We start from the raw sequence: 72,089 nt of genomic DNA on the forward strand, positions 1-72,089 counted from the left end.
ACAATCAAGGCACCGTCTTCTTTTAAAGACAAACGATCATCCAAACCTCTTAAGGCTGTAAAAATCTTTCGATTAAGTGTATCAACCACCACATTAGCCTTTCTTGGATGATCATCAATGATCACACCATAATCCTTTAAAAGCTCAATCCATCTTCTCTACCTCAGATTCAACTCTTTTTGAGCCAACAAGTACTTTAGGCTTTTGTGATCCGTATAAATATAGCATCGCTCACCATACAGATAATGATGTCAAATCTTTAAAGAAAACACGACTGTTGCCAACTCTAAATCATGCGTAAGATAATTCCTCTCGTTAGCCTTTAACTGCCTTGAGGCATAGGCCACAACTTTACTTTCTTGTATAAGCACACATCTCAAGCCGTTATGAGATACATCACTAAAAACCACAAAATCTTTACTCGACTCAAGTTGTACAAGCACTGGTTCCTCTATTAGAATCTTCCTTGGCGTTTCAAAACTCTCTTGGAACTTCTCCGTCCAAACAAAATGCACATCTTTCCTTAAAAGCTTGGTTGGCAGTGACGTTGTCATTGAAAAGTTCTTCATGAACCTTCGATAGTAACCAGCAAGTCCTAAGAAACTCCAAACTTTTGAGACATTCTTTGGGGGTTTCCAATCCACTATAGTATGAATTTTCTTGGGGTCTACCCTTATGACATCTTTCGAAACAACATGGCCAAGAAAAGCAACTTCTATCAACTAGAATTCACATTTCAACAGCTTGGCATGCAACTTTTTCTCTCAAAAAGTCACCAAAATTTATTCAAATAAATCTGGAACACTCGATTAATCAAATCCATAAATGTTGCAAGAACATTAGTCAAACCAAATGGCATCGCCACAACTCGTAGTGCATATTCACGTGGGGTTGGGGGCACCTATTTTTTTATTAAATATGTGTCATTATTATTAAATCATTGCCTTATATCATTATTATTAAATCAATAAGTCATTAAATCATTATTATTAAATAAAATTTTATTCAGATGATGATTTATATGTTTAAATTGATATTTAAAAATATTCATTCAAATAGAAATAATATTTACAAACATTCATCCAAATACAAATATGCAAAAAATTTAAATATTATTAAGCCATGTATCGTGGTAGGTTCGGATAATTTTTTTTCGAATGACCTTTACCCAAACATAATTCACATATCTTTGATTGACCTTTCTCTTTAATACAGATGTCCATACTGATATGGATACGAGTGGACTGAGGTTGACCTTTTGGACTTCTATGAAGCATTGGATTTGACAATCATTCATCATTATCATGTTTCTGTCAATATGATTCATTTCGAATATATTTGAACTCATAGTTGTATACATTTAATATCTAATGTAGATGAAAGCACTCATCAACATAGGTGTATGTGTTTGTTCCAATATGTATACATGCAGCAACTGCATGAGCACACAGATATCTCCAAGCCTGAAAGCGACCACAATCACACCATTTTTATCGTAAATCAACTCTAAATGTTTCTCGTTCTCCTCCTTCATTACGACATATGCATGCAATAAAAGTAAAAGTATGTCCAATTAGATCAAAGTCCTGAACAAACATTGATGTTACCAATCGTTCATTCACTTGCATTGCTTCCACCATTGTAGGAGCTCAAATTTGACCTCTATTGATCAGACACTCAATCTCTTTCCCTTTATCAGATCAAACCTTAGCCAACCAAAAGTAGTTATATTTCACCACACTATCTATTGGGAGATGTTTTGTACCTTTTATTACTTAATTAATTGCCTCAGTAAGGTTTTTTATCATGTGTCCATATCGTCGACCAGTATCATATGCATGCGACCATTTTTCTCTAGGGATTTTTTAAGCCCACTTCCAAACACGGTCATCATACGCCCACTTCAAATTCTCCAACCTCTTATCAAAATATGGTTGGCATAATTCATTGATGAGTGTTCATAATCGTCAATGTTTGCTCGTTATTTCTTCGGTTTTGTGGAATTATTGTTGGTAAATTGGTCGTGTTATGTTTGTTTTCGTATAGGTCCTTACTTTCCAGAATTACTGACAAAACGGGTGCATTCTGCATTTTTTTTATTATTTGGTCATGGCTGGAGACATTGGCACGACTCTAGGCATGACACGGTGTGACGTGTCAGTTTCTAGAAGGTCTAGTTAGCAACGGCTTCTAGAAGACTTTCTCCGTATGCCTTCTGGAAGATGGTCGAGCAGAGTTGTATTAGGAGCCTGGTTTAAGTTTGAATTTAAATTTGAAAAACAATTATCTTAGGATTATTTTATTTTATTTTCTTTTTTATCCTTAGGCTTTGAGAGGCTATAAATACCCACTTGGGGTAAGCCTAAACTCATCATTCGGATTACAATCTTCTTTTCTCTCTAGTTTTTATAAAAGTTTTCTCTTTTTACTTTTCAAGTTCTTTTCATTTTTCTTTTATTTTTCAAGCTTTGTTTTCAAAATGCTAAGTATGACTTTTTTCATGCTTAGTTAAACTTTTCATAAGCCGAGAGTTGTCGTGATGACTCAATTCCATCGGGAGAATTGAAACAGGCCCTTAATATCTTCAGAATGTCTCTCTCAATCTCTGCGCTTATTTTTCAAAATCAAAACAGTTTTCAAAATCAAAGATTGACTTTGGTCAAGAGGTTGTTGCAATTAAACATATGGGAGAAAGATTCGGCTTATAGAAAATAATTCGACTTCCTGGGAACACACTTGGCGAGATAGCTTCGCCAAGAGGGAATTGAGATCAGAATTGACGGTTATCGAAGCAACAATCCGAGTCGAAAGCCACAAACTTAAACGGTAATTGATCTACGACAATTGATGTTGTTAGAATCAATTACCGAAGCCGGAATCAAAGATTGCCTTGGGTATTCGGTATACAAGATAGAGTCACAGGGATAGCCCTTGTAGACAAAGTAACCGACGTGAATCCGAAAAGAAAATCTTATTCGATGATCATAAGGAAATTGAGTCAAAGCGAAGCTTGAGGCTACTTTTACCGTATTTATTCACAATTTTCATCTTCTTATTTTTACTTTAATTGCTTTTACTTATTTAATCGCGTTTATTATTTTAATATTTTCTAACCAAAATTCCCCCCATTTTTACTGTTTCACGCCTGGCATAAATAAATCAGACATAAATTTATAATTTTCTAAGTCCCTGTGGAATCGACCCTTACTTCTCTTTACTACGTATTTCCTTTTTTATTGATTGAGAATAAGGAATTTTATTTGACATTCATATCCTGTTTTATAATATATATTGTGTTAACTTCAATTTAAAAAACAAACACATAAATACAGATGTTGAAAATAAAACTTATCCATACTGACTTTCTCGCTACGAATGCGATCATTATGAAACTTCTCAATGTAGTTCTTACCAATATGGCGAATACAATATGAAGGATATGCGTGCGGAGGTGTCTATCGACTTCTTGGTCATTCAATTGCCGTCAAAAGACCTGTTCTTGGATTGGATATCAAGCACACTCCATCTTCTCAAATAACATACTTGAGTAGATTAGTCAAAAAGAAATCCCAAGCCTTTGTCGTCTCTCCTTCAACAATGTAGAACTATTGTAAAGATATTTCGTTGACCATCTTATGCAACTACTATCAGTAGTATATGCATTGCTCGTACAACCACGTACCATTTACTTGGACCAGACATTTGCAAAATGGAAATCTTTCAATGCATGGCTTGAATGCCCAAAATATTCTATGGAATATTCTCTTCCCTTGAAGAATATGACCTTATTGGTTGTATGCAGGCATGGTTTGAGATTTCACTATGGTTCCCGAGATGAACCGTTTCATAGCTTGTAACAAATTCGGTAGCTCATTGTATGGTGTATCCCAATTGTCATATATCAACCTCATTGCCTTCTTTTTCACATACCACAACCGATTTGTATTTTACATTGTATCTGAATTGGTCTCGAGTAGATGTAACTAAGACTGAACAATGGATACTAGGATTTTGTTCAACCAATACCTTCACATATTGGAATAATACATAGGAATCTAAAAGTTGATGGTCTTGTTCAATGGAGCTCCGTAAACATGTGTAACGACCGTTGTACCTTGTGATGACACAAGCATATTGCCTCGACATTTTGGAGACTCTGATCAGTTACTTACACTCGGGACTATATTTAACACACTTCGTATACAGAGTATTCTAGTTGGACTCTACAACCTTGCAATATTCATGGCCTTCTATGTAATACTCTTTAATTGTCAATGTCGCTTCATTTTTCCTCTAAATTACTTCCAAACAGATAATTCACCCGAGTTTTCGGATGATTTAGTTACGTAGCCTGAAGTCAAATATGGCATCTATGGGAATTCAAGTGCCCTCGTCGTATTATAATTTATCTCGTACATGTGAGGCGTAGGTTGATACGATACCAGATATTCATCATTTACCAATTAGCTTCACCACCATAAAAAATAGTGCCATCGTTAACTAAATCATGTTCTTCAATTTCTTCATCATCACTGGAATCATCATGTGTTTCTCCCCAATGATTTTCAAAGTTAATATCAACAGTCGGTTCCATAAGATGTATACTTCTTGCCGCATACTCTGCTATTGTAGATGCCCCACCGACTTCATTTGTACTTTCTAACATCACCATAAAATTGTTTATCGACCTATATATCGGGTCCTCAAACTCACTTCTAAAAGTCATTTGATATGAATTTCCAACCACATTTTTTTAACGACTCAGGAACATAAAATATCTTATGCACCTTAACAAATAACTGAAATATTTGTTGAGTCATGTACTTCAATCATGATTCTAATATCATCATCTTCTTCAAGTGGTACTACATCATACGTGACTGGATTGGGACATATCATAAACCTGTACATCAACCCATCAATTATAGCTCGTATTTTTCTTTCTATCATCTCTTTCATTTTTATAAATGTGATGTCTCTTTTAAATATCATATTTATATATCTTTTAGATTAAAAAACAACACCGATCTCATTCTCTAGAATCTATCCATTATAATGGATAATCATGAAAAATTTGTTGCTCATTTTTCCCTACATATGAAATATATATATATAGAACAAAAAAATAAAATATTCTAACAATAGTTAATAAGGCAAAATGATCTAATTTTTTATCATTTTAATCTAAATACTAAATCAATACTAACTGTTTTATCACAAGTCAAATAAAAACTAAAAACATTACAAAACTGATATACACATTTAACAGAACAATACGAGGTAAAAAAATCACTCAACAATATCATTTAACAAAAAATATATGTAATTAAACTCAACAACATCATTTAACAGAACAATACGAGGTAAAATATTACTCAACGATATCATTTAACAAAAAATATTTGTAAATGAACTCAACAATATCATTTAACAAAAAATATTTGTAAATTAACTCAATAATATCATTTAACATAACAATACGAGGTAAAATATTACACATTTATATAAATTATTCGAATACTTACTTAAGAAAACGAAAGAAAATTTTGTTGAAATTTTTCTCAAATACACCACCGAATGTTCCTTCCAATTGATTGCTTCCTCTTTCATTCTTCCTATTTTTTTCTTCAAGCATAGATTTCACTCTTTCACTCCTCACTATTTTTTGTTCAATCTAACACCCCAACTCGTCCATGAATATACCTAAAATTATTTTTATACAAAACTAATTTGATTTCACACGGGAGCAGACATTGCAGGATTTTTCACTATTTCACTCTTCACGGGCATGCTACATCAAAGCAGTTGTGTTGCACGAACGACAGTGGTGGAGTTTTGCAGGGCACGGGAAATGCGTTGAAGACCATGGTAATCCTCGTGTCTTCACCTTCAAAATTCATGAATTACACGACGTCTTAATTGTCCTCGATTCCGGTTTGAAGACACATATAAATCCTGGCGTCTCCAATAGATCGCAATGATTACACAATTTCTTCACCATTTACTGTGGCCTATCCTAAGAAATAATTCGACGGGTGCATTATCTGGGGAATTAAAAAACTAGAAAACATTATCCTTTTTCCAAACTATATTATCAACCTATAATAAATTTTAAAGAATCTATCTTTTTTCAAAAAAAAAATGTTTCATATTTGAAGTGTACAATATTGCATTTGTCACCTTAGAAAGCTGCCGAGTACTTTACCGGTTCTATTCAAGCTTTTTCTTTATTGATGATGAGTCATACCTACAAAGCATGTCTCATAAATTTTAAGGCTCGACTTTCAATAATTTTGTTCTGAATCTTTACATATTTACTGTTTGAAATATAACAATCAAAATCATTAAACCAAATAACAAATTCTACTTGGTTTTTCACTATTGTGATAGATGAGACATCACTACAGAAAAAACGCAAGAACATATTTGATAACTAAACATGTAACCATATAATCACAGATTAAAACAATTGAGGTGAGTTCAAATCCATGATTTTTATTTTCTTTCTGTTTTTGCAATTTATTAGATTTTAAATACGAAATTTCAAAGTACATGCATGATTATTGTTATTTTCTGCTTTTGACATTGCACATATTCTATATGATGACTACTATCTACAGGTCTTAAAAAATTTGAAGGAAAGATCAATGAGAGAAGAAACAGAGGACAAAAAACATAAAGCGTTTAAGAATCAAAATCCCAAACCTAAAATAAAGAAGTAAAAATTAAAAAATACAAAGAAACCCTAATTGTAATACCCTAAAACCAAATATGTAGCAAGAAAAAAAGCAGTCAAAACAAAATCAAAGATAAAAAAGAATGAAAAAAAGAGAGAAATTGAAGAAAAGAAGTCTTAGCTCCGGTTGTTATCATTTTTGGGTGATCAAGCGTTAAACATCCTATCCCAACAGTGGGGAGTTTTCATTCTGAGAAATGATCAACATATGTGAAAAGGGGCTCGATTGGAAGGTGAACAGTGCAGATTGGAGCGCAAGAACCTAAAAGGTTTGTGACTGATTTGGAAAAATTGAGGTGTTTATCATTGATACCAAGGCTAGATTTGTATTTAGGAGACCAAAGAGAATTGGCTTGTGCATTTTAGAGTTCGTACGATGGCCAGAAACTTCCAACACGGTGCTCACTGTGACGGTCAACGGTGAAATATTCGCTGGTTTCTGAGATATTTTTGAGAATAGAGAGAGTTTTTGGGAGAAAGAGAGAATCAAAAGAAAATATAAGAAAAAGGAAGATAAAACTTTTAATAATTGTTGGAGTAATTACATATATTTTTTAGTTTGCCTAATATCTAATTTAGTTCCTAATTTTCATGTTTAGTTGTTATTTTGGACATTATTCTTTTTTTCTATTTTTAAATTTAGTCCTAATCATTTTATTACTAATTATTTTATGTATTACTACTACTAAAATATTATTATTATTATTATTATTATTGAAATCAAAGAAATGATACAAAAAATATAAGAATAAATTTAAACGAGAAAGAAATTCGATAAATTTCGTAGAGGTAGATCATTGACGATGTAGATGGCCCGTCCTGTTTAGTTCATGAGTTATCGTTGATTTGGTATAATAATGATCTATTATTGAACTCATGCAAATGTTATTTTAAGTTTTACATTATTTTTAAAATATTTTAAAATTATTGAGGATATACTTAATGATATTTGACAAACTTATTTTGAAAAAATCTTGAGGCATCAAAACTCCTATTAAATTCCATGTTATAAGGCAATGTCTTATCACAATAGTATTTAGGAGGTTTTTATCGGACTTTCCTTGATACTTTCAATAATTATTATGTGGAATAAAATATTTTCTCGAATGAAATTTAAATTTAAATATAAATATAGATCATCACTAATATATTTTGAACTAGTGACACATCTAAGATGCCCCTAAAAATCTTCTATAATTTTTTACATTAATTATTAGCGCTAAACATTAAGTGACACAATTTCATGATGTCTTTTAAAATCATCATATAAAAGATAAGAAAATGTGACAAATGATTACTTTCGTCACGTTAAACCTATCTCTATGGCATGAACAAAATGTAATATTTTATAATAAAATTGTCACGAACAAAACTTATTCGTGATAAATTTACGTCACTAATTCAACTCAAATTGTCATACTTTAAATCGTCACTAAAACTTTCATTTCTTTGGAGACGATTTTATGACATCACTATTTTATTTAACGTCATTGAAAGATTTCTCACCAAATTTTTTTGAAGGTAAATTTTGGCTCCATACATGTAGTGACGAAAATCAATGAAAATGTTGAGTGGTCTCCCTTAATAAATCATTGATTTCTTAGTGTAGTATATCCTACATTGCCAGTCAAAGCATTCATGGAATTCTCTATGTTTCTTCTTCACTTTCCAAATTACAGTCTTTGGGATTTACTCTCTCCTCTACTTCCTCCTCATGTTCTTCTTGTTTCATAGAGTTTAATTGTCTTACTCTGCATTGATGGCCCGGACTAAACTTATCCCCATACTTGAGGCACAAATTATTCAATCTTTTGTACTCGAGCAGATTCTTAATGAACTAACAGTAATCTTCCTTCTCTCTCTCCCAAGAACATCGGTGAAGATATCGCCAAAGAAACCGCCAAGGACTGGAAAGGCCTCCGAGTCAGCGTTGATGGTAAAGATTGCAGCAGGAAATTGACGATGGCGATGTTGAGTGAGAAAGCTGGTCTTCTCAAGTTTAAAATGTTTCTGACAACTAGCGGATATTTTCATCGTTCGATGAGTTTCAACAATCATAGATCCATTGGGTTTCCACTTCTCTTTAGCTTTATATTATTATCTATTCAAAGTGCAAGTTTTGATTGGTAGTGCCTCTGTCTGTCTGGTTAGCAAGAAATGAAATGCAAAATTCGTTCCAATTAATCAAAATAATATGAAACAAATTGAATCTGAAGTGATTTAAATTTAACACAATATGTAAATCATTTTAAGCAGAGGACAATGAAACAATCATTTGATTATATAATGTAATACAAGTTCATTTCTCAATGACTATACAAATGGACGCATGTATCCAACATTGGTTCTAGTGAAATCTAAGAATACAACTTAAGTTCCAGCTTCTTCAACAAGTGAATATTTCTCGAGGATTGCAATGGTTTCTTCCTTGGCACTGGAAATACAATAAAAAACATAAGCTATACGGATAAAGTGAGCTCCTTAATGACAAATTATGGATGGAAATTATCTTCTTCGTAAGTAAAATGTATGAGTTGAACATTCATCGGCATTCTAATAAAACTAAAGCAGTTTATTCAAATAGTATCCTTACCTTCCAGGTCTAAGAATCTTGTACCTTCCTGACTTTGTGAGGTCCACAACCGTCGATCCCGCATGACCTGCTGGTAGCACACCACCATCATAAACATGTGCACAGTGTTCCCAAAGGTTCTCGAAATCCTTGATGCTCACACTACTCGGCTGCCCACTAAGGTTGGCACTAGTAAGAGTCAGTGCACTTCTGGAACCACGGGCAATGATCCTAATGAAGTTGGAGTCCGGTACTCGCACACCTATACTGCCTAATCCTGGGTTTAAAGACTTCTCAAGGATGCTATATTCACCTGAAAAAATATTCAAATAAATAAAAATTACATATTTAGCAGAGAAGTATATTGTGTGTGTGACCGACAAGCTGATAAACACTAACAAGTTGCAAACCTCGCCCTAGTATGACGGTGACTGGTCCCGGCAGGAGAGAGTCGAGTAAGCCATCAGGTAAATGGTCAATGACAGCGAAGTGTTTGATGTCTGAAACATCCCCAACACATATTGCAAGAGGACTGGTATGCTTGCGGCCTTTGATCTCATAAATCCTATTTACAGCTTCAGAAGAACTGCACGTGTAGTCCCATTAAAGGAAATTACAAATCTCTAGATAAATCAAACTGAAGCTTCCTGATATCTAAGGCTGAGTAATTATTCCAATCATGCAACCTAAATTCATCATTATAACATAATGACAACCAAAGGCATTCAGTGGGAACTTCAGCATAAACTTCAATGGTTTTTTTTTAAGCTCATATTGGGAAATCATCGAACAATTCTTTAGGTTCTCATATGACATCGCTGGGAACAGATTCTCCAAGAACATTCTCAATTGAGTAAGTTTAAATATTGATTAATAAAACCTGATTTTATTTAGTTTCTTCTTTTTAGTCGGTTTAACTGGTATTCATCCGTGAGAAACTCTTCATAAAACGCTCTATTTCCTTCTCTCTTTCAAACCATAAGCTCGAATGGAGCAATCTAGCTATATTCCTAGCATATTTTCCCTCCTGTTAACCAATAAACTAGAAGTGCAGGCTTAAGAAGCTAAAAGTTTAAATTAATGGTTTCATTTTCGACTTATCCTTCATTCTTCTTCAATTCAATGGAACCCTAAGAACAGCTAAAAGCACATGAATTTCGAAAGTATTGCTGACTAACCAAATTCACATTTTGCACGTTTTGACATCTAATAACAAGTAAATTGGGAAAATTAGGTAAACCAGTAAGATACCAAGCATCACAAGCAAATCCATAAAGTGTATCAGTGGGCACTGCAATAACTTTCCCAGATTTGAGAGCTTCAATGGCTTCATCAGCATAAGATTCCGTTGCAGAGTGAACCAACTCAAACTTGTTTTCAACACCCCCATCAACCAACTCCAACTTGTTTTCAACACCCACATCGCATTTTTCAGCATTCAGAGCCATTCTCTTCGAAAACCCACTTCGAAATCTCCTCTTTTGATGCGAAAACGGAAGAAACCGCCACTTGGACACCTCTGAAACATATCGTCAAACACTTTCAAGACATTTCTTCTTAAGCTTGGAATGAAACAGTTAGCGAAAGTAATAAACAGAAATTCAATCATTTGAATCAAAACCAGAAAACAAGAAGAATAAAAATTACTTTCCAATAAAAAAACCACCATTCATTTTCAAAACCCATCAATGGTTTTACTAACTGCTATCTACTTACAAATAAAAATCAATCAGGGGTCAAATTCACACATAAGAGAACTGTAAAAATGGAGGGATGAAAGAAAAAGATACTAACAATTAAGTTGTGGATTAAAAAGCACCTCTGAGAGGAGCAAGAGTGCTTAAAAGTGGTAACTTTGCTCCAAATTTTGTGGAAAAGTTCATAATTTTTGCAGCAAGAGTCTGGCTTTGCTATTTCTGTGCAACGTGTGTTCAGTTCCCTTTACATAATCTCTATGTATGACAGTTTACAGATTTGCCCTAGTTAACGAAAACCAAAATGTGCTTCTCGCGTGATTTGATTGACTTCAATAGTCAACATCAAAAATTAAAATTAAATGTAGTTTAGGGTAAAGTATATAAATAGTCCCCAAACTTTTAGGTCACTTACATTTTAATCACCTAACATTTGAAAATTACAATACAGTCATCAAATTTTTAATTCGTTTCCAATACGATCCATGTCGTTATGCATGTTTACATGTCGTTAGTAGAAAATGACGTGCCACACTAGTATCTCGTTTTTTGCTATAAAAATTAAAATTAAATTCTCAAACGCCACCATATTACATTTGGGAAAAGTTAAATGGGTTTTAAACTTATTCACTGATCAAGTTAAAACAAAATTCCTAAATGTGTAAATTAGGTTTATTTTAGGGATTTTAGTGTTAGGATTTTTTTTAAGATTATTGATTGTTAGTGGATGAAAATGAGGGAGAGAATGATTCAATTGAAGGTTTGGCCAAGTATGGTGAATAGTAAGTTGTTCTTTTTGATGTATTTTAAAAAATTTGATGTTTTGATTCATAAGTTGTTCAAGGGCATAACATCTTTTTATATTCTGAAATTTTTTAAATTTAAGTTTAAATCTTTTGAAATTTAAAATTGAGGGAATTTTTATATTATGAAATTCTCATACTGAATGTGTTGTTAGTCCCAATAGGATTCGAAATAAAATATATATATATTAAGTGACCATCCGTTTGATTGAGTTGCTTGTTTTTTGATTGAGTTGTAACTTTTCATAGGTTATTGTTACTGTTTGATTGAATTGTTGTGTAATTGCATAGGTATTAGAATATCTAGTTTTGGATTTATAGTTAGGGTATGCATGTATAATTGTTGTTTAATGGTATTGGACATTGTGTTTGAATATAAAATCCTTTGATTTTGGATTGTTGTTCTATTTTTTTATTGATTTATCATATTATATTGCCTGTGTATCGGATAATGTGTTTGAATATAATATGGTAACCTTGATGTTATTTAAATATTTATTGTTGGGACTTAAATGTGGTGGTGGACCAGTTTATGCATTTTTATTGTTTGGTTGTTGGAGCTTTTATGGAGTTGTGTTCCATAGGGCATAGGGTAAACTATTTTGTCCTATTTTGCATAACTTATACTTTTTCTTTTTATTTTCCTATTAACTTATATTTCTTTTCCTTTTACTTCTCTTTGTCATAAACTGGTAAAAATGAAACTAAAAAATCTGAAGGTTCTGGTTATTGCCCATTTGAGTATGAAACTTTAGAATCTGAATTTGTGGATAGTGAAAATGATGTTTTTGATACATCTAAAGAAGTTTGTGATATATTTGTCACTTGTAATGTACAAGAGAATCCATTATTCTTCTGATAGCATTGGTGGTAGTAAAATACAAAGATTTCTTGAGTTTAATACTAAGTTAGATATGGCATGCCCTATTTTAAAGAAAATCTCATATTTGCTGGTAAGGAAGTATTGAAAGATGCTATTAAACAATATGGTAGGGTTGAAAGGTTTAACATGTCATTTAAGAAGAATGATAATCGAAGAGTGCATGATGTGTATAGTAAAGGAACTTATTCTTGGGTATTATGGGCATCTAAGTTGAACTCTAGGGATCCTAATGATGACATATGGTAAATTAAGACAATCAATGATGAACATAATTATCAAAGAGGAATAAGAAATAAAAGGTTGATATTTGCAAGGTGGACTGCCAAAATATTTTTACCCAAATTTAAGACTAACCTTAATTATTCAATTGTCTCACTGCTACAAGTTATTAGAGAAGCTTATGGAACTTATGTGTGTTTAGAAAAATGTTCTAGGGCTAGGAAATTGGATGTATAGAATGTCTTAGGTTCTTTTAAAAAACAATATAGCAAAATCCATGAACACCTATGAGTAGTGAGACACTCTAATCCTGGTACAACCACAATATGCAAGTTAGACAACAGATTATTTGTTAGGTTGTACATATTTTTGGAGGGTTGCAAACTAGGATTTAAGAACCACTGCATACCCTTCATTTGTTTTGATGGATGCTTTATGAAGGGTTATTACCATGGTTACATATTGGATGTTGTGGGAATTGATGCAAATGATTGCATTTATCCCATAGTAGTAGCAGTTGTTGAATCTGAAAACCGTGATAGTTGGCATTAGCTCCTACAATTATTGGGAAAGGACTTGGACATAGTCAACTCTTATCATGTGACATTTATGTCTAATAAAACCAAGATATGAAGTTGCATTTGGTCCATCTGACCAACATGTGATGGATTTAGAAATTTGAGATTGTTCTTGTAGAAAATAGGGTCTTATAGGTATTACTTTATTTTGAAAAAATTTAATTATTTGTTACAACATTTGTAGAACTATGTTAACAATTACACATGTTGTTAGGAAATAATGGATTTAATACATTTATGTTTCTCAATAGGGATCTCATGTGCACATGTTGTCTCAGTGATGATATTGATTCAAGAGAGGCTAGAGAATTATGTTGACAATTGCTACCATTTGTCAACTCAAATCCATCTCTACTCTAACTTTTCTACCCTATCAGATGAGTAAATAATTGGTAACTAATCCCATCAATGGAGCCAATACTTTCTCTAATTCAAATAAGGCCACCTGGTAGGCCTAAAAACAAACGAAAAAGGATGTTAATGAACAAGAAAGTGGTCCTAGTAGGGGAAAATGACCCTAGAAATTAAGTGCAAGAAATGTGGTAAAGCATACCACAATATAAGAACATGTAGAGGTCAAGTCAGAGGCAATTCCATGCATAACACACCACTTTCTACCACACCTATATCAAGTGTACCTCTAGAACCTTCAATAATAGTACATCGAACAACTTCAACTCTATCACCTCCAAGGTTTGATCATCTTCAATTGGTGCACCTCTAAAGTTTTAATCATCTTCAAATGGTGCACCTGCAACTGCTCCACCTTTCACTCTATATCCATCAACTGCTAGAGTACAAAAAATACATGCGAGTATTTAATTATCCTCAATCTCAATTTGTGTATATTATTTTCTTTAACTTACAATTGATACATATTTTTATTATAGTTTTGGAGGCCTGCTGCAACAACTGTCCAAGTGCCAAGTCAGTTCACATCTATTGAGAAAGGACATCATGAAGGCAAATCGCACACCTTAACAATACCCAATTGCATATCAAGTTGTAAGATGGATCTTGCAATCACATTCTCCCTTTGAAAATATGGTTATGCAAAATTCACAAGAAATCAATTTCCAGTTTCAATCCAAAGAACAATTGATGTTCTCAATTTTTTATATTTTGTGACAGTTTCAAACCATTGCTATATTGAATATTGATGGATGTTAAGTGCATCTTTTATGTAATTTTTTTTACATGGATTAGTGGCTTAGTCAATATGGTATGGTTGCAAAAAATATATAACATAATCTATGGTAACATTTTGATGAATTTTAATAAAAAATGGTAGAAGGTACAACATTACATATTGTTATTGTTATGTAACTTCTACCATTTTGCTCTTCTTTATGTTTAATCAATGAGAGAAGTTATTTTATATTTTAGTGTGTAACATTTTTTTATTTCATCTAATTGTTTTATATATCTAATTTATATTGAATGAACACTTATACATAGCTAAATCATATAGAATACATAAGACAGCACTGAAACATGCATAATGGCAAATTGATAAACCTCAAATCACTTCAATTACATATAAAAACTCAAATTTCAAATTCATAAACACTTTAATTACATGTTGAACCCTAAATTCCAATTTCATTTTCAAAATATAGCTTATCAAAATGAACTTCAAGCAGCAAGCATAAGAAAAAATAGAACCCTAAATCCTAAATTACATATTTCTTAACCCAACATAATCAATAAAAACAAAATCCCCAAATAAGACACCTAAATCACTCGCTCAAGCCTTCTTCTTCTCTCCATGGTTTTTATCTTCCGTAGCAAACCAACGATAACAATACATGAATGTGAATTCAATGGGGTATCATACCAAACAAAAAATTGCAATTTCTCCTAAATAATCTACTTCCAACATTATTATTCATCCAAGTTGTGTGTAAGCTAGCTAGCATTCCACAAAAACATGTTGGGATTGTAGTTGGTGGTGTATCCATTGCTAGCAATTGTTGATCAAACAAAAAGAAGAAAAAGAAATTTGATTTTTAGGGTTTAGTGTTTCAATTTTAGGGAGAAAATCGAGTTTGGTGCTGATATGGATTAAATGAGCTTTTATTCAGCTAAAAATGGGATATTAACGTGCCACGTCATTTTCTACTAACGGCATGTAATGTTCAGTAACGGTAGTGATCGTATTGAAAATGAACTAAAAGTTTGATGATTGTATTTCAAGTTTCAAAAGTTGGGTGATAAAAATGCAAGCGTCTTAAAAGCTTGGGGACTATTTATATACTTTACCCTATAGTTTAAAACATATTTTTAAGTGTTTAAAATTAAAATTGAGGTTTCTTTTGATGAAAATTTTAAATTTTGTTTTTAATTATTTAGTTGGAAATTATGTTTACATGGATTTCTTTCCTTTTTTTAAAGGTAATAAATCTAAGTCATATCATTAGTATTAATGTTTTCAATTCAAAATTGAAGCAAACACGAGACAATCACTACTTTATCATGATCACAAAGATTCATATTATAAATAATGTGATATATGTAAAGTAGCAAAGTCTCATATCATGTTAATTGTGTGTTACATTCCATTTCTTTTTTAAAGGGGAAGTTGCGGGTTTCTTTGGCCCATTACATTAGGTGGGCTATTTATTTTTCCCAATAGGGCACAAAAAAGATTATTTAGGGAACTAAAACATTTTATAAAGTGTTCATGGAACTCGTCAAGCCGACATGACGAGTTTCACTAGAAAATATATTTTAATGGACCTAGACATTGGGTCTAATATTTTATTATTTTTTGAAACTCGTCATATCAGCGTGACGAGTTCCATTAAAATAAAATTTATAGATTTTTTTTAAAAAAAATTATATGAAAACAACAAAGGAAATTGCCATGCTGAGGTAACAAGTTTTGTATAGTTTAAAAAAGTAATCCTTTACAGTTGTTCGGTAACAACCATATTTTTTAATTGATGGAACTTGTCATGTGGGCGTGACGAGTTCCAACAGTCATTTTAATAAATATTTTATATAAATAGGAGTGGGGTGAGTTGATGAAGTTTATATGAGAAGTGAGAAAGAAAAAATTTTGAGAAGAAAATCATGTATTTGTGAGAAAAATTTATGAACGGTCTTTCTAGGTCCGACAAGCCAAACACCGACGATTAAGATTCAAGCTCGTCTTCAGATGAGGAGTGGGTAAAGGAGGCAATGAATTCGATACTGGTGGAAAAGAAAGAAACTTGAAGAAGATAATAAGGAGATGAAAATTGAGAAGAATAAGAAAAAAGAAAAAGAAGAAGTATGAAGACTTTAATCCGACATAGCAAACGAATTATAGAGAGGAATGAAAAAAATAAAATAAAAATAATAATATAGGAATTGAGAAGAAGAAGAAGAAAAGTATATTTTTATGTTGAAAAAAATGTTTTAAATATATGTTTGAATTTGTGTTTAGTAATGAAGTAGTTATTTTTTTTACTTAAAAGTTATGTATGAATAGTTAGTAATTATATATGAAAAGTTAAAAATAAAGGTGATTAAGCATGTTCACAAATTATCTCATTGATTGAAGTTAAAGATAAGTGCGTAAAGGGAGTAAAAAAGTTACAACAAACAACATGTGAACATAATTACGAAGGCCTTATCGGCTATGTCGATATTTAGGAAGATATGGATCATGCTTTCTTATGGCCTTCAAATCTGTAGTGGCCACAAAGCTTTGGTAGACCTTTCTCTTGTTGAGGATCATCAATATCAGTATGGATTCAACTAGATTCAGGTTGACCCTTCAACTTCCTACGTAATTCTAGATTTGGCAACCATTCTTCATAAATTGTTGGAGCCCAATAAGCATCATTTGGGGGATACTTAAAATCACAATTGTATATATTATGCATAGTATGCAGGCTATAACAATCATCAACAAAAAATTATGGGACAACATTAACATGCATATATGCAGCAACATTATGATATGGGTATCTAAAACCTTAAAATTGACTGCAATCACATCATTTTGTATTAAGATTACCAGTGTATGTGACAAAATGTCACCCTCATGTGGTAGAACAAGTGCTTGGATAACGTAATTAGAATCAAGTCTCGTAAAATTGTCAACAAACATTGATGTTACATGTGTTTGTTTTTTTTTTCATTATCTTATCTAAATATGGAGCCCAATTTCTCTCATCGTTGATCATGGCCTCTATTTATGCACCCTTGTCTGCCTAAACTTTACCCAATATGAAGCAAATCTCCCTTACAATACTTGTTACCAGAACATGTGAAGTCCCTTTAAGCAATGAGTTGATACATTAGATAAGATTGATTGTCATATGGCCATAACATCGACTTGATCATCATATGCATATGACCATCTTTCCCGAGGTATTTTAGTTGCAAAGTTATAAACATCATCCATGTATCTCCTCAAATTTTCTAGCCTCACACGGAAGTTTGGTTGTAGTAAAGCATATCATGGAAAAATAGATTTAAGAAACATAAATGAAGAACGTAGAAGTTACCCATGTTGATAATCTCTTTTTTGATCTTTTTGTTCTTAAACCACGTCATAGAGTTAGAGACAATGTAACATATATAATACGTTGAATATGTGTGTGGAGGCAACCACATACTTCCCGATCTAGAAATTATCGCTAACAACCTAGGTGAACGATCTAACATCATATAAACCTCATCTTGAGTGATAATATGGGAACACAAGTTGGAGAGAAAGAAATTTCAAGTTTTCTTTAACTCATTTTTAACAATAGAGAAGATAATAGGGAAAATGTTCCTGTTATCATCTTGTGCAACAACTATTATCAAGATATGTTTGTATACCTCATATAAAAAAGTCTCATCCACTAGAACCATTTGTTTGCCAAAGCGGAACCCTTCAATAGATAGAATGAAAGCCCAAAACAAACCACCAAAAACTGTAATATCCCAAATTTTAGACAAGTGACTAAAATGTAAAATTTGAAAATTTAGGACCAAAGTGTAAAGTTGTAAAAAATTGGGGACTAAAAATGTAAATTTTCAAAAGTTATGTTTTGGGTTTGTAAATGAGAATTTTATCCCAATAATAATAATTTAGTGGGTTTTATATTTTTGATATGGAATGTTATAAAAGTCTATTAAATGATAAAGATCGATATAATATTCGAACAACTTGATTGAACCAGAAGCTTACAAAAATTTAAAGGAAGGTAGTTTTGGGTTAGAAAAATTATAATGATAATTTTAATCAATAGAAATTGATGTGGATTAGTGGAATTTACACTATAAAGTGGAATAGTGTGATTTAGTGACTAAATTGAATTTTTAGAAAATTGGAAGGGAAAAAGGGAAATTGTTAAATAGGACTTTTAGATTTATGGTAATTTTGACTTTTGGGCCAAAATTAATTTTAATTCATTTTTAATTGGTTTTTAAGACACAAATTAGGAGATCTTTTACAAGAAAGTTCAAGAGAAATCCTCCCATATTCTTCAGCTACCCAAAAAATCCATAACCAAAGTGAGTGATTTTCTTTTTCTTTTTTCATTTTTTGATCCATTTTAGTGAGATCTAGAACTAAGTTGTGAAAAAATAAAATGTTCTACTCTAGTTTCTCTACAAATTGGTATAAGTGTTGCATTGTTTCATATTGAAATGTGAAAATGAATATTTTTATGGATGATTAGAAGTTGAATTTGATTGAAATTAGGTTTGACTTTGATCTTAGAAGTGTTCTGGAATCATTTACAAGCTTAAAAGTTATTTAAAAAACCACTAAGGGACCAAGTTGTCAGTATTCGGTCATGTATGGGTTTTATGCGAAATGTTAATATTTGTTTGTTTTTGCTATGAAAATTGTTAGAAATGATTGGGAATGGATGAAATTAAGTTGTATGTGATGAAATTGAGCTTGAAACAAATTTGGAGAATATTATGATAAATGCTTGAAAGATTAGGCCTAGGAGGAAATAATTAGGAAAAATTTTGTAAAATTCTCTTTAAGGATTAGAATAGATGTAGGAATTATTTCATGTGATTGGAATTAAGTTTTGGATCAATTTGGAGTAATGTTGGGAAATTGAAAGATTATTGGGTAATTGTTGGGAAATTGAAGTATTATGCTGGAAATTAGTGTTAAAATAGTGAATTAGACTATTTTGGAAGATGGTGAATGATGAAGAATTAAGTTGGAAGTTTAGGAAAAGTTATTGATGAAATAGCAAAAATGAAATATTGAAGTATTTGATTTGAAAATATTATTTGAAGTTGGAAATGGTGACTAACATGGAATAAAAGTGATGGATAGGGACTAATGGGTGAGATGTTCAAATTATAGGGATTAAATCAAAAGAAATGTGTAGTTGTGGGTTAGTTGTGAAATTATGGAAATTTAGTGTGTTGAACTATATTTTGATATAACAATTTATGGAAAAATATTTATGGACTTGAATTGAATTTATTCAAAGTTTTAAAAGATTTAAAAAATAATTCAAAGTCCATTTAAAAGATGAATTGAGCAAAAAAATTACAAGTAGTATCGATACTGTTCTTTGCAGTATCGTACCATATGAATGGGTACCGATACCCTACATGTAGTATCGATACCATAGGTAAAGGTAGTACCCATACCATCATGGTAGTATCGATACTAACATGAAGGCTTAAAACATCGAATGCAAAATGGGTACCAATACCATGCAAGGGTATCGATACCATAGTGCAAAGTAGTATCGATATCCCTTAGGCAGTATTGATACTACAAGGCTCTAACGGTCAGCAACGGCTAGTTAAATTTGAATTTAACAAAGGTAGTACCGATGCCATATAGAAGAGTACTGATACTTCCTATTCTGGACAGCCTTATTTTGCATGAAATTAATCCCCAACGGCTAGATACGACTTCAAACTCATTTCAAGCTATAAAAACAAGCTGAGGACACTTGAAGAAGTAAGAGAACAACTATCCAAGCAATCAAACACAAGAGAAGAGTTTTTCATTCTTATTTCATCTTTCTCTTGTAAATATTTATGTTCTTGTGAGCTTAATTCTTGTAAACACCTACCTTAGAGAGGTTTTCTTGTTTACATTTTCTTTCATTGTAAAGGGGTTTTGGTTCTAACTAAGCATGCTAAAAGCTAGGGAAAGATTCTAGTTTAACCTATGAAAAGCTAGGGAGTTTGTAAAGGTTATCTCTTTGTCCTGTAAAAAGAAAGAACAAATTAGTGATTTTTTGGAAAATCCTTAGTGAGGAGCTAAGGTAGTGGATGTAGACTTGGTTGAGAAGTCGAACCACTATAAATCGCTTTGCAATTTTCTCTCTTTCAATCTCCATACTCCCTAAACACAAAAACTAACCCGACCCCTCTTGGCAAACCCTTTCGATTATCGATTCGAGCTTCCGCAAAATCCCAACAATCGGTATCATAGCTTGACTCGTTAGAAAGCTTCACATCCTTGAGATGATCCTTGAAGAAGCTCTACCAATTCCCGACGCAACCGACAAACAAATGGCTTCAACCTCTGGTGCTTATTATATTGAAAATTCACATATTCTATATTCACAACCTGTAAACAAGCCACCCTTCTTCAATAGAGAAAATTATGCCAATTGGAAGAATAAGATGATGTTCTTTATTCAAGCCTACGATCTAGGAGCTTGGAACTCAATCATGAAGGGTTACTCCACTCCACCCGGTGAGATAGATGATTGGGATAATGGAGTAATGAAGAGAAGAAAAAGTTCCAGCATAATGCCAAGGATATGCACATTCTCTTTTGTGCTTTAGGCCCAGATGAATATGAAAGAATCTCATATTGTTCCAGTGCCAAAGAGATTTGGGATAAGCTCCAAGTCACTCATGAAGGAACCAATGAAGTGAGGGAAACAAAAATGAGTCTTCTCAACCATATCTACGAGAACTTCAAGATGAAACCGATGAAGACATCAAAGCTATGATGGATAGATTTTCCGTGATTGTCAACGGTCTAAGGGGATTTGGAGAAGTAATCCCTAATAAGAAGCTTGTGAGAAAGATGATCTACTCTCTTCCAAAGTTGTGTCAATTGAAGAAGACGACCATTATCGAAGCTAGAGACCTAAAGACTCTCACTCTCAATGAGCTAATTGGTTCCCTTCTCACTCATGATTTGATATTGAAGGAAGATGAAGAAGGTGAAGAGAAGAAGAGCAAGAAAAAGAAGGAGGTATGCATTGCCTACAAATCCACCAATGAAAGCTATCAAGATTCAAGTGATGAGGTGGATGAAGACGATAATGAACAAGAAGATGAGATGGCCAAGCTCTTCAAATAGTTAAGGAGATTTATGACTTCCAAGGAAGTAAAGCATGAATCAACCAAGAAGAAGAGTCCCCCGATGTTCTTCAATTATCAAAGAACGGGGCATGTCAAGTATGATTGTCCTCTTCTAATAAAGAAGGGATCATCTAAAAAAAAGGCATTTGTTGCAGCTTGGAGTGATGAAGATGACTCCAACGATGATGAAGAAATAGTCAACCTATGCCTCATGGCCAACGAAGAAGAAACCGAGGTATCTTCTAACTCAAATGAATTAAATTCATGTTCTTTTGATGAGTTACAAGATGCTTATAATGTGTTGTATTTGGGATATGAGACCATGAATTCCAAATATAAGAAATTAATTTCAAAACTTAAAAATGAAAATAATTTGGTTTTGAAAGAAAAAGTTGATTTTGAAAAACAAAATGAAATTTTGCAAAATAATTTAGAGCTTTCAAAAGTCAAAATCAATGATTTAGAAAAAGAAAATTTTGATTTAAAAGTTAAGCTTGAAAGCTTAACAAAAGAAAAAGAATTAATTTCTAAAAATAACTCATTATGTTTAAAAATGGCAAAATGCTCACATTGCCATTTTCATGGTCATTTGGAACATACTTGTCCCATAAAGAATATAAAATCTTTTAAAATTAGACAAGTATGGGTTCCCAAGGGAACAATGGGCATTGAAACTAACGTCCAATGATCCAAAGCAATTTGGATACCAAAATCGAAATGAATGTCTCTTGCAGGTGTATAGGAGCAATGGTGATGAAAGTAAAGATATTCAAATGCTCTAGCCACACTTTAAAAAGGAATGGGTAACCTCTAAGGTTAAAGATTTTTTATTTTTGATTATTTGGTTGCTCATTTAAGTTTATACATGAATGAGTTTTGATTTTAAATGATTATGTTTTGTTTTTAATCTCATGTATGTTAAGAGGAAATTGTGATGAACATTTTAAATTTTTAATGATTTTTCATAATTTTTAGTTCATCATAATGAATTTTGGTCAAAATTGGTTTTAAATACAAATGATATCTCTCTAACAATTGATATCAATTTTTTTTTAAATGTTTTGATTTTAATTTTTTGACCTCAATTTTTAAATGTTTATACATATGGTTTAAATGAAAATGATATCTCTCTAACAATTGATATCAAAATTTTCAAATGCATAACATTTTTGGAAGACTTTATGCATATGCACTTAATTTCAACAATTGGTATTGCATAAAGTATTTTAGACTTGGATATATTGAATTTCATGTGCTACTAACATGTTTGTTATTCTTTATTGAAATTCAATTTTTGTTTAAGTGTCAAGATTTTAAAAGCTAAATTTTGTTTGGAATGCACTTATTGAGAGGGAGCTTTGATTTTTCAAATGATTTTTTAAATGTCAAATTTACCACTTACTCTCCAATGTTATTTTAAAACTTTAAAGATCGAATTATTTTTTATATAACAAAAAGAGTGAGAAGTATGGTTTGAAAAATTCAATTTCTTAATGAAAAATGGGGAGTTGGACATTTTCATATATTTTCCAACAATTGCTAACAATTGGTACCTTTTTCATTAAATATTTTATTAAGTGGGATTTTTGCCAAAAACAATTTTTCAAATGTTTTGTTATATCAAAAAGGGGAGACTGTTGAACTATATTTTGATATAACAATTTATGGAAATATGATTTTTGGACTTGAATTGAATTTATTCAAAGTTTTAAAAGATTTCAAGAATAATTCAAAGTCCATTTAAAAGATGAATTGAGCAAAAATTACAAGTAGTATCGATATTGTTCTTTACAGTATCGATACCACATGAATGGGTACCCATACCCTACATGTAGTATCGATACCATAGGTAAAGGTAGTACCGATACCATCAAGGTAGTACCGAAACTGCCATGAAGGATCAAAACATCGAATGCAAAATGGGTACCGATACCATGCAAGGGTATCGATACCATAGTGCAAAGTAGTACTGATATCCCTTAGGCAGTATTAATACTACAAGACTCTAATGGCCAGCAACGGCTAGTTAAATTTGAATTTAACAAAGGTAGTACCGATACCATATAGAGGAGTACCGATACTTCCTATTCTGGACAACCTTATTTTGTAGGAAATTAATCCCCAACGGCTCCAAAACATCCCCAACAGCTAGATACGACTTCAAACACATTTCAAGCTATAAAAACAAGCTGAGGACACTTAGAGAAGTAAGAGAACAACTATCCAAGCTATCAAACACAAGAGAAGAGTTTTTCATTCTTATTTCATCTTTCTCTTGTAAATATTTATGTTCTTGTGAGCTTAATTCTTGTAAACACCTACCTTAGAGAGGTTTTCTTGTTTACATTTTCTTTCATTGTAAAGGGGTTTTGGTTCTAGCTAAGCCTGCTAAAAGCTAGGGAAAGGTTCTAGTTTAACCTATGAAAAACTAGGGAGTTTGTAAAGGTTATCTCTTTTTCCTGTAAAAAGAAAGAACAAATTAGTGAATTTTTTTGGAAAATCCTTGGTGAGGAGCTAAGGTAGTGGATGTAGACTTGGTTGAGAAGTCGAACCACTATAACTCGCTATGCAATTTTCTATCTTTCAATCTTCTTACTCCCTAAACACAAAAATTGACTCGACCCCTCTTGGAGAACCCCTTCGGTTATCGATTCGAGCTTCCGCAAAACCCCAACAAAGTGAATTTTGGTTATGGAATATTAATTTTAAGAACTAAGAAGGGTATTTTGCAAAAGTTAGATTAGAAATTAATTAAGTTGGAGAAAATAGTATCAAATATATATTTATTGTGTTTTTGACATTTTATTCGAATATGTGCTTAATATGTTAGTTAGACACTAACATATGTTTGAAATTTATTTTGTTGGATAATTGAATTTCGGTAGATCGCAGTCGTAATCGAAGTTTAAGTAAACTAAAAGAAAAGAACGAATTGGATAGTGGTTCGAACTTGACAATTCAAGCTACAAGTGAGGCAATATGTGAGTACAACTAAACTTTTTATAGTAGATAATAAGATGAAGACTTGCGATGAGTCAACCTCATTCATTTTTATAGAAAATTGTTTTAAAATAGTATTTGAACATAGATTTTATTAATTTTTTATTTCATATCATATGATAGTTTTGGGTATGAACTGCCTAATATAACATTTATTTAAATTTTATTATATTCGAATGTATGGTTATTTTATATGCAAAATAGTATATGATTTTCGAGCAAAGCCCATTGTATGAAACTTGAGAGTTAGTGGTACAATTGGCATGCCAAGAGGTGGACTGTTATTGATCGATCACACAAAGGTACGTTTATGTACATCATAGTTACTGGATACACTTATGTATTCGAGATTCATAGGTATAGTGTTGTTGTGTTCTACAGTACATGTACATTCACAGGGCACCTATGGTGCAATCACAGACACTAAATGTGCAACATAGTCATAGGCAGTTATAGTGCACATGGCATAGAACACTCAATCATAGACTCATATACCATATATTCTCATTATAGTACAGTGGGCAACGATAAGAATCGAAATAAAATAGTATAGATTTGATACATGTTTTAAAGTAAAGAATTTTGATAATTATTTTTATTTTATGCATGATTAATTTTAATAATATTTTTACATAATTACTTATTTTTATATGTTATTTATTTAATTATATTGCCTCATTAAGTGGAAAACTTAGTGTATGATCATTTCACACGTAGGTAAAGAAAAGCACACAAAGGAGTAAGGAGCCAGGCACGACATCCCATATTTTAGCATATAAGTTTAGACATCCACAATCAATATGACATCCTCTCGATGTTTTTGTTATTCTAGCTGGCATGTATATATTTATATGTCTTTTGATACTCTGAATCGAATATGTCTGAACTACTTTTGATTAAATTATATATGATTAGTATTTTATTTTCGTATAGATAAATTTTATATTATATTTTTTAAATGAAACTAATTATTCTAATGTCGATTTTAAACGAAACAATATTTTACTAGATTTTGAATAATATAAGTTTTATACAATTGATATGACATCTTTAGCTCATATACGAGAATGTATACGGGATAGGGGTGTTACAAAAACTCTTTTTCCTAGGATAACTTCTCTAAGAATCGTGGTCGCGGGATGAGTATAAGATCGTACAATGATTCCAGGGATGAAAAATTTTCATTGTGTGCAATAAATTTGGTAGCTCATTATATGACTTATCCCAATCGTCGTACAACAGTGTCATTGTTTTCCTTTTCGCCATACATGATTTATAGTCAGATAGAGTATAACCAAATTTACTACAAATGGATCACACTATCACTGAAATTATTATCCTTCAGTTTTTTTTACCAGAAGCTTCACATGTACATGTGTGTTGATCGTTGAACCTTTTCACTTCTCATAATATCTTCCGTTGTAAGTACGAAACTTGCATCCTTCACTTACACCCGACATTATGGTTTATACACCTAATGAAATATGTCTTTTGATCAGACTCTACCACATAGAATTCGATAGGGGCTTTGATATAATACTTGCTCACTACTAGTTGTAAATCTTTTTTAGTTTCAAATTGGGACCTAACTGTTAACTCCGTTGATCTGATGTTGGAGGTACCCCTTAGAGCATTTTGCAATCAATGACCCTGTGAGAAACCACTGCCTCCCATACATCACCCTTAATATCGAAACCTTATCCCTTTGAAACAGTCTCGGTGATATTAGAATCATCAAGTATTGGTGTGTCGTGGTCTTCCATCATTGGAATGATAATTTCATCATCCTCGCTAAACTCAACAAGGCTTTCACCAAATCACCCAACAAGGTTATTATATGTACCACTTTCATGTGGTATAGATGGTATTGGTTCTTCAATGACGGGAGAAGTTGTTTATGAGATGGGAAGATCTAATGGATTTGTCATTTTAGCATAAATATCGATCATTTGATTATTTGATGATTGATTTAGTCCAACCGTAACAAAAACATCGACATCATACTTAAGCTAGATTGTTCTATATGTGAGAGGAGTCTTTAAGATTATATGTCGATAACTCAAACATAAAACATAAGCTCCAAGTTTTCTTTCAATTTTCTACTTAATTTTGCGATGAGATACATCTATAGGGAACATCATGTTTATGGACCTCTGTGATGTAAACATAGCACCATCATCAATTTGTATAATTTGACCATTAGAATGGACATCTGTAAAAAAATTGTCAGCCATTGTTTGAGAAAATTTTATGTTGCTTCAATGAAGTTGTAAAAAGTAGCAGTTTTGTGTATTCAAAAAAATAGCAGTTTTGTGAAGATTCACATAATATTAATGACCATTTAATTCACAATGACAGAAACTTTTCAGTGATGTGTCACTTTAATTCAGTGATACATCATACCATTGAATAATGTTTTTGACCAATGTTTTAATGAAAAACGTCATTTTCTCATAGACATTTAATGCACAATGACAGAAACTTTTCAATGATATATCACTTCAATTCAGTGATATATCAATCCATTGAATGATGTTTTTACCAATGCTTTAATGGAAATGTCCTTTCCTCAAAGACCATTTAATGAACAATGATAGAAACTTTTCAGTGATATATCAGACCATTTAACGATGTTTTTTACCAATTCTTTAATGAAAAACATCTTTTTCTCATAGACCATTTAATGCACAATAACAAAAACATTTTCAGTGCCCAATCACTTCATTTCTAAACTTTTCAGTGATATATCACTTCAATTTAGTGATATATCAAACAATTGAATAATGTTTTTAACCATATTTAATAATTCATCATAACCTATCATAATTCACCATAACTTTTTCAGTGTTATATATAGTCATGCCTATATCAGACATAAAACTTCATTATTCAAGTTCATATTTCAAAAAATTTCATGATAACAATTTTAGCAACAATTTATTGTAAGGGAAAATCTTTTATCATCTCCTTCGAGGGATACATTCGACTTTTTGACTTGACGACGAAAATTTCAAACAAGGTTGGAGCTACTGAAGATTTAACACTTTCTTTACTACAGTTCATGTTTCCAACCTTTTCGGTTCCACAACATTCATCAATGGGTTATCTGAACAATGATGTTGCAGTTCGAACAATGATTGACGCATACATTACCAATTTGGTGAGTAATGTTGACGTATTTGTGGAGTATCACAAGCAAGTCGCAACTCCTTCCACATCAAAAACAAAATCTCCTGACAATATAGAAGCTGAACTTCAAGAACTTGAACTATTTATATAGAGAAGGAAACAAGAGAAAGAATGGAGTATTAAAAAACTTAACTCAATATCTGACGAGTCAACTAACTATGAAGACTAAGATGTGTGGGTAACCACTTAATGCTTCTATTGTATTGTAATGTAATGTAGGGGGTTAATGTTTCTGATGTATTGTAGGTTAATGTTTCTGATGTAATTTGATGTATGAGTTAATATTTCGAATGTAAAATTTTGTACTTTGCATCTAATAAAAATTATCAATATGATCATTGGAACTCGTCATATCGGCATGACAAATTCCATGGTTTTTTTCCTAGAAAAAATTATTTTGAAAAAAAAAAACAATCTCTAAATTCAAAAAATATTATTTTAATGAAATACATCACATCGATATGATGATTTCCAAAAAATTATTGGACCCAACATCTGGGTCCATTGAAATATATTTTCTAGTGGAACTTATCATGTTAGTGTGATGAGTTCCATGAACATTGTACCAAATATCGTAGTTCCTTAAATAATTTTGATTGTGTCGTATTGAGCTAAATAATTAGTCCGATTGGCGTAATGGGAAAAAAATGGAAGTTGTGTATGGTTCTTGTATACTATTGCATCTCCTGGCCAGACTCTCTTTTCCCATTTTACAGAGATATATGCCATAGTTGGCTAATTTTCTCTCTCAAGTAATCCAGCTCTTTTCTACAAAACTTGTATTTGATTGAGAAAGTTGCAAGTAAACAAATTTCATGAAATTGTTAGATGAAGAATTGGTAAATTTATTTGCATGTGCCACACCCAAATACTGTATTGTGCTTAGGTAATAATTGTGCAATTTTATGTGAATCTGATCACCATGCCCCTCCCAAAGAAAAGAAACACAGCTAGGGATGATATCAAGACAGCGTATTAAAACTCAAGGAAACGATATTAAAAAGCATGTCGAAGAAGTGAATGAAGACAAATTCATATAAAAGCTACTCTTTCTTAAGAGCAAGTAGATCATCTGAACGAGTCTGTAATTTTGCCACATGAATTTTAATTACTCTTTCTTAAAGCAATATTTCTTGCTTGATGCTATTGGTGGAGCTTAAGAATGAAAAACACCTGCAAATATCATTACATTTCATGGGAAAATATCACAACACTTAATATTTGCATAAGATTTTTCATTTGTTAGACACAGTCTTCTACCGCAGTGCTAACTATTTCTACTTTGCTTTAACTTACAGGTAGAATTAACCCTAATCAACACCAATTCAGTTGTCTTTCAGCCAAATAAACAGAGCCTAACTTATAAACATGGCAGTTTATGGAAGCTGAAGAAAACCAACATATATAATTATAAAAGTACAAAAGACCAAACCCTTGGATTAATTCCCGAAGCAGTTCCATCGACAAGCCAACTGGATAGCCTAATATTTTGGCAACTAGAAAACTTGAAACAACGGAAAACACGTCAGAAAATGGCAGAACTTGTTCTTCTTAGCTGATAATTTGGTTCAGATGTTTCACACTGAAATTTTATATCGAATTCCTGCAAGCATGTTAAAAGAATAGGTTAGCTGTTCCGATATTCAGTATGTCAAGAGGGAAACCCCAGTGCCTTATTGACGTCATAAAGCTTTGAGTGATACTGGCCAAATCATTATTCACTTACAAAATCTATGAGAAAAAAGTAAAAACAAACAAAAAATGTGCAATTATATCCTCTGAAAAACAAGTTTCGGGTGTAGATGTCAAACCGGAGAAATATGGGCAAAGATTCTACCTTCTCTCTTTTGAGCTTTATATTATCCTCTTCTAATCGTGAAACCTTGTTAACCAGCTCATTATGGTAAGCCTGTGCAAAACAAGAAGACCATGGCTGCATAAACTTAAAGGAACAAATAGCTGAGAACTATCAATAAGCCAAATACATGTTAAACACTTGCCTGCATTCTGGCACGTGATCGGGCAGCAGATTCCCTATTCTTGATCTTTCTCCTTAACCTCCTCTCAATGCTCTTCTCAAATGCGTCTTCAGCATCTCTTTTCCGCCCTGTCATTGGTGTGTCCGATATTGTGCCAATCGAAGGGGTAGGTGACGATCTGAGCTGCAGTGGTAAACTCTGTTGTGTATGCAATTCCATAGTAGGAGCCAATGATGTATCAGCAACAAAAAGTCCTGCTTGTACCAGAAAATCCTCCAACGTGGTTTCACCAAGCGTTGGTTCTCTTTTATGATCCTTCATCTCCTCACCATACCTCCTCTTCTGACCTTGTTGTATCTCAGTCCAAACTTGATCAACCATCTTCCCATTCAGAGCTCTAACCAAAGTTAGGCTAGCCTGACGTGGGAGAGAAGACGATGATGATATACTTCCGTTGTTCATCCCCAAGGTTGGATTCGATTCATTACTCCATACATTATTAAGAAGTTCGTCAAGGTTCATACTACCTAGGGGCTTCCCCACGTTCCCCATCTGGTTTTCAAATTCATTAAGAGTGAGACTATACCATGAATTCTGCCTCATCAATGGAGATGGCTGTGAAAGAGGCTGTTGGTCATTGCTTTGGGATCCCGTTGTTTGAATCCCCATTCAGAACAACTCTAATCCTCAACCCTATCAATAGAAATTGTCAAACTCATAACCACCCCAAAAATTACTACCCATACTAATCATTCCAAGAACCATCAAAAGTGATTCAGTTTTCCCCCTTTCAACAACAAAATTCTATGTAATTTATTTGATTTCCTAGTTACAATCAAAATCCATAGAAACCCTAAAATAGAATAATTCCCAACATTAAAAATAAATAAATAATATACCAAATAAGCTAGTACAATCAAACGTTTCTCATTTATCTTCATTTTCCCACCATTTACCAAACAAACAAAAAAATCATCATTCTCGTTTTTGTTATTGAATTAGGCTTTACCCTTTCAACCTTGTTCCTTTCCCAGCAAATTCAACACCCAGAATCGTGCTTACCCAAAAGCTTTTTAAGAACCCATTAATCAATAGCAAACGAAAATTAAGACGATAAATTGAAATTAGTGGTTGAACCAACCTGTTAAATTTCGAAACATTATAGTGTGATTAATATTAAAACAATTAAAAACCAAAGAGGTTTATGTATTACCTGTTAATTCTGATCCTGGATCGAGACAGAAATCTGCTAAGCTGTTGTTACATGAAAACTCCACGGATTATTAAAATATTAAGTGCGATTGGTTCCTCTTGATTTCAGTTTCTTTGGGATTTTTTTTCCGGGGCTTCTTCGGGTTTTTCTGTTGAGTAGACCCGGTGAAATATCCGGGTCTTAATTGTTGTTTAGAACCAATAAATAGCTGCCGTGTATTCTTGTGACGTGTTACCATCCATCATCCAATTAGGCAATCATCTCGACATGGTTGGCCCGCGTCCAAATAGATTCAATTTTCTCATTAGTATGTGATTAGAAGAAGGTAGTGTGCTCCGATTTAAGATCTTAAAAAAACTTTGCCTACGAAATTACTTAATTGGTGTCAATTATATTAAAAGTCCAAGCCCATCCTAACCTTTTAAAAAAATAATTAAATTTTCAAAATATCAATAAGATTATTATTAATTTATATATTATATACTGCTTTAAAAATTTTAAACATCATAAATTTAATTCTCAACACTTTTAAATTAATAAAATTAACATTACGTTGATGAAAGAATTAAATTAGAATGTTATAGATAATTTGAAGATTTTATGGAATACCTTTTAGTTTATGAATTAATTTAGAATGGAGTTTTGTTTTTTTGAAGAAAAATATAAAAATATTTTTAAAACTTAATTTAGAATGGAGTTTTGTGTTTTGAATACAGATATAAAAAATATTTTAAAACTTAAAGTGTATATAAGACAGAGTAAAATATATAAATAATCTCCCCCATTATAGCATATTATTTTATTAAATCTCTTGATTTTTAGATATTATAAAATGGTTCCTCGACTATAGGAAATTATTTTGTTGAGTCCCTCGACAATTAAAAGTTACACGATAGTCACTTGACTATTCATAATATTCCAAACTCGTTCTTTTTTCATTAAAAAAAAGTAGTGGTCATCTGAGTTGGACGTTAACATGTTGCAAGAGATATAGTAATCATTTGAGAGTATGAGATCAAATTTTATCATATATTAGTCAGTAGATTAACGTACAACTCAGAATGTCGTCAAAATTTTAACGAGAAATAAAGAGTTTGAAACATAATAAATATTCGAATGTCATTTGTAATTAGGGATGGGCATGGGACCCGAACCCGACTCGACGGGTTTCGATCGGGTCGGTTTTTTTTAAAAAAATTAGGTTTGGGTCGGGTTTTTTTAAAGGTTTTGTTCGGGTCGGGTCGAATTTGGTTTAGGGTAAAAATACCTGACCTGACCCAAAATAAATATAACTGTACCTATATATTTAGGAATAATTACAATAATACCCCTCTATATATTATTTTTTCAATTAAATCACTATTTTTATTGAATAAAAATAATATTTTTATTATTATTTTGGGTCGGGTCGAGTTCGAATTTTATCTCAAAAAGTCAGGTCGGGTGGAGGGTATATATTATGTGGGTCGGGTCAGATTTCGAGTGGAGGTGTTATTGTTCTCAGGTCAGGTCGAGTGGACCAAAAATCCGACCCATCACGACCCATGCCCATCCCTATTTGTAACTTTTAATAGTCGAGTGACTCAACAAAACAACTCCTTATAATCGATGGACCATTTTGTAACATTATTAGTCAAGGGACTCAATAAAGCATTATCCTATAGTCAAGGATCATTTGTATACTTTATCCTTTAAAATAATATTCATAATTTAATTTAAGATATTTTTGTACTATTATATTTTTCTTTTTAAAAAATGTAAAAAGACCTTTAAGGTCTATATACCTTTGAAAAAAATCAATGTGATCCTTGAATTATTTTTTCACTCAATGTGACCTTCAAACTCATAAAACAAATCTAATATGACATTTTGATCAACAATTTTCGTCGATAACCACTATAATGTTGAAGTGGTAATTCACATTATTGAGTGATGAGCCATATTGACTGCTAAATTATTTAAAGTATAAGATTTCATATGCCCTTTTACCTTTAAAAATTATTTTCATTACGTAACATTAAACCTAAAATTTTAAAAATTGTATCTAATGTTTAATGCATTTAAAATTTAAACAAAAAATGAATTTTGATTTGAAACTTCATACAATTCAATTCCACGACTGAATTTTTCAAATAATGTGCTGAGGAAAAAATTTCATCAGATAATGATATTGAGAGATTATTTTGTCGAATAGGGTGAATGCTACAGTGTACATAGGAGTTGCATTATACTCCTCGCGACTTAGCCGGAACCCACCAAGGTCGCACCATGCTACATGTGTTTTTCCCCACCAAGATCGAATAGTATTCCATGTGTTTTAGCCCCATAAACCCTACACCCTCCACTGCATGCTTGCATGCATGGTGAAAGGCGTGCCATAAACCCCCTCAATAATGCATGGGGAGCCATGCATCTCTCACCCAGAAACCCCTCAAAGACGAACGAGAAGCATGGCATCTCTCACTACATGCATGTCCTCCCCAAACACCCTTGACGCGATAGTCTATGCCCGTGTAAGGGGCACCAATGACGATGCATGCATGGCAGCCTGAGCCCATGCATAAGGCAAAAATAAAGGTTGCATTTTGCAGCAATAATAGAGGTAGGTTGGGAGTCAGTTGGTGAAACAATAATAGAGGTAAGTTTATTAGATATTGGGTGTATGGAAGGGAGGGAGGCACTGGAGTAAAGAAGAAGATGATGAGAAGAAATAAAGAAATAAAGAAGAAAAAGAAAAAGAAAAAATAAATAATTGGGTCAAGTAAATTTATTTTTTCTTTGATGTTTATATTAAATTGTTATTAAAATTATTTTTCTACATATTCGTTCAAATGGTAGAACAAAATAAACTACTTCATCTTGATGCTTAATATATTTCGAGCCATTTGGGAGCGATGGTGTTATTATTATTTAATAAAATATTTTTATTTGAGAAAAGAAAATATTATCATTAAATGGTAGAAGTTTATTTTATGATTAATTGATTAATTTCATGAATATTATAATTGTAGGAATACGAGCAGCAAGTCCCCCATCATCGAATCAAAATTCTCGCTAAGCCACACCCTTTAATTGAATATCATCTAGAAGAGGCTAGATTTTATTATGTTATATTTGTTCGAGAGTATATGTTGGTCCTGGTTTTGATAAGTGCATTGATTGAACGTTAGAGGCCAGAAACACATGCATTTCATTTTTCGTGCGGAGAATGTACGATAACCTAGAAGATTTCAACATAAAATAGCATGGTTTGAGACTTCACTATGGTTCCCGGGATAAATTGCTTCATTGCTTGTAACAAATGTGGTAGCTCATTGTATGATGTATCCCAATCTCCATATGCCAACTTCATTGCCTTCATTTTCGCATTCCAAACCTTGTCGTATTTTACTTGGTATCCAAATTGGCTTCGAATAGATGTAACTAACACTGAACAAGTGATCCTTGGATTCTTCTAAACCAACACCTTCACCTATTCACATATTACATTGGAGTCCAAAATCTGGTGGTCTTGTTCGGTTGAGTTTCGCAAACATGTACCTTGTGATGACCCAAGCATCGTGCCTCTGAATTTTGGATACTTTGATCTTCCAATTGCACTTTGGGCCATATTTAACACACTTCGCATATATAGTTTTTTTGTTGGACTCTGCAACATGGATATCAACATGGACTTTGATGCAATACTCTTTAATCGCCAACGTAGCTTCATTTTTCCTCTAAATTGCATCCCAATCGAAAATTCACTAGAAGTTTTGGATGATTCAGGCATGTGGTATGGAGGTATATGTGGTATTGAGGTATATTCGCCATAAACTTGTACTTCAAACCATCAACTGTAGCTCAAATTTTCCTTTCTATCCTCTGTTTCATTTCTACAAATGTGATGTCCCTTTTGAACATCATATTTATAGGTCTTTTAAACTGAAAAACAACTTCAACCTTATTTTTCATAATATGTTCATTATAATAGATAATCGTGAAAAATTGTTGCTAATTTTCTCTACAAATTAAATTTTTGTATTTAGAATGAAAAGTTATGGTACACTATGATTATAAATCGTAAAAATGATATTATACAATATAAAAATAATATTAACATAACAACAATAGTAAAATTAACAAATATTTATAACAAATAATATTAACATAATAATCAATAGTAAAATACCTCAAATAAAATTTCTTCAAACTTAATTCACCTTCTTTTTGCAAAAAAAACCTATTAGACTAATTTCAGACAAAATAACATAAATTTAAACCAATTTACCATATAATACATACTAAAATTAGAATAACGAAAGAAAAACACACACCAAATTTTCTGAAATGCTCCATCTGTTAATCTTCTTTGCAATTTCTTATGCTCCCTCTATCAATTTTCTTAATTAAAATTGCTCAGATTTCATTCTTATATATATATATATATATAGTTGAAAGAAATTTATATTCAACTTGTTATTACAAGGTATGGGTTAGGATAGGGGTATGGGTTAAGCTTTTATCATTCTAATGTCAGCTACCTATCAGCCTGCACCTACGTGAGTGGCATGCAGAGAGAGACACGTAGGGCAAGCCATGCGACTTTGTCGGCCATGCGAGAGGGAGACGTATGCAAGTTTGCCGACCACACAAGAGGGAGACGACTTCGCCGGAAGGAGACACATGACAAGCCATGCGACTTTGCCGGCCACTCATGTAAAGCCATGTGTCTTCGAGGGATGGCCATAAATGCATGGACACACATGCGTCTTCGAGGGGTTGGCTGGGATGCCAGGACGACAGCGCGACATTGGGGGCACATTGTAGCATTCACCCTATTACACGAAATAATTTCTTCATGGCATTATCCGAGGAATTATTTTTTACCCAACACATTATTTGAAAAATACAACCCAATTCCATGGTAACTTTTTTAATAAATCACGAGTGACTAATTTAGATCAAATTTTGTAAAGGTTTAGTATAGGGCTACTCTGAAGATTCAAACTTGTAACTTTGCTTAAAATATATAATATCTCGTCCCACTAGATTAACTCATTTTTAATAATTCCACCGTAAACTTTAACATTGTTTTTAAAAGAAAGAATTTGATGAAAATATGGAGCATGCTCGTTTTAGAAGAGTTGATATCAATGAATAATTGAAGCTATTCCAATTAATTAAACACAAGAATGATTAGAGGAGCAAAAACTAAAAAATAATGAAAAAGGAAGTAGAAACTCCTTTAATAAGGGATGAAGACCTTAATTTAAGGCTATTTTCGTCTGTCTCAATCAATTAATATTTCTCACAAGATTATAAAAAAGATACCATTATCCCAAGAATTAGGTTGGATTAACCTGACCTCTTCTTTTCTACTTTCCTCCGTTTCCTGTTTTTTTTTTTAATTAAAACATATTATTTTATTTTATTTTATTACATAACATTTTTTACTTTATTTTTTCTTACAGATAGCCAATAGTTTATCCCACTTTCCATACTATCAAAATCATCAACGGCAGTTAAGGTCGTAAATAAGACGAGATAGATAGTGAGTTATTCGAGATTGATTCGATCAAAATTCGATAAATACTCGGATCGAATGAACTCGATTCGAGCTCGACTTGAGTTCTTAACGAGCCAAAACGAGCTACTCGATATTCGACTCGAAAAACTCGTGAGCAGCTCGAAAATATAATATATTAAAATTTTATTTTTTTATAAATAAATTATTAATAATATTAAAATTTATGTATTTATTTTTTTATAAAAAAATACATTAAAATTTCTTGTATTTAAGGTTCATGTTCGAGTTTGAGTTTAAAGCTTCAATCGAGTTAAGTTTAAGAATTTTTTTTTATTTCGAGACTCCTCACGAGCTTCAGTTTAGGATTTCGAGTTCGATTCGAGCTTAAAAATTTTAAGCTCGCGAGTTTTCGAATCGAGTCGAGCTTCATTTTAAAATTTTCGAGTCGAGTCGAGTTCAATAATACTCAAACTCGACTCGGCTCGTTTACAACCCCCCTACAGGCAGCTACCCCTTTCTTCAGTATTACCTCTCTGACTCTGTGCGTTGCCAAAATGGCTTCTTTGAGCTTTTTCTCCTCCTCCGGTAAGTCTTTTTGGACTGGGTCTTCAGTTTTCTGATATGGACTTTTTATTTATTTAATTTTCCGAATTGGGTTTTAGTTATTGATTGCGACAGTTGACGTTTTGATTCTCTTTTTTTTCTTAATTATATTGGTTGATAAAGTTGTGGTTTTAATTGCTTGGTTTAGGTTATCTATTACTTTTTAAAACCATGTCATTGATTATGGATTGAAAAAGAAGTTTTGGTTATCAATTTGGGTATTTTTTCATCTTGAATTTTGATAATGGTTGATAAAGTTGAGTTCCTGGCTGTATCTGATCCAATCAACTTGAGCTTACTTCTTTGTTTTCAGCTCCTATTTAAAACTTTCCTTTAGTTGATCTGGAGATCTGACTTGTATATGATGGTCCATAAATTTAATATGTATGAATCAGAATTTATTTCATGCTTACTTTCTTATATATGCAGATGATCAATTGATATTTCTTGGAAATCTCTAGCTTGTTGGAAATGGAAAATCTTTGATGTTTATGCTTATGGTGCTATGGCTTATGTTACCCGGCTTTTCGTCTTTATTAAGAATTTCGTTTCCAGTGCAGGGCATCTGTTAACATTTATTATTTTATACAGGTCAATAATGTCCGTTATTGGGGAATTTGAAGTTACACCGGTTCTAAGTTCTAACAGATATTAGGAGAAGCTTGAAGCTTTATCGGTTGAGTCGGAGAATTCCCCTCGAGTCTTGGGCTTATCCAGCGTCCTATCTTGGTTGGAATAATGATCATGTTCGATGAGATGGGAATCTGTGGGGATCTGGATTTCTTCAATGCTCCCCATGTGGAAAAGGATCTGGCGGCCACCCCACAAATTGAAGAAGATGCTGCAGTGGAGGATGATTATAGTGACGAGGGTACCGATGTGGATGAACTTGAGAGGAGGATGTGGTGGGACAAAATGCGACTCAAACGTCTTAAAGACCAGGTTAATGGTAAGGACGGGATTGATATTGCTAAGCAGCACCAGTCACAAGAACAGGCGAGGAGAAAGAAAATGACGAAGGCGCAGGATGGGATATTGAAGTAAATGTTGAAGAAGATGGAAGTTTGTAAGGCTCAAGGTTTTGTTTATGGGATTATTCCGGAATAGGGAAAGCCGGTAACCGGGGCATCTGACAATCTTCGAGAATGGTGGAAGGATAAAGTAAGGTTTGATCGAAATGGTCCTGCTGCTATCGCAAAGTACCAGGTGGACAATTTGATTCTTTGCAAGGATGATGGCTGTAACTCGATTGGCCCGGCACCAAATACCTTGCAAGAACTTCAAGATGCAACTCTTGGTTCTATTTTGTCTGCACTGATGCAACACTGTGATCCACCTCAAAGGCGCTTTCCTTTAGATAAAGGTGTCCCCCCTCCATGGTGGCCTACTGGAACTGAAGAATGGTGGCCACAATTAGGATTGTCCAAAGATCAAGGCCCTCCTCCTTATAGGAAACCTCATGACTTGAAGAAGGCTTGGAAAGCGGGGGTTCTTACGGCTGTAATCAAGCATATGTTTCCTGATATTGCGAAGATCCGCAAGCTTGTACGACAGTCTAAGTGTTTGCAGGACAAGATAACTGCAAAAGAAAGTGCAACTTGGCTCGCTATCATTAAACCAGGAGGAGGCGTTGGTCTGTAAGCTTTACCCTGATTCCTGCCCACCGTTGTCCTCAAGTGGAGGAAGTGGATCCTTGGTTATAAATGACTGCAGTGAGTATGATGAGGGGGCGGAAGATGAAGCAAGCTTTGATATACAAGAGTGCAAACCTGTGAATCTGAATTCATGAAACTTGGGTACGGATAGAATGAGGATCATCCAGCAATCAACTTTTCCTTTTAAGGGAGGAGTTGTTAATTTGGATTTGGTACGAAAGAGGAATCCATCCAGTGATATAAACTCTGACAAGAAGATCTACACTTGCATGTTTCTCCATTGTCCTTATAGTGAACCCCTACTTGGTTTTCATGAACGGACCGCCAGGGATAATCATCAACTAGCTTGTCATCATAGAAACTCCTCTTCACAGTTCAATGGGTTGGTTAACACGAATGAAGTGAAACCGGTTATCTTCCCTCAATCATTTGCACAACCAAAGCCGGCTGCAATCTATTACTTCTGTTCCAGCACCATTTGATCTGTCAGGTCTTGGAGTTCCGGAAGATGGACAGAAAATGATCACTGAGCTCTTGTCAATATACGATAACAATGTTCAAGGAAACAAGAACCTGAATCCCAGTAAAAATCCAGTTACAGAAGGTCAAAATCTTCTTCAGCTGAAATTCCAGCCACAACAGGATGAATTCTTCCATGGTCAAGGGATCATGATGGAGGGAAACCTCATCGGTGAGTCAAATATGCCCCGTGATAATCAGATGTTTCCACAAGGGGAATGCCAATTTGACCGATATAAGTCTTTGAATTCACCCTTTGAGACCAACTACAACAATAAGAACAACAGTTCGAAATTGATGTTTGGCTCCCCGTTTGATTTGGCTTCGTTTGATTACAATGAAGATACACAAGCAGTTGGGATGGACACCATGCCAAAACAAGATGTTTCAATGATGTTCTAGTAACAATAGCAAGGCCGAAAGCGCATCCTATTGAGCATCAACTCTCGGCCGTACTGACCACTTGCAGGGAGATGGACCTTACTCCTCTTCCACTGAGCCAAAACTGTTTTTTCTTACATGGCTATCTTTTTTTAGCTTATCAGTAGCTGTAGAAGTTAGCAGGTTTATCATATGGGCTTCAATAAAAACGTGGAAGGTCCCATAATTCTGCAACTTATTTACATTGCATAGAATGTGACCTGTCTTATAAATAAGTTAGATGCACTGTTTCAGGGGGGGGGAGTTATTCTCTCATTTTCGCCTTTCTGTTTGCAACTTATGGATCGGTTTCTACCATTATCATGTTGGGGTAGGAATCTGATAATGTATGTTTTGTCTTGTCTTGTAATGAAGTAATGGGTACATAGTGGTCGAGTTTGTTGTATTGAAACTGCTCCGTGTGGGTAGTAATCAGTTGACTCGGTTTGTATGAGTTGTCTTAGCGCGCGTGTCGGCTCCACTATGTATGGTTCGTCCAAAATCGTCTTGTCGTGTACTAAAATACCATCTCTAACCTTGCCTTGCACAACATGACGTAATACTCTCTTCTTCCTATAAGTTAGCTTGCGTTTTAAGATATAACTTTTTAAATATTTTTTGATATTCACTATCGAATCTTAAGATATATTATAATTCTTTTTTAAAATTTAATCATCATTAAATTAGTATCAGAATTCACAGTTCTGAAATCATTAAATTTAAGTGATAAAAATTCTTGGGCATTGAGAAGTCATCACACCATCTTTGTATCTATAGAAAATAAGAGATGATAAATAACAATTTTTATCCATCAAATATTCATTTCTGGTGTTGTGATGTTCTTTAGATGATTAATTTTCACTGTATGTAGATGGTCTAATAAAGCAAACAACGACTACATGAAGCACAAATTATCTCAGAATACCTTTTTTTAATTAGATCATAAGCCTAGTAGTAGTACAACCTGGATTTAATTTGATAGGTTTTCAGTAGTATATTTAAACAATAATAAATTAACTGTTGTTATGATTGTTGATAATTTGATGATTTAAATAAAAAATTATTTAATGACCGTAAGTGTAACTTACCATTGAACCTAATGGCAGCTTAATATAACAATAAACACGTATCTGATATAATAACAAAAGTAAATAATTTAAAATATTGTTTTTCAACTACTTGTTAAAAATAGATCACATATTAAATATTTTTTTCATTTAAAAATAATTAATCTTGTGATTTTTGTTTACTCCAAAATTCTTACTTAGTTATATGCATTTTCCATGCATGAAAAACATTGACCTTTGTTAGTAATTTTTTTTCTGCTTTATTGGATATTTAAATGCATTATTTACTGGCTATCAAACGTAAATATGATATAATTTAATAAATAAATAAATTACTATTCTTTAGTAAATGTGATATAATTTAGTTGTATATATCAAACCTTGTTAGCTACAATTGAAGGTAAATGTCTTATCTATTAAACTTAAGAGAAAATAACCTCAGTGACCAAAAATCTCATATAATATACGATTTTAACCAACTTTTTCCGGATTTGCCAAAATGACCAACAAAATCGTAATGCGATCGCTAATTCGCAACGCGATCTCCATTATCGCAAATTCGCGTTGCATTTCGCGTTGCGATAGTTGGAAATCGCGTTGCGATGGTATACAATGTCGTTGCGATTTTCCCAATTCGCAATGCGAATAAGTAAATCGCAACGCGAATTGGGAAAATCGCAATGCGATACTGACTATCGCAATGCGATACTTACTATCGCAATGCTATAATACAAAATCGCAACGAGATACTGACTTTCGCAACGCGATTCTGACTTTCGCAACGCGATTTACATAGCGCCATTCATATTAACGCGTATTTTTTTTTTCAAATTCCAAACACGAATTTTTTCTTAATAAATCGGAAACTGAACCGTCCACAGTAATCGCAACTCATAACCTCAAACCCAAAAACACAACACTCAGTCCCATCTCCATCTCTCACTCTCTACGGTGAAATCCGTCCCCATCTCCGAAGATTTTCGTCCCCATCGCCGGAGAAATCCCTCACAACCATTCACAGTCAAAAATCCCTCACAATCATTCAGAAATGGAAAATCAACATCCGAGTGTTAGTTTTTTTTATTTTTATTTTGAAATTTTTGCATTATTTTAGGTTTTTCATATTGAGATTGATGATAAGTTTACTGGTAATTTCAATAATAGATTAACCATTTCACTTAGATTTCTTATTAAATTCATTCGATTGCTGCCAATACTGCTAAACTGTTTAGCCTGTGAAGTTAGTATTTGTCTTTGCTTTGTCTTTTGGTTGAAGTAATGCAGAAGAAGAATAGTTTCGAGAATGAAAATCGCAACGCGGAAATAACTATCGCAACGCGAAATAAAAATCGCAACGCGAAACCAAAATCGCATTGCGATTTTCATTTCGCGTTGAGATTTTTATTTCGCGGTTGCGATTTTCATTTCACGTTGCGATCGTCTGGTCGCGATAGTCATTTCGCGTTGCGATTCTCTCGTTGCGATAGTCATTTCCGCGTTGCGATTCTCATTATCTCGTTGCGATTTTCATTTCAACCAAAAGACAAAAATAGTGTTGCAAATTTTAGTTTCAAGAATAAACTACTATTTATGTTTATTGTTTTGTTTTTGGTATATCTTGACAGTGTAATTTTTGGTATATCTAACTTGGTATGTTTATTGTTTTTTTGTAGAAATTTTTTTCGGCTTCATTGACATTAAGGAATAAAGTTAGCCTAGCCACTACAATTGCATCGAAGCTTTTACCTGCACAAAGAAAATTGTTTGAAGAAACCTGCTTCGGGCCATGGCTGAGAGTACAGCATCCGGGTGGAGATGCTAGTTTGACCCATTTGTGGCTTCAGACCATGACTAGCGATCTACCCGACAGTATACAACGTGGTGAGGAAGAGATATGGTTTCATTTTCCACCGGCGTATACTTGTTTTGGGCGGAAGGAGTTCTGCTTAATCACTGGTCTACGATTCGGACACGATGATGTAGGCCGGTACACTCATCATATCACCCGCCCATCATGGTTATCCAGGGTTTTTCCTGATGAGTCAATAGAGAAGCCGAACTTACACGTCGACAACATGAAGAAATTGTTTAATAAGAAAGATGGTTTTACTCGGATGAATGACGTCGATGTTGTCCGAGTATGTCTTCTACTACTTTTGTATGCCGGCTTTTTAGGCAGAGAGGCCAGACAACCTATTCCTCAGGAGCTAATATTATTGGTAGAGGACCTAAATGCATGGAATCTGTTTCCGTGGGGTTCGTATATATGGAAAGCTACCTGGACTAAGTTGTCTTCTGCCTTTGATGACCGCAAAAGTTTGCGGGGCGATGGGTCGAAATACACTTTGTCAGGCTTTGTTTGGGCCTTTAAGGTAAGAATTTCTATATAATGTTTTCAAAATTATAATTAATTATTTAACAATTACTAATGTTTGTTATTATATTGTTTGTAGATTTGGATATTCGAGGCTTTCCCCAGCATGCGGACATATGCATTAAAATCCTCAGATGATATTCCTAGGGCTATTTCCTGGAAGAGGAAACGTATGTTGGATTGGGAAGACTTAATACCATATGCGACAATAAATAATGTAAGTTAACACAAATACTATCATATATAAACAAGTTATTAATAGTAGACGTTTAACTTTGTTTTAGTTTTTATATTTTTAGGAGGCCAACACTCCATTAATGAGACTGACACCCACGGAGGCTGAGCTTGCCACTGATTGGTGGCAAGCTAGTCAGCGTTTTTTTGATGGCACGAATGATGAGCAGCCTCCACTTCCTCCACTTCGAGAGCCATCATCTCACCCAGAGCCATCACCTGATCGACCTGACTATACACCTCTACAACGAGAGCCATCACCTATCCCGTCACATCATCGAGTCTCTTCTCCACCATCACCTCATGATAGGCGACCGACAAAGATGCCACGACTTCTATCTCCCTGTTCTCCACCTCCACGGGATGAGTCAAGGGAGTTACGTGATGAGGTCAATGTCTTGCGTGAGGAGATCGGTACTCTACGCGATAACGATGGTGCATGGCGTGTGGAGGTGTCTACTTTACGTGGTGAGGTTGCCGCTCTACGTGAGATGGTAGTATCGTTGCAGAATGAGGTTCATACTCTACGCAACGAGGTAAGTTTAAGATTTTCCATATTTAACTTGATGATAAATTTACTCGTAATTTCACTTAAATTAACCATTTCACTTAGATTGCTTAGTAAATTTATTCGGTTGCTGCCAAAACTGCTAAACTTTTTACTTTAACACTGTGAAGTTAGTATTTGTCTTTGTTTTGTCTTTTGGTTGAAAGTTTGAAATATATTTATCTTTGTTTTCACTGTTTAAATATCATGTATGTTTATTTACTGATATTTGTATTTTTATTTAGCGGACCGATAATGTGGATGCTTTACGTCGGGTTTTTCTTGCACGACAGAGTTCACGCATCAGACGGCGTGCACGTGCTATTAAGTCTCCGTATACCCCAATAGTGCGAAGACACCGCAAGAAGAAGCCCGACTCGCCTATCATCCCTCAAGAGTCCACTCATATCGTTGAAGAGGCCCCTATCATTCCTCGAGAGTCCCCTCCCACCGTTCAAGAGGCCACTGTCATTGTTGAAGAAGTCCCTCCCACCATTCAAGAGCCCGATTCACATGGCGTCATATGTAGGATTCTTGAGAAACCCTCTGACGTGCCGGACATGATGGATTCAAGTTGGCTCTCGTATGAGTTACCGGCCAGTACCATACCGGTATCTGAAGAGGAGAGGAAACAACTACCGGACACAATTCTGGATAACACCCTTTGGGCTAAGACCGCAGTTGATTTTTATCTACATGAGCGAAGCCAGGGGTGTTTCACTGACATATGCAAGCTCAATGATGATATCTATTTGTTGCTTGATCGGTCTTGGTGGGGCGTATTATTAGGGGTTGAAGACAATGGCTATTTCGATGGAGGGGTAAGTCTTATATTTTTCTTATATTTTCATTTGATTATTTTTTTTGTAAATTTATGTAAGTTACTAATATATGTCTTTTTTTGTAAAACAACATATCGATGCGTGGGTGTCACGTCTTCTAATAATTAGGAAACTTAAGGAAAATAAAAGAAATACACGGTATACAATTATGCCGACGTCTTTTAACGCCGTTCACTTGAAGAATCAACGAGATGAATCATTTGCGTTGGGCAATGGACAAGCTAAACTTTATCCTGCATGGTGGGAGGTCGATAAGGTTAGTGTTTATTTTAGATTGAGTTTAAAGGTATTCATAAATAAGTGCGCAAATGAATGAATTATTACTTATGATTGCAGGTGTTTATCCCTGTTTTAGAACGTAACCATTGGCTTCTCGTCGAGCTTCAGATCCCATCTCTTAAGGCAATAGTATATGACAGCATGATAAATTACATATCATTGGCTGATTTAAGAGATATTATTAAGGGATGGAGCTCTTATTTGGCTAAATACTTGGATGCGATAAATTATTGGACTCGTTCTGGAAACAAGAAGCCAAAGAAGCTCAATATTACAGTTAGCAGAGACGAGACCACACCACAACAAACGAAAGGACCCAGAGGGGATTGTGGTCCTCTCGTATGCTTGGCGTTGGACCGTTTGATCACAGGAAGTATAAAGTATCTATCTCCCACCGATATAGATAGAGCTGCAATAGGCTTGTGGTTTCGACATTATATGGCTAGATCGATATATACGAGACGTTGCCTACCTGCATCCGCGTTATAAAAATGTCCATAAACAATTAGTATGTTTATAGGCTTGTGGTTTGAAAATGTTTGGTTAAGTACCTAGAATTCAATAATTTGCTGTTTGTAGGTTTTAGATGTGTAGAAAGTGTTGTTTGAGCAAATGTTTGGTTTATGCAGGTTAATCTCAGAAGTGAGCTGCGTGAAAATGATGTATGGCTGCAAAAGTTGATTCAATAGTAGAAGTGTTATTTTCTCTAATAATTATTGCTTATTTTTTGATTGTTTAATTGATTTGTAAAGGGTGATTTGTAAAAGTTGATTTGTTTAATTGATGTTAACATAATTCTTATTTGTGCTTGTTTAATTGATTGAAATGTAATGGTTGATTTTGTTGATTTCAATCTGCATTATGTTGAAGGCAAAAAGTACTATCGCAATGCGAAATGAAAATCGCAACGAGAGAATTGCAACGCGAAAATGAAAATCGCAACGCGAAATTAAATTCGCGTTGCGATTTTCATTTCGTATTGCGATTCCCTCGTTGCGATTTTCATTTCGCATTGCGAAATTAGCGTTGCGATTTTCATTTCGCATTGCGATTCTCTCGTTGCGATTTTCATTTCGCATTGCGATAGTAATTTCCGCGTTGCGATGGACATTAAGATGATTACCTATTAAGTGATAACAACTGGAACAGATCATAGCAATTTTCAAACTCAAGTTACTAATACATGCCTAACTGAAAATGTTAAAAGTTCACACATAAAATCTACATAATACAACGTTTGCATTTAAAAATCACCTAAGTTAACAGTCCCAAAAGGTGAAGCCAGTTGTGATTGGGATTTTAAAGATGATTGCGATTTTGATTGCCTTTTTCTTGACACCATATGAGCTTTGGATTTTGATGATGATCCATATTTTGGTAGAGGAAAAGATGATTGTGATGGCACTGGTGATCCACATGTCAACCTTGTATGACCACTTTCCTTGCACCGACTACATGTCGATCTCTTCTTCTCTTTACCCTTAGACGGTATACGATCGTGACTTTTTGGTCGGCCAGGTAGCCTTCTGTCCATGGCTGGTGGCAAAACTGTTTGTAAGTCATCTGGTATGTCCCACTCAGAAGGATGTGAAATAGGGTAGACAATCTCGGCATAAGTCTGTCGATATACTTCTGTAGTGTAGCAATCCATAGCGTATGTGCTTGAATCATCTTGGTTTAGATGAAGAGCAACTTTTATAACATGGCCACATGGATAACCAGATGTTTGCCATTTCATACAACTACACGTCCTTGCATTTAGATCGACAAGCTCATTTAAGTTATTATCCAGTACTTCAAACAAAGTGTTTGAACATGCTTCAACTCTCCATGATGTTGACTTCACAACACGTTTCGTTATCTTTTTTTCTGTCCATGGTGTAACACGATGTTCCAATGTTCCTGTAAATTTAAATAAATAATACTTAGTAAAATATATGATAAGTTACGAATTCAAAGAAATAATACCTGCATGGTTTCTTTTCTTGTAGTACCACTGTTGAATAGAGGCTCGAAAAAACTCCATTAACATAGTAATGGGTAATTTCCGGGAATGACAACTTAGAGCGTTAATTGATTCTGCACTATTAGACGTCATGAAACCATATCTTGCTCCAAGTTGATGTACTCTTGACCATCTTTCAAACCCGACATCTTCTAGTGTTTGAGCACACTGAGGCAAAACACGTCTTAAACAGTTTATATGCTTATTGAAATCCACTTCCCGATAAGCCTTTACAGCCTTCCAGTATGTCCATTTGTGTTTTTTTATACCAGCAGACCTTGATTTTAGATTTCTATACAAATGAACACCACAAAGTCCATGAAAAGCATATGGGAAACACCTTCTAACAGCGTTGTCAATTGAGTTTGCCCTATCGAATATGATTGTCAGATTGCTAATAGGACCTATGCAATCCCTAAGATGCCCCATAAACCATGTCCATGAATCAGAGGTTTCAGATTTGCCAACCCCGTAAGCTATTGGCAATATCCCATTGTTAGCATCCATGGCTACTGCTAATAAGTTTACTCCAAGGTATCGACCTTTCAAATGTGCTCCGTCAACTATAATAACTGGGCGCATGCAAGTAATAAACGAACGAATCTACAAAATAATATACACAAGAAATATAATCATTTAAATGTGAAATGCATGTAACTAACAGAAATGAGTCAACATAATTATATTGATTTACTAACCGCAGCACCAATGGTGATAAACAGCAACTCAAAGCGTCAATCTCTATCTGTTTTGATATGAGTTACCGACCCAGGATTTTTCAGCTTTAAATTGTGACAATAAGCCGGCAGTTGGGCAAACGATGCTTCTGGCGACCCCCTCAACAATTCCAAGGCATAACATTTGGCTCTCCAAGCTTGAGAATATGATATACTAATCTTGAACCGAGCATTCATGTCAGTCATAATTTCATGTCCCCGATATACCCTGCCATTCAAAAACATTAACTCAGCCAGAAAACCACCCAACACCTTTTTGTTTGCCTGTCTATGGTGAGGAAAAACTTGGGTTCTTGAACATGTATGTTTATCAATAAAAGTCCTAACTTGAAACATTGCGCAATCTTTTATCCTCTTTGCAATCATACGCCACGTACAGTTTTTGTCAATCGTACACCTTGTTTCGAAACGATCTTTGCTTGATTTGTTAACTTTTAGTTGATAGCCATCTTCCACACATTTCGTATACAAAGCTATCTTCAAGTCTTCCTTTGTATCAAAACAATCATCTTTCTTGATACGAATAACTTTTGTGTAACAATCAACTGCTTTCTTTGCCAACTCTTCTTCCGGTAACTGAAGTAATTCTGTCATATTCCAGTTATACTCCCGTGGCATTTTCTTTTCTTCGGGGACTTTTTCTTCTTCTTTTTCTTCTTCAGGATTATATGAATTACAGAATGGATGTTCAACATGTTCATTCACAGTCGTAACTTCCTCCTCATTATCATCAACAACATCTTCCTCGGCAACGGGTGTTTCATCATCAAAATTCGGGTATTGACCAATATCAAAATCATTACACGCAGGGTCTGTTTCTTCTTCTGAAACATCATCAAAATCCGTGTATTGACCAATATCAAAGTCCGGATATTGACCAAGATCAAATTTCGAATACTGACTAGTACTCACAATTTTTTCTCTTAGCTCATCATCGTCTAATTGGTCAATACGAAAACCGGAATTTGGTGCTGAAAGTTGATTTGGATTTGGATTAGAGAAAGGCTGTGGGTTTTGAGACCCACTTAGTTGATTACTACCCGCTACTGACCCAACAATACTACTTCTAGGTTCAACAACATACAATGTAACATCATCACTTGAAACATTAATGTAAGCAATGAATCGTTCAACATCTTCATTGTCGGTTAACAAATAAACTTTACCATTTCTCTGATAAGATAGCCTAAATCCACTTAGGGGCTCTAAATTCAATTTCTTTGAAACACGTAATATTAGGGTTTCATAAGTTAACTTCTTTAATGACAGTTTTAGTTGAAGATTCATGGGTAAAGGCATATATTGTAAAACACCATGAACATTCTCCCATGACCCTCCAAAACACAAATCTATCCAAACATGATCAACATTAGATGATTTCATGGTTGTAACTAAACAAACGAGATGCGAAACTAAGACCTGTTGCCGGATGGGGAAGGATGTCGTTGGATATTGGAACGGATGTCGCCGGAGAGAGTGATAGATGGAGATGGAATGAGTTGCGATTTAGGGATTTAGGTTATGAGTTGTTGCTGCTGCGTATATATATACACACAAAATTTGGCTTGCGAAACTAAAACCTGTTGCGAACTTTGAAACTCGCATTGCGATTCTGTATTATCTCGTTGCGAAAGTCAGAATCGCGTTGCGAAAGGCAATCATTTGACCATCGCAATGCGAAATGCAAATCGCAACGATAGAATCGCAATGCGAAATGAAAAAGGCAACGAGGATTAACATGCATAAACTTTTAACAATTATTATTGAATTCTAGGTACTTAACCAAACATTTTCAAACCAAAAGGAGTATATATGTTAACAAAACTTGCATTATGTGTATTTTATGTGTGCACTTTTAACATTTTCAGTTAGGCATGTATTAGTAACTTGAGTTTGAACATTGCTATGATCTGTTCAGTTGTCATCACTTATTAGACATTCATTTGACTATCGCAACGCGAAAATGGCTATCGCAACGTGAAAATGGTTATCGCAACGAGAAAACGTTGCGATTTTCATTTCGCATTGCGATTTTCATTTCGCATTGCGATTTTCTCGTTGCGATAGCCATTTCGCGTTGCGATAGTCTGTTTTTCCTTCAACATAAAGCAGATTGAAAATCAACAAATCAACTATTACATTTTAACACAAATTATGTACACATCAATTAAACAAATCAACATTTACAAATCATCTTTTACAAATCAATTAAACAATCAAAAAATAATAATAATTCTTATTTCTTCATCAATTATTGAATCAATGAATCAACAACTTTGTGACCCCGTACATCCATTTCACGCAGCTCACTTAAGGATTAACCTGCAGAAACCAAACATTTGCTCAAACAAGACTTCCTACACATCTAAAACCTACAAACAGCAAATTATTGAATTCTAGGTACTTAACCAAACATTTTCAAACCAAAAGGAGTATATATGTTAACAAAACTTGCATTTGACTTACCAATTAACAATGGACACTTTCATAACGCGGATGCAGGTAGGCAGCGTCTCGAATATATTGCTCTAGCCATATAATGCCGAAACCACAAGCCTACTGCAGCTCTATCTCTATCGGTGGGAGGTAAAAACTCTGTGCTTCCCGTTGTCAAACGCGCCAAGCAAAGGCATACGAGAGGACCACAATCCCCTCTGGCTCCCGGCGATTGCTGTGGCACGGTCTCGTCTCTGACAACTGTGACATTGAACTTCTTTGGCTTCTTGTGTCCAGAATGACTCCAATACTTAATCCCATCCAAGAATTTAGCCAAATGAGAGCTCCATCCCTTGAAAATATCTCTCAAATCAGACAGTGATATGTAATTGATCATGCTGTCATACACTATTATCTTAAGGGATGGGAGCTGAAGTTGGACGAGAAGCCAGTGATGACGTTCCAAAACAGGGATAAACACCTGCGATCATAAGTAATAATTCATTTATTTGCGCACTTATTTATGAACACCTTTAAAAAATTTAAAAAATAAACACTAACCTTATCGACCTCCCACCATGCAGGATAAAGTTTAGCTTGTCCATTGCCCAACAAAAATGATTCATCTCATTGATTCTTCAAGTGAACTGCGTGAAAAGCCGTCGGCATTATTGTATATAGCGAATTTTTTTTATTTTTCCTAAGCTTCCTTATTATTAGTAGACGTGACACCCACGCATCGATATGCTGTTTTACAAAAAAATACATATATTAGTGAATTACATTAAATTTTAAACAAATTAATCAAAATCATATATAAGACAAATATAAGACTTACCTCCCCATCCAAATAGCCACTGTCTTCAACCCCTAATAGCACACCCCACCAAGACTGATCAAGCAACAAAAACATTTCATCGTTGAGTTTGCTGATGTCAGTGTAACACCCTTGGCTCCGCTCATGTAGATAAAAATCAACTGCGGTCTTAGCCCAAAGGGTATTATCCACAATTGTTTCCGGTAGTTGTCTCCTCTCCACTTCAGATACCGGAAGGGTACTAGCCGGTAACTCATACGAGAGCCAACTCTCATCCATCATGTCCGGAACCGATGGGGGTTTCTCAATACTTCGATATATTACCCCATGTGAATCGGGCTCTGGAATGGTGGGAGGGACCTCTTCAACGATGACAGTGGCCTCTTGAACGGTGGGGGGGGGAATCTTGAGGGAGAATAGGGGCCTCTTGAACGATTGGAGGGGACTCTTGAGGGATGACCGGTGAGTCGGGCTTCTTCTTGCGGAGTCTTCGCACCATTGGGGTGAACGGAGACGTAATAGCACGTCCACGCCGTCTGATGCGTGAACTCCGTCGTGCAAGGAAAACCCAACGTAAAGCATCCACCTTATCGGGCCGCTAAAAAAAATTAATACATAAATCAGTAAATAAACAGACATGATATTAAACAAAGACAAATATGTTTCAAACTAGCATTGTATTCACCCAAATCATTATTTTATCATAGTTCACAAAATGCTCAGATAACATTTCAGAAGTAAGCACTTATATAAACATTTAAAAGGACAACATATATAAACATTCCAAAAGAAGAATAGTTTACTTTCTCAACACGAAACTTAAAATCGCAACGCGAAATGACTATCGCAACGCGGAAATGGCTATCGCAATGCGAAATGAAAATCGCAACGACAAAATCGCAACGCGAAATGAAATCGCAACGACAAAATCGCAACGCGAAACACAAATCGCATTGCGATTTTCATTTCGCGTTGCGATTTTGTCGTTGCGATTTCATTTCGCATTGCGATTTTGTCGTTGCGATTTTCATTTCGCATTGCGATAGCCATTTCCGCGTTGCGATAGTCATTTTCGTGTTGAGAAAGTAAACTATTCTTCTTCTGCAAATTGAAACTTGAATGGATTGCATTACTTCAACCAAAAGACAAAAACAAAACCAAAAACAAATACTAACAAAAACAGTTTAGCAGTATTGGCAGCAACCGAATGAATTACGAGTATGAAAAATCTTAAACTTACCTCATTGCGTAGAGTATGAACCTCATTCTGCAACGATGCTACCATCTCACGTAGAGCGGCTACCTCACCGCGTAATGTAGACACCTCAACACGCCATGCACCATCGTCTTTGCGTAAAGTACCGACCTCCTCACGCAAGGCATTGACCTCATCACGTAACTCCCCTAACTCATCCCGTTGAGGTGGAGGTGGAGAACAGGGAGATAAACGTCGTGGCATCTTTGCCGGTCGCCTATCTTGCGGTGATGGTGGAGAAGAGGCTCGATGATGTGACAGAATAGGTGATGGCTGTCGTTGTGGAGGTGTATAGCCGGGTCGATCAGATGATGGCTCTGGGTGAGGTGATAGCTCTGGGCGAGGTGATGGCTCCCGAAGTGGAGGCTGCTCATCAACCGTTCCATCAAAAAAACGCTTACTAGCTTGCCACCAATCAGTGGCAAGCTCAGCTTCCGTGGGTGTCAGCCTCTGTAGAGGAGTGTTGGCCTCCTAACAATATAAAAGCTCAAACAAAGTTAAACGTTTACTAGTAATAACTTGTTTATAAACATATGGTAGTATTTATGTTAACTTACATTATTTATTATCGTATACCGTAGTAAATCTTCCCATTGCAAGGTCCGTTTCCTCTTCCAGGAAATAGCCCTGGGAATATTATTTGAAGTTTTTATTGCATATGTCTTCATGGTGGGAAATGCCTCAAATATCCAAATCTACAAACAATATAATAACAAACATTAGTAATTGTTAAATAATTACTTATAATTTTGTAAACATCATATAAAAATTCTTACCTTAAAGGCCCAAATAAAGCCTGTCAAAGTGTATTTGGAACCATCGCCATGCAAACTTTTTCGATCATCCAAGGCAGACGATAACTTATTCCATGTAGCTTTCCATAAATACGAGCCCCACGGAAACAGGTTCCACGCATTTAGGTCTTCTACCAATTTGATTAGATCATTTGGAATAGGTTGTCTGGCCTCTCTGCCTAAAAAGCCGGCATGCAAAAGAATTAGAAGGCATACTCGGACAACGTCGACGTCATCCATCCGAGTAAAACCATCTTTATTATTCAAAAATCTTGTCAGGTCTTCTACGTGTAGACTCGGCCTCTCCAGCTCAGGAAAAACCCGGGATAGCCATGATGGGCGGGTAATGTGTCTAGTGTACCGACCTATATCATCGTGTCCGAAGCGTAGACCGGTGATTAAGCAAAACTCATCCCGCCCAAAACACTTATACGTCGGTGGAAAATCAAACTATATCTCTTCATCACGACGTTGTATAGTCTCTGGTAGATCGCTAGTCATGGTTTGAAGAAACAGGTGTGTCAACATCGCATCTCCACCGGGATGTTGTACTTTCAGCCATGGCCCGAAGCATGTATCCTCAAACATTTTTCTTTGTGCAGGTGAAAGCTTCGATGCAATTGTTTTGGCCAGGCTGACTTTATTTCTCAAGGTCAATTGAGCCGAATAAAAGTTCTACAAAAACAATAAACATACTAAATTAGATATACCAAAAACTACACTGTGAAGATATACCAAAAACAATAATAAACATAAATAGTAGTAGTTTATTCTTCAAACTTAAATATGCAACACTGTGAATTTCGTATTTGTCTTTGTTTTTTGGTTGAAGTAATGCAATTCATTCAAGTTTCAATTTGCAGAAGAAGAATAGTTTCTGAAAATGAAAATCGCAACACGAAAATGACTATCGCAACGAGAGAATCGCAACGCGAAACTAAAATCGCGTTGCGATTTGCATTTCGCGTTGCGATTCTTGGTTGATTTAATAAGCAATCTAAGTGAAATGGTTAATCTATTATTGAAATTACCAGTAAACTTATCATCAATTTCAATATGAAAAACCTAATAATAATACAAAAATTTCAAAAAGAAAATAATTAAAAAAACTAACCCTCGTTGGTTGATTTGGTTGATTTTCCATTTCTGATTGTGAGGGTGGCTCTGAGAGATGGAGATAGACGGATTTCGCCGGAGATGGGGACGAATTTCGTCGGAGATGGGTGAGAGAGTGAGAGATGGAGATGGGACTGAGTTGTGATTTTAGGTTTTAGGTTATGAGTTGCGATTACGGGATATACTATGGACAGTTCAGTGTTCCAATATATTAATATTCATGTTTGGAATTTAAAAATAAAATACTTGGCCAGGATACTAATGGCGCTTTGAAAATCGCATTGCGATTATGTATTATCGCGTTGCGAAAGTCAGTATCGCGTTGCGAAAGTAAGTATCTCGTTGCGATTTTTTATTATCGCATTGCGATAGTCAGTATCGCATTGCGATTTTCCCAATTCGCGTTGCGATTTACTTATTCGCATTGCGATTTTCCCAATTCACGTTGCGATTTACTTATTCGCATTGCGAATTGGGAAAATCGCAACGATACTGTAGACCATCGCAACGCGATTTTCAACTATCGCATTGCGAAAATGCAACGCGAATTTGCGATAATGGAGATCGCGTTGCGAATTAGCGATCGCATTGCGATTTTGTTGGTCATTTTGGCAAATCCGAAATAAATTAGTTAAAATCGTATATTATATGATATTTTTAATCACTGAGGTTATTTTCTCTATAAACTTAAAGCTCTCAAACTTACAGACATGAAGAGCTCCTGTCAATTGCTTTGAGTTTGGATCTTGTCCAATTGAAGAGCTGATCTTATCAACAAGCCTGATAGAAACAAAAAGACAACTCTTTTAGGAATTCACGCACTGCGGTTGGATAAAAAGGACGTGATGAAGTTTCGCCAGAATAAATGCTTCTGTGCACATGTATACGATGCATAACTCAAAATCCTATGAAGAATTTTTATAAAGGGAAATATTTACGTTATTATCCAGAGAGTTGAGAGAGAAAATACAAGTGAGGAAGAAGAGGAAGCTTCTCTTTCAACTATATGGCTAAAATTGGAAATTAGATATACTTCAAGGATTTATTTGATATTTAACAGTACTTAAGGGATAAAATTAAATATTACCAATTTTGTTAATGTTGTCACATCATTAATTTCATGGGATCATTATGTTACAAATCTCTAACACTAGTGATCAATTTATAACGTTCAGTGGGTAATAAATAATGTACTCACATTTTAGTGACCATTCGTGTAGTTTACCCTTCTTTTTACTTTGTGCTATCGATCCTCAGTCCCCGCGAAAAACGAATTAAAAAGAGAACTTATCTTTTTATTTTATTTTATTTTTCATTTTCATATCTATATATTTTCCTTCTAGGGTTCCGTTTTACCGCCCTCTACATATGGCCGACGTAATAAACATGCCGGTTGATTCCTTCGACCACCGACGTGGCGGAGGCGGCGACCGTAAAGACAATGAAAACAGCAATGACAACAGACAGCCTCCGCCATCCGACGATCCCAACTCCTCTCCCCCATCGCCGCCTCCCCCTCGACGCCGAGAGCGAGACTCACGCGAGCGACGGGACCGCGACTTCTACGATCGCAACCGCTCTTCTCCACCTCCACTCACCAGAGACAGAGATTACAAGCGGCGCAGTAGCATGAGCCCTCCTCCACCGCCGTTTTATAGGGATAGGATACACTCGCCTCCGCCGCGGAGGTCTCCACCTTATAAGAGGTCTAGGCGGGAGGATGGTGGGTACAGAGGGAGGAGAGGGAGCCCTAGAGGAGGATTTGGACCTGGAGATAGAAGGTAATGTTTCATTTCTTCTAGATTCATTTTTATCACAATTAAAATGTAAATTGACGCATCTTAAATTAGCTATATGTATCTGAACTATTGATTTTTTTGCTGTGCTTATACTACGAAGTTATTTGTGATCTGTTAAATTTAGCATTTACTCTAATCAATTTTTATTTTTTGATAGAATAGTCTAATCAATTTAATCTTGGAATTTTTTAACTGCGACTCCGTTAAGATCGAGAATAATCATTAACTTAGGAATCTTCCTGTAATTTTTTGTAAAGTATACCTTGTTAGCCAATGGTGTCGGTATTTTGAATGCATGAATTGCTACCTATGGTTGCTTCTGACCCTGCAAAAGAACCTTGAATGAAGTTTAATGTTACTTGAAAATGGATAATTCATTCAGTTTTCTCGTATTGCTCTTGATCCTGCGTCTCTTCTTTATATGACTATATGTTTCATTATTTGAGTGAATTTATGCTCATATTTTGTCCATATATTATGATTCAATCATATATGATTTGTTATTTTCACTTGACAATTTTGGTTATATTCAGATTTTTCTCATAGTTTAATTCGATTTTGATTTGACAGGCTTGGGTACGACTATGGTGGTGGATATGATCGTGAGGTGATGGGAAGGGCTGGTCTCCCCGAAGAAAGGCCTCCTGGCAGATACTTTGGCCGTTCTTCTGGTGGCTATCAAGGTGATCCACTCTAGAAATTGTTTAACTAATTTCATATTTCCTCAAACTTCAATTCTTGCACTTGGAACAATCTCGAAACATTTTTGTTTTGACCTTTGGTTCTGCCTTATTTTTCTCTTATTATTAATTTATTAAACTCCGCCTGTGCTTGCACTGCCAGTCCCAAGCCCGGATAAAGGAGGAGGGTTGCATTAGTCTCGTGATAGCCAGTGTAAAATCCTGTCACATCTTTTGACATGGACTGAGACCCCTGAGATATTGAGATTAAGGCTTGTTGGTTTGGTTCTGTTAATATATCAAAGATGTTAAACTACATTTATATACTCCTTTTTCTTGCAGCCAAAAGCATGCAAATTCCTACTGGTTAGGAATAGCTCTAATTTTCATGCATCAAATTAAAATAATCAGAGATTAACCTAGACAAAACTATATTTTTTTTTTGGCATTAATGTTTCCCATTGAGCCACTTTTAGATGTAGCATCATTTTGGAAAGTATCTAGATGCATATGACGAGAATAACTTTGGGCATCTATGAAATGATGCATAATTACAGTTGACGGTGACACTATGTGTAGTAGTTGCGTTCCTTCTAAAATTCCATTGGGTGATGATGCATTACCATATACTACTCTGCGGTAACAAACTTTTTATCAATATTTTCTGTTTATGCTGTTTTTAGTTTGCCAAATAATATTGTTTTTGCAGATTGGGATTCTGGCCGTGGTTATGTTGATGCCTCCAGTTCGAGGAGTATTCAAAGGTTAGCTTTCCATCTCATTTAGGGATTCATGTATCATATTAGTTTTAAATTACTTTTCATTGCATTGCTGGCAAGAGCTTTGTTACTCCCATTCACCAAAAACATGGAAGTACCCACGTTGACATGACACGACCCAGGATAGGTCGGACACAAAAAATAGGACCCATCTTCATCCCATGGTCAGCAAATCAAGCTGAGGAGATATCAATCCATCCCCATGATTTGGAGCAGCACATCTCATCCTTACCATCATGGGTAAGGAGAGAGAGATGAGAAAAGATTTGAGCTATTCCAAAGAGAAGAAGAACCTTCAACCACTTTTGGTATTTTAAATTTAAAGAGTTCTGTTTTCGTACAAGGGAAGAAAAGAAGTCTTTTTAGATTGAATTTTGGGCCTATTCTTTAACTAGACTTGGATATTATTAGTTTTTAAACAAAATCCAATTTAATAATTATTCATAACATTGGTTTTAGGTTTAAGGCCCAAAATATATTTAATTCAATGTACAAATCCAATCTAAATGGTAGATTGTTATATCTTAGATTATATTTGATTCTTAGTTATAAAATTAAATTATTATAAATAATTTTTTAATAAAAACAAAACAATATTATTTTTATAAAATATGAATGTATTATATTTTACTTAAATATTAGTATGTTCATTATCTTAAATGTGAAGTTGTTAACTTTATGGTAATTATCCTATAAAATAAAGTTGTAAAAATATTGTTCGAAGAGTCCCTGCACCCATGTCCTCTTCTCTGACCCTTTTCAGCTGTATCCCCAGGTTCTAGATTTAAGGTGATTGGCATGTCTGACACTTAGATCCATACCCGTGTCTGACATCTGTACCTGAGTCCAAGTAGCATAGGACAAGACTGCCATATTGAAGGTCTCTTTTAAATTTTGATTGAGATGATTTCAAAACTGTTCTTATCATTGGTTGTTGCATAAATGTTTCAGAGAAGGATTGATGTCATACAAACAATTCATTCAAGAGCTCGAGGATGATATACTGCCTGCTGAAGCTGAGCGCAGGTACAAACGAGGAATAATGTTATGATTCAGTTTTATCTTATTTGAGACTTGTGGCTGAAGCTGTGGTTTTTTACTGTGTAGGTACCAAGAATACAAGTCAGAGTATATATCTACCCAGAAACAAGCCTATTTTGACGCTCACAAAGATGAGGACTGGTACTTCCCTTTGATTGCTGAATTCCTCCTCCACTCACCTCGCTGTTCTAATTGGACTTCTTTATGTTGTAGGTTGAGAGACAAATATCATCCAACAAATTTGGTAACTGTTATAGAAAGGTTAGTTGTACTTGCATATTTCTTGATGTTTCAGGTCATGAATTTGTTACTAAGCTGATAGATCCCCTCAGCACTGCATTTTGTAGCATGGTGCGGTTTTACTGCACTGTTGCTCGATTCATTATTTCAATTTCTTGTTTTATTTTGATTTTGACATTTCCTTTTTTAGGAGAAATGAGCTTGCTTGTAAAGTTGCCAAGGACTTTTTGCTTGATCTGCAGAGTGGAACGCTCGACTTGTAAGATCTGCATAATGTGTCTTCGTACTTACATGTATATTAGACCTTTCTCCCTGCTAATTCTTTTCAAGCTGCTGTCCAATAATTTATATTGGTTATGCAGAAGTCCTGCTGGCAATTCCTTATCATCAAATAAACCAGGACAGACCAGTGATCCTATTTCTGAAGATGAAGCAGACATTGGTGGCAAAAGAAAGCGGAATGCTAGGGGTCCTGCTAAAGAAACTGACCTTTCTGCTGCTCCAAGGGCTCACCCAATCAGTTCTGATCCAAGAAGAATTCAGATTGACATTGAACAAGCACAGAGCCTTGTGCATAAACTGGACTCTGAAAAAGGAATCAAGGAAAATATTCTTAGTGGACCTGAAAACCAAATAAATAGAGATAAACCTCATGGTAGTTCCACTGGCCCAGTGATTATTGTGCGTGGCTTGACCTCTGTGAAAGGACTTGAAGGTGTAGAGCTTCTGGAAACACTCTTAGCTTACTTGTGGCGTGTCCATGGCTTGGATTATTATGGAATGATTGAAACAAGTGAACCTAAGGGTCTTAGGCATGTGAGAGAAAAGGGGAAGGGTTCTGATGTGACTAGCAATGGATCTGAGTGGGAAAAGAAACTCGACACACGCTGGCAAGAGAGGTTGAAGGGTCAAGATCCTTTGGAATTAATGACTGCTAAGGAAAAAATAGATGCTGCTGCTGTTGAAGCTTTGGATCCTTTTGTCCGAAAAATCAGGGATGAAAAGTATGGTTGGAAGTATGGTTGTGGTGCTAAGGGTTGCACAAAGCTCTTTCATGCTGTGGAGTTTGTGCACAAGCATCTTAAACTCAAACACCTGGAGCTTGTGATGGAGCTAACATCTAAAGTGCGTGAAGAGCTTTATTTCCAGAACTACATGAAGTAAGCATGGTCTTACATGCAGCTTATTGGTTATATATGTGTGTGTGTGTGTGTGTGTGTGTGTTAAGGATACTAATATAAAATATACACCGTTGCCATTCACAGTGATCCAGACGCACCTGGTGGGACACCTGTAATGCAGCAATCTGTACCAGTATGCTACAACTGTTGTTTTTTTTATGTATTGATTGCTCTTGAAGATTTATGATGTTGTGTTTCGTTTTATCTTTTTATTTTTTCTTTTTGCAGAAAGGCAGGTCTCTGAGACGTCAAATGTTGGAAAATCGTTTGAAAGATGAGCGTGGCTCCCGTAGAGAACGTGATAACCGAGGGAACGGAAGTGATAGATATGATAAGTCTGAGAACCCTCAATCAAGTGATTTTCCATCCAACAATGACGGATCTGATAGGGGAAATCGTGATGATCTAATGTTTGATGCTTTTGGTGGACAAGGGGTGCATGTTGCAACTTCATTTTCTTCAGATATGGCACCTCCACCAGTATTGATGCCTGTTCCTGGTGCTGGGTAGGTCTTATACTGTTCTACAAGTAGCAGTAGTTAGCTTATTATTTCCTCAAGTACTTATAATTGTGTAATTGCAGTCCATTGGGTCCCTTTGTTCCTGCTCCACCCGAACTTGCAATGCAGGTGTTCAGAGAGCAGGGTGGTCCTCTTCCTTTCGAAGGCAATAGTAGAAGTGGACGTCCTGCAGGGCCGGCGCCCTTTCTTTTGCCTGCTGCTGGCTTCCGGCAGGATCCTCGGCGTTTACGAAGGTAAGTTTGTTACTGTTGGCAAACCATATGGATGCGCTGCAGCTATATATGTTTATAATTTTTATGATTGTACCTAGTGTTAATATGTTGATCCGGCAATTGTTTTTTCTGGTTCTAATAAGTGAGGTAGGAAACTTGCGATATGTAGATCACAAAGTGGCTCTAGTAAATCCATGTAACAAAGGGAATATCGAAGGGTGCATAGAAGCCGGTGATGTTATTGTGATTAGAATATTCTCTTAGGTCATCACATTTCTCACCAGCCCCGCTTGTGCCTTGTCTGATAAAATTTGTCGGTCTAAATAAAATAGTTATTTCCATAGTGTTTCTCTTTCTATATTCAGCTAATTAAAGCGTGCACCATATTTTTTTTCACGCAGTTATCAAGACCTAGATGCACCCGAGGATGAAGTGACGGTTATAGACTACAGGAGCTTGTAGGTTGGGGAAATGCGAAAATGGAATGAGGAAAGCAGCATCAAGGTCAAATTCCTGGGGTTATTTGTACCATAATGTTAGAACTCTAAAATTCTTATATATCTTTCCAGGTGCTACAATTTGTGATGAGCATTCTCCTGCTTTGATTTTAACCAAGAATAACGCTTTATTTCGTATAATATTTCTCCTATTGATTGTTGGTCCCGCTTAACGGACTTCGACAGAGGTGATGATTCTGAACATTGAGGAAATGTTTTTATAACAAATTTGTATTTGCTGTAAAATATGGAATTTTTACTCCCAATGCTTGCAAAATATTCACACTTGTGTTCTTTTGCCTCCCAATAATTAAAAGTAGTACTAATAAGGAGATTGTCATAACTATTTTTTTTGAAAAACAATTATGACTTTGATTTGAAAAATTGATGATTTTAAATCAATTTGAATGGAGTCGTCATCGACCTTTGGGTTAGGTAGGTTTAATACTTAAAAACATCTTTTAAAATAATTTTAAGAAAAATCGTTTTTAAGATAAAAATTGGTTTGTGTCTATCAAAAATTCGATTTAACAGGTTCGGGAGTCGATTATGCGTGAGGAAGAATAAACACCCCCACAACGCCCAAAAATTGGTACATAGTCGCTTATACATTGTCGTAATGGTGGAAATCATGAATTCACATCAATAATTAAAGTATGATCCATTTATTGAACTTAATTAATTTGCTTCCAATTATTATTAGGAAAAAATTCTTTAACTTGAAAAAAAATCTCGAGATTTGCGATCCTCCATCGGGAAAGTTATCTCAACTATTTCTCATCCGTGAAATTATTTAGAAAAATAATATCGGAATTTGCATGATCATTATTAAAAGATCGATTTAATTCAAGTTCACTATTTGTTTGAATGTTGTATCATATCACACTGCTTCAATCAAGCGGTGCTTTCTACGCAAATTCTACAAATAAATGTTCTTGAAAAACATTTGACTGATAACAAATAGAGTATAAATTTATAGCTAAAAATCAATATATATTTAAATAGGTAAAGAAACCATAATAAATTGAAATATATAAATAGATATGTGCATAATAAAATACATGTGATAAAAATTTCATACAAATAAGGCTTACAACAATTGTTTTAATTTATATATATATATATACATACACGAAATTATACAGGTAGTAAAAACAAAGTTACAAATTTGGACCAAGATGTAAATATTCAAATATGATAAACTAAAGTATGAGTAAAAGAATTTGATCATATCTAGTAAATAAGGATTAAATAGCAAGAACAACAACTTTAGAGGTAAAATAATAAACATATAACAAATCATAGCTAATGCACAAATATCATGAAACATGAGTACTAAAACAGAAATAAATCCCAAAGCAACATGCAGGACCAAAATAAAACGAACCAGAAATTCGTAAGGGTAAATAAAAATTATACCTAAAAGCAACAATATACAAAGAGATGACTAAAATGAAATATTTACAAACATCATGACCAGAGTCGAACATTAACAAAGGCATAACATATAACATGGCGACTTAAATATAAATGAGGAAGAATGAGTGCCCGAAACAGAACATTACAAAGTTCATTTGATGGCTAAATAATGAGATTACAAATCATAGGGACCAAACATGTTATTTTCCCCATGCCTAACGCGTAGATTCCCCTTCGCCAAAACAGCGTCACACTTAGGTTAAGATATAAACCCGTTTTAAGGGTTTTCTCCAAAACCCTAATTCATTTCCTAACCCTCTCTCAGCCGTATTCCCTCATTTCCTCTATGCTTCCCCCTCTTCCCACTACTGAAGAAGAAAACCACAACCCCGTCTACCGTAGATCGACGACCATGGGGATTCAAACACAACAACATCATCTACCTTATCTATTTCTCCTCTGCCTCTCTCTAAAACAAACCTAAAAACCGAGCTCCCACCCACAATCATATTTTAAAACAATACCTTTATATTCGAAAACAAGAGGTCCTTGGTCCGGTGAAAAAACGATGGTCACTGTTCCGATTAAGAGCAATGTAATCTCTTTTCCTTTTTAATGTTTTTCTTATTTTTTCTCCTGTTTGAAGGATCTCTTCAAGTCTGGAGTTTGTTTGTTTTTTTTCTCTAGTTTCTCCTCTCATTCGAATCTTTCTGTTTTCTTCCCTCTTCGTCTCCTCTTTTTCCCCGAAAAACTCTCTCTAGTTTTTCTTTTTTCTTCTTCTTCCCCAAAAACTCTCTCTTCGAAAATGCCCCCCTCTTCTTTTTATCTTACATATGGATGATTGATGATGTCTATTGTCGAGGAGATAGGATATCATTATCCTATTTTCATTGATTGACAAAATAAGATTTGCTTTGGATTTGTTTTGATTTTTTATTGGGGTTTTTCATTTGAGTTGATCTTTTATTGATTTAGTGCAGGTTCGGTCACTGTTGATGATGACGGCGGCTCAGGGGCTTTTGACAGCGACTCACGCGACTGGGGTGATGGCCGGTGAAGGGCATACGTCGGTCTGGGGAGCTGAAGAGTTTGGCGCATGCATTACATGAGCGGGTGGGCTGATATCTTTTGGTCGACGATAACTGCTGTAGGAGAGAAGAAACCCTAATATGTCTGAGTTGAATACTGGGCATGGACCTGGTTAGATCTTGGGCCTCGGGTCTGGGCTCCAGCTGGGTTTTGGTGGGCTTGAGTGTTTGTATTATGGGTCCTTGTAAATTGGGCCTACACAATGTAAATTAAAATGTTATAAGTAGTAGTAGTAGTAGTAGTAGTAATAATAATAATAATAATAATAATAATAATAGATTAATAAGCGTAATTAAAACCTGAACAAAAACGGGTATCTACAACTTCCCCTCTTTGCACATTATTGTGTTAACAAGAATAGGGAAACGATAACATGACAACAAGTTTTTGTCCGGTTCTCTTTTTAACTTTGAAACTTGATATTAAAGGCGACACTGCTCATCCGCTATGAAGAGTTCTGGTCATGTTTAGGGAAATTTGAAGAAAACACGGTTCCTACGTGATGAGGAAATCTGGTTATCTAAGGGTGACACTGCTCTTACGTGATGAGGAGATCTGGTCGGTGGATGACATTGTTCCTACGTGATGGGGACGTCTAGCCTTCTTTAGGGATAAATTGAGATAACACAGTTTCTACATGATGAGGAAGTCTGGCTATCTAAGGATGATGCGACTTCTACGTGATGAGGAGATCTGGTCGGTGGATGACATTGTTCCTACGTGATGAGGACATCTAGCCATCTTTAGGGATAAATTGGACATAACATGATTCCTACGTGATGAGGACGTCTGGTTATCTAAGGATGATGCGGCTCCTACGTGTTGAGGAGATCTGGTCGATGGATGACATTGTTCCTATGTGATGAGGAAGTCTAGCCATCTTTAGGGTTAATTTGTTTCAAGAGAAATTGTCTCAAGCGAGATAAAATTTTTTCAAGGGAAACAATCTCAGATGATGTTTCAAAAGAGACAAAATTTGTTTCAAGAGAAACAATCTCAAAGTTCGTGTCTTAAGGAAGACTATCTCAAGTGAGACGAAATTTGTTTTTAAGAGAAACTGTCTCAAGCGAGACAAAATTTGTATTTCGAGGGAAAACTATCTCAAGCGAGACGAAACTTTGTTTCAAGAGAAACAATCTCAAAGGAGACAGACATTCTACTCCTGCATGTTAAGGAGATCTAGCTGCCTTTAGAAGATATAATCGTTCACTTCAAGATGTCAAATATGTGAATGACATTGTTCTTTCATGTTGAGGACATTTGGTTATCACCAAACTTTGATTTCCTGAAAGATCAATATAAAAATGATGCATATATGAATGACTATCTTGGATGTTATAATGGATGCCAAGATGAAGTTTATTTTATGTGCTTGATTTGATGAATTTTTGAATTTGTCCTCATGAGAGGGGGAAAATGTCTTTAATAAAGACAAGGTTTCAAGTGGAAATTTTAAAAGTAACCCCATGAGAGGGAAAATCAAATTCATTATTGCACATGATGATGAATGTATGATGCAAATATGCAACTTTCAGGTGGCATGTATGCAAAGATGTATGTTGATGTATGAGAGGGGAATGGTTGTTTGAATAGTCTTCATTTTATCCCTGATTCAGTTGTCTTCATTTTCCACCAGTGTGTATTCTTGCAGACTTCAACATGTGGCAATTTGTTTTCCTTGCCCCATCAAATTTTGCCCCAAAAATTATGGCTTCCCTTACCCCAGCTTTGATCATGAACTTTATAGATTTATTTATTGAATTCCAAGATATACTTCCAGAGAGATTATTTTGTTTGAAAATGTTTTTCTTCCTTTGAAAAAAAATTAATGAAGAAAGAATTTGTGAATTTTCATTGTTAAATGAACTAAAATAATGCTCCCTCTTCAGCCTCAGAATTGGAGCAAATCACAAAACATGAGTTCGTTGAATATTAAAAGAATCCAGTGATCTTTTAATCTTTCATAACTGCAAATATTTGACAAATATCAAGATCGACAGGTTGGTTTTGAGGGTAGCTACCTATATTTTGAGGTTTGTTTAATCAATTCATCTTTTTTGTTTTCTCTATCATCATGAAAATTAGGACATACCCCTCTTTCTTGGTTTAGCATATTGATCAGAGGCAGACAAAATGACGCAACTAGCATAGTCAATTTCTAGACTTTTTAGAACACTTCTGTTTTAGTTCTTTGAAATCTTCCATTTGTTCAAGCTTTGTAGATTTCTCTAGCCAAGGCAGTGTGGAAATATCGATCTAAAAATGAGATTCATGAGTGCTCGTGTGGAATTGACTATAACAGGTGTTCCTCAACTCCCTTTGTCCATATTCACTGAAACTCCTTATTTAATAAATTCGATTTAGTTTTCCATGTTTTGGCTAGCTGAATTTAGCTTTATTGTACATACATAGATTATAATTACCTTTATTTGGCTAGCTGAAGGATTCATGTCGTCAGAAAGCCTTTGACTTGACAATCACAGTGGAGCAAACACTGAATTGCCAAGTACCTGATTAATGTCATGGTTTGAATGTAATATATTTATAAAGCCATAGCTTTTGAGTTTCCTCTATAACCAATTACTTTAGCGGAATAGCTGAAATTTATTGTATATATATATATATATATTTATTATGGGTATACAGATTCAATCTCTTAAGCTTGTCAAGAAGAACCTGTTATAGTCCAGGTGTTGTTGAAGGTCAGAAAATCTTATCGTTAGAGTTCAATTTCCAAGCAACTGACCTAAACTAGATTAACCTACTCAACCATTCTATCTGTAAAGATCATAATCATCATTGAACGTCCTCAACAAAAGTAGAAACCAATTAGCTTTGCAATTTCATGTGCTAGATGCCCCATTTTGTTCGCTCCTAACACATACCTGAATGCCAAGCCCTTGATTAACTCTACATGTGAGGAGAAAGCTAGCCTAGTCCCTTCAAGAGAAGGGTATGTATTGTGGTGTATATTCTGGAGTAGGATTATGGGTTCTTGTTTTGCAGGGTTCAATTTTGTCATTTGTCAAAGATTTACAACCTCAATTATTAAAGAGCTTTTAATTGAGTTGATATTCAAATAATTTCAAGATTAAAATTTGCTCATTGCTCATTACCTTAGAAGAAAGCGTTTTATTTAAAATGTTCGAACGTCAAATGACTTACAAACATTGGAAGAACAAAAAGAAAAACAATTCAAACAAGATGAAATGCCCCATTACATATCGAATGTCCATGCCCCTGAATCAATCAGATCTTGGACCTTGCGCTTCAATGACCCATAATTCTCAGTGGTGTGCTTGAGCTCCCAATATGGTAGTTGCATATGGCGTTAACATCATGGACTTCAGGATATGGGGCATCTCTTGGTTTTGATTAAACTAGAGTCACAAGGTTATTCTCAACTAGCGTTGGGAGCAATTCCTCATATGTCATTGGAATTGGATTGATGTGAGTATTTTCACGAAACACCTTATGAGTTTTGGTCCCTTGATTAGCTAAATAAGATCCCACTATGTTATTCTAAACTCTTTCCTCAATATCAGTATTGCTAGTACTTTTTATCCTGTCATTCTTGACAGCTCTTTCGATCATTTCTCCACACATGATGACGTCAGAGAAACTCTTAATGGCAGCTCCTATCATGTGGTCGATATATGGAGATTTTAATGTATCGATGAATAAAGTGATGAACTCTCTTACAATCATTGGTAGATGTAATTGAGATACCACATCCTTCCATCGTTGTGCATATTATCGGAAGCTCTCATCACTCTTTATCTCCATATTTTACAGCATTGTTCGATCAGGGGCCATGTCAGTGATGTGTTTGTATTGACCAAAAAGGCAATAGCCAAATCCTTCCAAGAGCGGATTTGAGTACGACTCAATTGATTATATCATTTAGAAGAGGGTCCAGTCAAACTGTCTTGAAAATAGTGGATGAACATCTGATCATTGTTGGTGTATCCAGTCATCCTTCCAATAAACATCGTGAGATGGGCATTAGGGCAATTGGTTCCATTGTACTTTTCAAAATCGGGCATTTTTAATTTGGGCGGGAGCACCAAGTCAGGAACTAAGACCAGTTCTCTTGCATCCATTTCATTATGAGAAATTTGTCCTCTCATTCCCTTGAATGTTTCTCTACGCCACTTTTTCAAGTTCTTCGGGATCTCATTCTTGGTTTTCTTCATCTCACCAGGAGCGGACATGACATGTTGTGATCAGTAGGATTATCCCGATGACCTAACACAATTGCATGAGTTTTAGTGGCAGAGAAGCTTACTTGGTGGCTTGGAAGCTTGTTAGAAGAAATGAGTATCGATGGATTAGCATATGCTATCACACAATCAAAGGTTTCTCTAGTCGAGGAAATCTTCTCTTTGCCTCTTTCTTGGTTGAGCCCAGTCAGTTTTGCTACAATTTGGTCAACTAGGTTGTCTTGGTTTTGCAAGATGTAATCCACAATGACCTTTTGCGCTTGCTCCATTTTAGCTTCCCAATCTGTTTGCATCATTTGCAAATTCTCTTCCAGTTCTTTCTTCAGTTTCTCAAATTTTGCTTCCATTCTTAGTACTGTGTGAATGAAGTTGCACAGTTAGAAACACCTCATTAGTGTTCTCCACGAGATAAATCCATGCATCCATGATTAATGCATGAAAAAATGCCTAAATGAATGCCATCAAGATAGTCCATTTTACAGACATTCTTTCACTTAGATGCTGAGTCTGGAATGGGTCACTAATTCATCTTGGATCTTCGTCCTTGAGAATGATGCCCCTCAAGCACTCTTCAACCTAACTCCGTTAATGCGCCCCCGTGCAGTGCTGAAGTCACTGTGTCGCTCCTTCATGACTAGCGATGAAATGATCATAGATAAAAAATCTTCTACTGGATTACTCCTCGGATCATCTTTCCAGTCTCAAATATTGCACGATCTTCGAGTAAGTTTCCTTCTTGTACTCTATGAATTTCTTTTAGCCTTCGGTGCATTTCTGTGTAAGAAACTTTTTGATTGAAATTTTTTATCTCTTCTTGTGAAAATTTTCACTTGAATTTCCCCTTGTGGATCAACACTTTCGCATTATGTTATGTTGATGAAATGCAATACAAAAAGGATGAACAATGACACAAACAAAAGAAAAGAAATAAGTTAGTGTGGGTAATATAATCAGTAAAATTAAAAGATGCTATATAAAAATAAATACAACACCTACCCGATCATGGTATCTACCGAAACATGTTTTCATTAGTTAGCAAACCTACTCGAACATGCTCTTTACCCAAAATGATTTATCTTCACGAAATTGATCCTAACCGCATGGTATCTAGTTCGCATGCTTTTATTCAACAAATTTTAAAGTGAAAGGTAAAGGTTTAGAAATGCTCCTCCTTTGTGTACACTTATTTTGGGTACTTACTGATGGACAGAGGTTCGATATGGTTATACCTAGGGTGACCATTCTACGGTTGACTATATGCATGGTTTCGACTCTGTGAGGAAAGGGTACTCAAATTTTCCTTGATGTCAGAGCCCCATTGGGCTACCAAACCCTCAATCCTAACCCATTATAGGCATAAACAGATCGAGTTCAATTCGAGGAGATTCACTTTCTTATACCCATACGAGGAATAAATCCCTACGAAGGTATAAGGCATGTGTATCCCAGGGATTATTTGCTAAAACTCATACAAAGAATAAATTCTTACAGGAGTAAAGCATTCACCCCTACTTACTTGAAATGAAGCTCGGGTCTAGAGCTTATGTCATGTAAATGCTCGTGATGTGTGTGGGGAGAAACATACAAACCTTTGACTAAAAAAATGGAAAAGTAAAAAACTCTCAATAGAAATTTTGATAGTGCTGAAAATAAAAATTAGATCGGTAGTATGAAAAATAAAGAAATTAAAAACTTCAATAAATGAATCATAAGTTAACTATAGACTCTAACCCAAAATTTCAACCACAACGACAATGTGTAAACGACTTACAACTTGACTCTAAAAAAAAGTCCCCTAGCAGAGTCGTCAAGCTGTCATAACCATTTTTTTTGAAAAACAATTTTGTTTAAAAAAACAATTATGATTTTGATTTGAAAAATTGGCGATTTCAAATTAATTTGAATTAAATTGAATGGGACATCGACCTTTGGGTTAGGTAGGTCAAATACCTAAAAATGGCTTTTAAAACAATTTTAAGAAAAATCATTTTTAAGACAAGAATTGGTATGCGTTTACCAAAAATTCGATTTAACAGGTATGAGAGTCTATTACGCGTTGGGAAGGATAAACACACCCAAAGGGCCCAAAAATTGGTAATTAGTCGCTTATACATTGTCGTAATGGTGTAAATCATGAATTCACATCAATAATTAAAGTATGATCCATTTATTGAACTTAATTAATTTGCTTCGAATGATTATTATTAGGGAAAATTCTATAGCTTGAAATCGAGATTTATGATCCTTCATCGGGAAAGATATCTCAACTATTTATCATCCGTAAAAGAAGATTATATCTATTTTTTTTAAAAATTATTTAGATAAATAATATCAGAATTTGCATGATCATTATTAAAAGATTGATTTAATTCAAGTTCATTATTGTTTGAATGTCATATCAGATCACACTGCTTTGATCTAGAGGTGTTTTCTATTCCTGTTCTAAAAATTAATGTTCTTGAAAAACATTCGAGTGATAACAAATAGAGGAGTATAAATTAATAGCTAAAAATCAATATATATTTAAATATGTAAAGGAACCATAATAAATTAAAATATATAAAATATATATGCGCATAATAAAATACATGTGATAAAAATTTCATACAAATAAGGCTTGCAACAATTGTTTTAATTTATATATATATATACATACACGAAATTATACAGGTAGTAAAAACAAAGTTACAAATTTGGACCAGGAATAAATATTCAAATATGATAAACTAAAGTATGAGTAAAAGAATTTGATCATATCTAGTAAATAAGGATTAAATAGCAAGAACAACAACTTTAGAGGTATAATAATAAACATATAACAAATCATAGCTAATATGCAAATATCACGAAACATAAGTACTAAAATAGAAATAAATTCCAAAGCAACATGCAGGACCAAAATAAAACAAACAAACATTCGTAATGGTAAATAAAAATTATACTTAAAAGCAACAATATACAAAGAGATGACTAAAATGAAATATTTAGAAACATCATGATCAGAGTCAAATGCTAACAAAATGGCATAACATATAACATGATGACTTAAATATAAATGAGTAAGAATGAGTGCCCGAAACAGAACATTACAAAGTTCAATTGATGGCTAAACTGTGAGATTACAAAACATGGGGACCAAACATGCTATTTTCCCCATACCTAACGCACGGATTCCCCTTGGCCAAAACGACGTCGCACTTAGGCTGAGATATAAACCCGTTTTAAGGGATTTCTTCGAAACTCTAATTTATTTCCTAACCCTCTCTCAGCTGTATTCTCTCATTTTCTCTCTACTTTCGCCTTTTCCCCACTGTCGAAGAAGAAAACCACAAACCCGACTGTAATACACCAAATAGTAGGTCAGTGATTATTTTGAAAAAAATTAAAATTTTGAGGATTTAATTGAATAAATGTTAAAGTATAAGGAATGATTTGAGTTAGACCAATTAGTAAGAAAATGATGATTGAAAGGGCATTTTGGTACTTTGGAATGAAATGAAATTAAAACTCATTTTTTTTTAAAAGAATAGGGATTTAAGAAAAGGAGAAAGTTAAAAATTTAGTCAAGTTACTTACTCCTCTTCTTCTTCCTCCCGTGGGTTGTGCTCTCCTCCATAGAAAAAGGTAAACTTCATTTAACTAGGTTTTCCTTCCAATTCTGGTTTGCAATTGTAACATTAGTGATGTGTAAGCCTAAGGAAGGGTTAAAGAAGATTAAAACTAAGAGGTGGATATTTTATTTGATATTTAAGGAAATAGGTTTTTGAATGATATGTTGATATATTAGTTTTTATTGAGGTTTATTAGTATATTTAACTTGTAAAAGGAGTGAATAAGAGATTAAAAACATTGGATATGATTAAAAATATGTTAGAAAAAGTGGTATGATTCTTGAGTTGAGATGTTCTTTGGAGATTTTAGAAGTTATAAGAGGATAAATGAAGGAAAGTTAGTTGAGTTAAGTAAAGAAGAGTTTAATAGTATTGTTGGAGGTAAAAGTAAGAGATTTAAGGGGAAAACTAGTAAAAATCGGGTTAAAAA

The 72,089-nt window shown here is 34.5% G+C and overlaps 3 protein-coding genes and 1 pseudogene across 5 annotated transcripts; 2 read left to right on the forward strand and 2 right to left on the reverse strand.

The window, feature by feature from the left end:
- Window positions 1–9,068: 9,068 nt before the first annotated feature.
- LOC120199239 (yrdC domain-containing protein, mitochondrial-like) lies at window positions 9,069–23,736 on the reverse strand. Its single transcript, XM_039200393.1, has 7 exons — window positions 23,730–23,736; window positions 11,128–11,218; window positions 10,703–10,827; window positions 10,560–10,669; window positions 9,719–9,894; window positions 9,330–9,621; window positions 9,069–9,170 (listed from the first exon to the last, which is right to left on the reverse strand). Exons 1-7 carry the CDS (start codon window positions 23,730–23,732, stop codon window positions 9,107–9,109), a joined length of 861 nt encoding a protein of 286 aa, XP_039056324.1. The 5' UTR covers window positions 23,733–23,736; the 3' UTR covers window positions 9,069–9,106.
- Window positions 23,737–29,208: 5,472 nt separating this feature from the next.
- On the reverse strand, window positions 29,209–31,309 carry LOC120199298 (ABSCISIC ACID-INSENSITIVE 5-like protein 2). 3 transcript variants are annotated; one of them, XM_039200425.1, is made up of 5 exons: window positions 31,159–31,309; window positions 30,210–30,660; window positions 29,967–30,128; window positions 29,804–29,875; window positions 29,209–29,569 (listed from the first exon to the last, which is right to left on the reverse strand). In XM_039200425.1, the coding sequence occupies exons 2-5, from the start codon at window positions 30,612–30,614 to the stop codon at window positions 29,492–29,494; spliced, it is 717 nt and encodes a 238-aa protein (XP_039056356.1). In that variant the 5' UTR covers window positions 30,615–30,660; window positions 31,159–31,309; the 3' UTR covers window positions 29,209–29,491. The 3 variants fall into 3 exon arrangements, with proteins under 3 accessions (XP_039056356.1, XP_039056355.1, XP_039056354.1); XM_039200424.1 differs by having other exon boundaries at window positions 29,210–29,569; window positions 29,967–30,638; XM_039200423.1 differs by having other exon boundaries at window positions 29,211–29,569; window positions 29,967–30,658; window positions 31,157–31,309.
- A 6,612-nt stretch (window positions 31,310–37,921) lies between these two features.
- Window positions 37,922–40,034, forward strand: LOC120199299 (annotated as a pseudogene).
- A 15,575-nt stretch (window positions 40,035–55,609) lies between these two features.
- Window positions 55,610–61,295, forward strand: LOC120199300 (serrate RNA effector molecule-like). Its single transcript, XM_039200426.1, has 12 exons — window positions 55,610–56,148; window positions 56,737–56,849; window positions 57,556–57,610; window positions 58,577–58,651; window positions 58,733–58,807; window positions 58,880–58,927; window positions 59,097–59,165; window positions 59,269–60,066; window positions 60,172–60,220; window positions 60,316–60,593; window positions 60,671–60,841; window positions 61,222–61,295. The coding sequence occupies exons 1-12, from the start codon at window positions 55,736–55,738 to the stop codon at window positions 61,280–61,282; spliced, it is 2,205 nt and encodes a 734-aa protein (XP_039056357.1). The 5' UTR covers window positions 55,610–55,735; the 3' UTR covers window positions 61,283–61,295.
- Window positions 61,296–72,089: the final 10,794 nt, after the last annotated feature.

Source organism: Hibiscus syriacus, unplaced genomic scaffold, assembly GCF_006381635.1.
Source record: "Hibiscus syriacus cultivar Baekdansim isolate YM2019G1 unplaced genomic scaffold, ASM638163v2 tig00005406_pilon, whole genome shotgun sequence".
In the NCBI taxonomy this organism is placed as follows: Eukaryota; Viridiplantae; Streptophyta; class Magnoliopsida; order Malvales; family Malvaceae; genus Hibiscus; species Hibiscus syriacus.

Bases quoted from the DNA above. Each gene is read 5' to 3' on its own strand.
- LOC120199298 (XM_039200424.1), bottom strand. From the start codon at position 30,614: ATGGGGATTCAAACAACGGGATCCCAAAGCAATGACCAACAGCCTCTT. The intron at 29,876-29,966 runs GCAAGTGTTTAA...TGTTTTGCACAG, and splicing joins GATCACGTGCCAGAATGCAG to GCTTACCATAATGAGCTGGT. The intron at 29,570-29,803 runs GTAGAATCTTTG...ACATGCTTGCAG, and splicing joins TAAAGCTCAAAAGAGAGAAG to GAATTCGATATAAAATTTCA.
- LOC120199300 (XM_039200426.1), top strand. From the start codon at position 55,736: ATGGCCGACGTAATAAACATGCCGGTTGATTCCTTCGACCACCGACGT. The intron at 56,149-56,736 runs GTAATGTTTCAT...TTGATTTGACAG, and splicing joins TTTGGACCTGGAGATAGAAG to GCTTGGGTACGACTATGGTG. The intron at 56,850-57,555 runs GTGATCCACTCT...TTGTTTTTGCAG, and splicing joins TTCTTCTGGTGGCTATCAAG to ATTGGGATTCTGGCCGTGGT.
- LOC120199239 (XM_039200393.1), bottom strand. The intron at 9,895-10,559 runs GTATCTTACTGG...CTACACGTGCAG, and splicing joins GGATTTGCTTGTGATGCTTG to TTCTTCTGAAGCTGTAAATA. The intron at 9,171-9,329 runs GTAAGGATACTA...TTGTATTTCCAG, and splicing joins AAGATTCTTAGACCTGGAAG to TGCCAAGGAAGAAACCATTG.